At 42.9% G+C, this 72,089-nt stretch overlaps 2 protein-coding genes across 4 annotated transcripts; both read left to right on the plus strand.

The window, feature by feature from the left end:
• Positions 1-2,840: 2,840 nt before the first annotated feature.
• puraa (purine-rich element binding protein Aa) lies at positions 2,841-11,558 on the plus strand. 2 transcript variants are annotated; one of them, XM_061085850.1, is made up of 4 exons: positions 2,841-2,911; positions 3,532-3,586; positions 3,869-3,959; positions 7,294-11,558. In XM_061085850.1, exon 4 carries the CDS (start codon positions 7,381-7,383, stop codon positions 8,236-8,238), a length of 858 nt encoding a protein of 285 aa, XP_060941833.1. In that variant the 5' UTR covers positions 2,841-2,911; positions 3,532-3,586; positions 3,869-3,959; positions 7,294-7,380; the 3' UTR covers positions 8,239-11,558. The 2 variants fall into 2 exon arrangements, with proteins under 2 accessions (XP_060941833.1, XP_060941834.1); XM_061085851.1 differs by lacking the exons at positions 2,841-2,911; positions 3,532-3,586 and having other exon boundaries at positions 3,777-3,959.
• Positions 11,559-14,321: 2,763 nt separating this feature from the next.
• On the plus strand, positions 14,322-32,413 carry zgc:100829 (uncharacterized protein LOC445149 homolog). 2 transcript variants are annotated; one of them, XM_061085988.1, is made up of 8 exons: positions 14,322-14,393; positions 15,146-15,734; positions 19,869-20,013; positions 20,199-20,301; positions 21,846-21,884; positions 21,970-22,011; positions 23,464-23,755; positions 31,144-32,413. In XM_061085988.1, the coding sequence occupies exons 2-8, from the start codon at positions 15,548-15,550 to the stop codon at positions 31,353-31,355; spliced, it is 1,020 nt and encodes a 339-aa protein (XP_060941971.1). In that variant the 5' UTR covers positions 14,322-14,393; positions 15,146-15,547; the 3' UTR covers positions 31,356-32,413. The 2 variants fall into 2 exon arrangements, with proteins under 2 accessions (XP_060941971.1, XP_060941972.1); XM_061085989.1 differs by lacking the exon at positions 14,322-14,393 and adding an exon at positions 14,952-15,018.
• The last annotated feature ends 39,676 nt before the right edge of the window (positions 32,414-72,089 follow it).

Consider the following 72,089-nt stretch of genomic DNA (forward strand, 5'->3'; position numbering starts at 1 on the left):
TGTGGTTCTTCTTCACTTTGGTGCACGGCGCCTCGGATCCGAATTCCCCCACGGTGACGAGCTGCTCCCGCTCCAGACCCCCGCTGTTCAGGGGCCAAACATCCAGCACTTTGACATTCACACGGTACGTCTCCGCGGAGACGTTCCCAGGCGTGGACTGCACCTTGCCCTCGATCACCACGGCGGATTTGTAAGCCTGGTCCTGCAGGGAATTCAAACTCGGGGAGTAGCAGGCGAATGAGACCCCGATGACCAGCATGGATAAATGCACTGAATCAAGCCTCATGCCGCCTGCTTTGGCTCGGTGGTCGCTGGTCGCGTTGCGGCAGGGCTCTCTCGGCTGCGGGGCGATGGCGACGGAGCTGGGTTGAATGAAGAGACAGCGAGGAGGCTCCAGTAGCACGGCAGCGCGGCGGCAGACCTTGCATAAGTGTCCATGCCATCGGGATCCGCTGCTTCTTTCGAGTGATTTGCAATGGGTAAAGAGCAGCTCTGAGACAGGGGGGGGGAACCGCGGGATGATGCTGGGGGTTCAAATCCACTCACTGCTGTCCGCTAATAATAATAATGATAATAAGGCATTGTTGATGCAGCCAAGCGAGGAATCGGAGGATTCTCCCCCTTCCAGAAGACGATGCCCCCCCCTTATGCTGCCATAGTAGCCTTAGAACTGCAAGACGACGCCACTCTTATCTTTGCCCAAAAAATGCAGTGGTGAGGCATCGCTATATGATGCCTTTCCGTATATTCTGCAGCGGAGGGAGAAGACGCAAAATGCTGCAGTGGAGCACAAGTTTGGTCCGCTCGCAAGAACAAAAAGCCACGTTTCATCCCCCTAAAAAAAATAAAACAGTTTTTCTCCTTCCTGATCGGCAGCTCTAGCGCTAATACGCCGCCTTCCACCGCGGCTCTCTCTCCGCCTCCCCCCTCTATACAGCCACAGACGGGGAGGATATAATGCCGATTGCCAAGGGAATCCGTCAACAACAAAAAACAACAACAAAAAAACGCAGGATCGGAGCACCGAGACACGATGGACCAAAAAAAGGTCGATCTACTGTGTGCCAATCACTCCATGGTGTTATATCAGCGGCGATCTCGCGTTAGAGTGAAATCCTAAATCCATGACCGTCCCTCCTCAAAATCGCATCTTACTGTAGCCGAGGCATCACTCCAAATAAATAAAAAATCAAATCGCTTCACATGCAGCCGCATATATATATACACACACTCCGCGGGGCCTGGGAGAAATCATATGGCTGCGATGACTAAGGCTGCGAAAGCTTTCTCACATTCTTCAGGAGACTGTTTTGAATGAGTTTTGCGTCTCATCGCATTAAGTCATGCCCTGCATTCAGGTCACATTCGCTGCTCTGCCTCTGGCAAAAAAAAAAAACTGATGTTGAAGCACCGCATCAAATCCATACTGCTAAAAACTAGTAGGAGGTCTTTTGTTGGATCCAATGCAGAGAAACAACATTGTTGAATCACTTCAGAGGGAGAAACATCTGGGAAAGTGTGTTTTTACAATAATGTGTTCACGTGATAAAGTAGCTCTTTAAGGAACTGGAGCCTAAATAAGATACATAATATACCATGGGGATATCAACACGTTTGTTTATCATCTAATGCTATGTTTGTGAAGTTAGGATAGTATTGGTGTGCTTTGGATGGGAATGCGGATGCAGGTTATTGTACTGACAGTATTCACAAAGAGCGACATCTGCTGACCACTATATTCGTGAACAATCTGACACATACACACACTTGCTGTAAATCAAACTACAAGTACCTATAACTCAGGAAAACGACATTTGAACTCAGTCCAACAAAACATGCTCAGTGATTTCTGAATAATGAGTTTGGGACAATAAATAAGTACTTATATAAAATTAACAGAGGGCCCATGGGTCCCAGAACAAATTTGTGTTGTAAGTTTACATAAGAAAACGCACCTATACCTGTGAAAACCTGTAAAATGAGGCTACATTAGTTTTCATGTCCTGCAGAGCTGAGGCAGACCTGGCTGCTCTCCGTGGTGCTGAAAATGTACAGGGCCTATAAATTAGAGCTACAGAGCTGATGTCAGACACAGACACACAAACTGTGTGAAACAGTCACTGGGACAATAACTGCTCATGTGAGGCGCTGGTTTTAAAACAACACAACCTGTTTGCACTTTATTTTGGAAAATGTGCACAAACGCAAACACACGGTGCAATAAGTATGCATACATATATCCATACAGTTCACGTTGTTACTTCATTTGCAACGAATGTCACACTGCACCTTTTAATGTATAGTTTTAGTTTTGTATTGTATTTGACCTTTGTTTTTAATAGTTATATCTTTCTACCTCCTTTTATTTTCTATTTGTTTAACGTTTGCACTGCTGAGCTGACTGGTTTCTTCTTGCCTAACACCTGTCATTGTATACTGTTGACTCTGTGTTAACTTGCATATGAAAAATAAAACTTGAATAGGTTTTGTGCACGGGTATGACATGCATCCCCTGAGGGATTCAAACACGCTGTGAGTGAGACGTGGCTTGTATCATTCAGTTCATTAAGTAGAAATACTTATTTAGACGCTCATTATATTGCTTGAAATGTTCCCTTGTCTTTTTTTTTAACCACCAGGAGGCAACGCTGCAATTCCCCAATTACGCCAAGGGGAGGCGCGCGTCGGCCGAAAGAGTGACGGCGTGCGTGTTGACATCAGAGGCGAAACGTGCGTCGTTGAACTTGTGCGTGTGTCCGTGCCACGACTCGCCGTCTCCTGTCCATCTTGTGGAGGAAGCAGCAGCAACAGCGGTCCTCCGAGCTGTCTGAGGCCTGGTCGTCCGCCTCCTCTGCCCCGGCTCTTCTCCAGCGGGTCCCCGGTGAGGCTGCACACCGAGCGGCCTGCAGCGGTAGGTCATCGCTGCATGGAGGAACCGACGCGGATCTTTTTGACGTGTCATCGGGGTTGTTACTGTCCCGCAGCCGCTTAAGTGTCTTATAACGCACAGCGCCGTGCGTGACATCGCTCTCTCGGAGTTTAAAGAGCCATTGCATCGCAGCTTATGTGGGCGTGCACGCGCCTTGTGTGGACATAAAAACGGGGCACACACAGCTGCATTTGGAGCAGAGCCACGTATCGGTGTTGGGGGTGCAGACTAATGAGTGTGAGGTGATCAATAAAAAGGCCTTTTGGGCCTGATATGTGCGCTGGACGAGGCCTCAGCATCCGACCAGCGTTAACTTCTGATTCATATTCATGATTAGAAATTGGAGAGAAGAACAGAAGAAATGCTGATAGATAAGTTGAAGTGTCAGGTTGTGGACTGTCAAACATGCCAATAGACAAGGTCTGTATAAGTAAACCAGACATAAATAGAAGCATATGGTCCTACAGGTGAGATTTGGGATAAAAATGTGGGATTAAATGACAAATTTAGAATTTTATATTACAGGTTACGTATAAATTAAGTGACCGACAACAACAATATTTTTCTTATTATTTTTAAGAAATTATTTACCTGTTTTGCAGACTTGCGTGTGTCATATCGCCTGCAGCAAAGAGGACAGAAGAGAAAGAGCGGCAGGTGAGCTACAGCTTTAACTTTGGAAATAAAATAAAGAAAGTAACGTAAGTAATCAAACTGACATTTTGACTCAGAAAAACTTAACGGGGCGGCGATTTAGCTACAAAGAAGGTTTCGCGACAAAGACGCCTCAATGCCTCAGACATCTCTGCATCAAAAAAGCCCGTGTGGTCATCACGCTGCAAAATAATTTGATATTGTTTATCACTTGGATTGAAGCCAATTTTATGCTTATTTGAATGTTGGTTGTGTGTCATTATGATCACTAACTATTTACTCCAGCAGACAAAAGGTTACTGGATTTTGCCGCACAGGAAGGGATGAATGCTGTGGAGCTGATCAGGAGGCCCCGCGACCTTTGAGGGAATATCAGGTATATTTCATGACTTCATATGAGATAATAAATAAATAAATATAATAAAATGAAAAGAAAAGAAAAGAAACAAAACAAAAAAACAACAGAAAATGGATTCCAGGCCTTCAGGCTCACCTAGCCTCATTTGCAACTAGAAGTTTCACGTGTTGGTCCAATCCATACTTTGAACAATATATTTTTCTAAAAATGATAAATGGATGTCATTTATTTCTGAGAATGTTTATTACAACAATATTCGGTAGTTTTTCAGAAATAAATTAAATAATTTGACCTCTTCAACATGATTTCTTTTTTTTTTTATTGTTTTGGCCTAACGATATACTAGCATGCTGATGAAATAATGAGTTTATCTCTGAATGTCATCAACTTTCTAGTATCAAGTCTATACTCGTCCATTGTATATTATTTATTATTCCAGTGTCGTATCAATGAATGGTTGAAAGTTATATTTACAAAAGCTTAATCAGTATTATGCATTTCTATGCAAGTGCAAAGCAACATATATAAACATTTTAATTGTGTGTTTTAATATTAAGCTTTATTAATTATTATCTATGAATAAGTATACTATATTAAGAAGCCTATCTAGAGGGAATTTTATAAATATTAAATATTGTACTGGTTTTAGTTTCTGGGATTTACAGCCAATGTTATACTGAACTCCACTAAGGCCTTTAAAACAGCCTTTAACACTTATAGAAATGTCCATGTTGAAAAGGAACGTATAGTCTTTTATTTATTCTGAATAATGTGACCAAAGTGATAGATCTATTTTCCCTTTTAATGCAAAAAAAAAAAATGTCCATGTTGGTACAATACACAATGATATAAAATACAACAGCTCAAGTTACACAACTGACCTATAGCACAATCAACTGATTCAAGCTGTATAACACGTTAAAGACCACAGCTCACATGTTTAAGATTAATATATGTGAAGTGCATAACGAATATTGACTGTACGAGCTAAGAGACTTATTAACTTGAAATTATCTCACATTAACACACACACACATTGAGATCGTCTTTAACATATTTAACTGAAAAAGGAAAGAAGGCGTGTGATGAGTTTTTTTGGTGCAGCCCGAAACGGAGCGTTGTTTCACAATGCTGGTCTTTTTTTTTAATGCATTCTCTAATGACTATTTAAGTCAACTTTATTGGCTGAAATCATTTCCCTTGTTGGCTGGATTATAATCATACAGATAAAAGGCATTTTTAAAATGCGTAAAAACTGCTGCTTCAATGACTTTTTAATACAGGAAAAATACTTTATTTATAATCTTCTTATGCTTGAGGTACTAACATTGACATGACCCGACATAGTCTAAAAGGGATTCACAGCAAAATAAAATTATAATAAAGAAATATATATCCCATTCTTCAATTACTCTGAAAAGTAAGTATCGCCAGCAAAGGGACAGAGACGTCGTGTTTAACTTATTAAACCATTAAACCTTTTTGGAGCATAAATAAATAAATAAAAATATAATTCTATGGTGAAATTTCCCATAAGCTGTTTGTAGGCTTGTTCTCAAAGAGTATGTAGACCTACCTTGACATCAGCAGCCTGCTGTGGCCTACACGTGCTTTGATGGGTTTATCCTTTGCATAGGCCTGTCACAATCACATGTTTTAGGATACTAATGCGTGACATGCTTCGGGGAACAAAGCAGCTCTGACATCCGTCACATGCCTTGTCTGGATGTGACTGACAGACAGACAGACAGACAGACAGACAGACAGACAGACAGACAGACAGACAGACAGACAGACAGACAGACAGACAGACAGACAGACAGACAGACAGACAGACAGACAGACAGACAGACAGACAGACAGACAGACAGACAGACAGACAGACAGACAGACAGACACACACAGAAAGACAGACAGACAGCTGACTTGGGAAGAGCCAGGCCTCAGCGCAGGTCTGGATACCTGTGATGACACATTTTAAATAGACTGGAGGCAGAGGAGCAGGACTGCAGTCTTGTAGGCGGCCTACATTATACAGAGATCCTAAAAATCACTACTCGAACGGACCGTCGCACCGAGGCCAAAGATTAAAAATAAGGCGATTGCCTCAAGTGAGCGCGCGATCGAGGCAGGAGAGCCAGCGTCGGGCCGAGCCGGTGTTACATTATTTGGCGGAAGCAGACTTAATGAGCACGGATGGAGTGATTTAGGTCATGATCAGACCAAGTACAAAGATCCGATCACAACAGCTCCAAGATACAACTGATATTTAAATGCGTCCTTAATCGATTCGTTAAGAAAACTCTGATATGTCTCTTCCTTCTGAAATACTTCAAGATGACCACTTTGAGGAATGAAACTAAAATAATATAGTCCTATTAAAAAGATGCATATTATTGGTTTAAATCCAATAAGAGTCCAGCGACATGCACCAATGTTGGAAAGTATCCTGATCACTTCTGATCCTATAAACACGTTAAACATAAGCAGTCACTGCCCGACATGTAAGACGATACTTCACCTCACGGCCATGCCAGGTAAGCAGATTTGATTCAAGATTAAAAACTGTGGAATCCTGTTTGAAAATTAAATAATTATTAATATGTGACAAAATGACATATTATTTTAGATATATTTAAATGGTGTGTCATTACAGTTGTTATATTGACCTTAATGCTTAACTTAAGGTTATGGTGGATTAGTCTTGTTTGGTAAACTTTGTATAATAAAGTTTATGAATTTTAAAAAAGTGATCTGTTGCGGATCCTGTGCCACTGTATGCAGTCCTGTAAATGGGCACATAAATTATTCTTATTGCCTATTAAGACTATTTTGTTGCTCGTATTTATATAATGCAATTGAATGTTCTTTTCAAATATATATATTTGTACACATTCAGTTTGATTGGCTAAATATGTGGACGTTTAAGAACACGTGGGACCATGTCTGACCTGCAAAATCAATGACTTTGGCACAAATATTTAAAAAAAAAAGCTAAATTAGGTCATTTTACCACAGCTTCGTTTTCCATATTTTATAAGCAATCAGCCCATTAAAGGATCATATCACATGACATGATATGGATGAATTATATATTATTTTATCTTTTTGAACTAAAACACAAGTTAAGCTACAGGGGTCTTTCCAGGGGTTAAAACACACCCTAGTTTCCAGACGCTGGGTCCCGTGGATCCGGACTCAACCCGGGTGCAGAGGTGCAGATCTCTCCAGAACGATGGTTTCCATTTAAAATCCCACCAGTTTAACCTGTGTCGAGTCAATCCGGTGGAAGCCCTCCGTCTCTCTGCATTGAATCGTTTCCCTCGCTGTTTTTCGTCCCTCTCCTGTGCAGATCTCGCGATAGCAGCGGTGCTCGCGGTGGCTGCGCCGTGGCTTTGCAGCAGACAGAGGGAGAAGGCAGCAGGCAGCAGGCAGCATCATGGCGGACAGAGACAGTGGAAGCGAGCAGGGAGGAGCAGCCACGGGCCCGGGCTTCGGCTCCATGCACCCGGCGGCCGGAGGGGCGGGCTCGGCCACCGGCCTCCAGCATGAGACCCAGGAGCTGGCGTCCAAGCGGGTTGACATCCAGAACAAGCGCTTCTATCTGGACGTGAAGCAGAACGCGAAGGGCCGCTTCTTGAAGATCGCAGAAGTCGGGGCCGGTGGCAACAAGAGCCGCCTCACTCTCTCCATGTCCGTGGCGGTCGAGTTCCGCGACTACCTGGGGGACTTCATCGAGCACTACGCCCAGCTGGGGCCCAGCAACCCGAGCCTGGTCCAGGACGAGCCCCGGCGAGCCCTGAAGAGCGAGTTCCTGGTGCGGGAGAATCGGAAATACTACATGGATCTGAAGGAGAACCAGAGGGGCCGGTTCCTGAGGATCCGGCAGACCGTTAACCGGGGGCCCGGGTTGGGATCCACGCAAGGCCAGACCATCGCTCTGCCGGCCCAGGGACTTATTGAGTTCCGTGACGCTTTGGCTAAACTTATTGACGATTACGGGGTAGAGGACGAGCCTGCGGAGTTGCCCGAGGGGTCGTCATTGACTGTGGACAACAAGCGGTTCTTCTTCGACGTCGGGTCCAATAAGTACGGTGTGTTCATGAGGGTAAGCGAGGTGAAGCCCACGTACCGCAACTCGATCACCGTGCCCTACAAAGTGTGGTCCAAATTCGGGAATACTTTCAGTAAATATGCCGAGGAGATGAAGAAGATCCAGGAGAAGCAGCGGGAGAAGAGGGCCAGCGAGCTGCAGCAACAAGAGGAGATGCAGGCGGACGATGGAGACGAGGATTGATATAGAGAGCAACCGAAAAAAGAAAAGATGCAAGAGTAATGAAAATAACAAGAGAAATATAATTAAGAACTCTACTGTATAAAGAAAGAAATCTAAAGATTTAACTGTAATGGTTTAACTCCAAGGGAGCATCACCCACAATATAAGAAACCTCCACAACCTGACAGTTATGACATGTTGTCACTCATCGCTGGATGTTACCCCACTTATCCACCATTAATACAGTTAACAGGCTGCTAAACAAAGTAATAACATTATATTTGAACATTGTTTCCTACTTGACAAACAATATTGAACTGAGTGTTTATTTCCCTTATTAACAGAACTTTTGTACCGTTAAAGTTATTGTAAAAAAATATATATAAGTGTTTGCAATGTTCAAATGGAATTATTGCCTAGTTCCAATGAAAAAAGTTTCCTTTTCATGTGAGCTAATGACTTCAGCACAAATCAGACGATTTAATTTTTGAACCAAATTTCAAAAAGACTTTGTAAAAGGTTGTCACATGCCATCCTTAACCTTTACCTGTGAGTAGAGATGTGTTTACACATGAGTCATACGAGGGCTAGGCCTGCTTCGGAAACTGGTTAGATGTATGTATAAAAAGGAATATGTAGGCTTTTTCATGAAATGAAATAAGTGCTCTATTTGTCGTGCAATATGCATTGCATAAAAATCTAAAATATATTGAACTGGTCAATGGTTCCAGATATGATGACATTTGCCAGAGGCATTCAAAGAAATATTAATATTGTAATTTTTGTTTCAGTTGAAATTGTTGCCATGCAGATGGGTATATTATAGACTACCTTTGTGTCTCGTTGTCAATGCAATGTATTCATTTTAAAGGTACTAAATGTGTATTTGATAGAGGAAGTGCAGTGACAACATGTAGCAAATGGCCTGAGTTGCAGATAATAAGACAAACACCCCATTCATGCTGTGTTGATTGGTTTCGTGGTCTGGAAAAAAAGGAAAAATTTCCGCAGCGCGTCATTGGTTATTACGTCCGAAACAAACATTTTGTGACGTTATTCAGTCATAAAAGTCTATATGGTGCCAAGGAGTGCTGTTGCTGCATGTTAATCTGCACTAAAATAGATTTCGTTGGTCTCCCAAAGTATTGGCTCAAGGACCCTTCTAATTGTATCTTTATCTGCCTATATTGTACGAATCTTGAGTTTGAGTGCTGGGTGATTCCCTCCAAAGGCTTGGTGTAGTTGTAGTGGAAGTTTTTCCGAGGAGTGATCTCGCAAACTGTTATTACAACATCACCATCACACTATGAGGAGGGACATTGAGAAGAACACCTGGATGAGCCAATGCCTGCCTGTTGAAAAACCTCCAGTTGTGTGCCAGTGGATGTGCCCATCCCTACAAATTTACAATCTGGTGGTGTGAGGCTCAGTGGGGCTGCTCTGGATACATTCTCATAGCTCTACTTTGGATTTGTAAGCCCAAATATCTACCTGGGCGTGATGAGATTCTGTTTTGGTCTAATTGTACATATTTGGGCTGCCACACGGAAAACAACTGGTTCTAAACCAGTTCAGTCGCATCTCATAGATGTGTGATAGCAGTTTTATAAACTCCGGAGAAACTGGCAACAATCAGATTAAGTCAGATTTACCTCAGCATCGAATACAATGACTGCTCCCGTGTTTAGATTGACTGGAAACCAGCAAACAAGACTGTCCTTGACCACCTATTTTTGGAGCTTCTGGTACAGACTAAAAGAGACTTGATTGGGAGCATCCTCTTCAGCATATAAACAACCTGGTGCCTTACACACTCTGCATGCTTACACGCTGGCCTGGTGCATTGGATCGCAGTTTGGCTTCTTTTTGTCATCGTTTCTTCTTTCTTCCATTTTTTTGTGTCTCAGCCCCCTTGTGTGCTAGCGCACGATTCGTGGTGCTAAAAGGGTTTGCTACAAATCCTTGTAAAAGAAAAAAAGCAGAATTCTTAACTTTTTCTGCTACCTTCCTTCTTTCCTAATGTCATTGCCATCCCCGGTTCCCAGCCATCCAGGCATCGGCCTACATGTAACCATGGAAGCGGGTGGTCACCTAGATGCAAGATGATGCAGAGGAGTTGGCTCTTTACCAGCCGAGCGCGTTAGCAGGGAGAGCAGGGGCTGATGGGAAACATCGTTCGTGGGTTAAAATGTTATAAATTGATATTGGTGAGCCCCCCTCCCCCCTTTCTTGAAATGCTAGTTTTATGGCTTGGGTAGTTATGTGTAAGTTGTAAGTTGCTCAATTAATGCGGAGTAGCAAGCATGTTTTGTTTTTGTTTTTAATGTAGTTTTACCTTTCAGCATTATTCCACATTATTTGTAATTTTGGAATGTTTCTGCCCACAAAAAAAATATCTATTTTTTCTGTGCAACATTTCATCACTGTGTGCAATATCGTATGTGCCAATGGTGGCAATATATGTATATCAATTAAATATATGATTACTATTTGAAAGCATGTGGCTGAATTCCATGTTTATTTCTCATGAAGGAGTTGTATGCCTTTATTTGCACTCAAAGCTCCATCCTGGAGGAAAATATATAGTAAACCAAGGTCTTAGTAGCCTGTGGGGTCGAGCAGTTCACATCAGTTCCTCAACTTGAAATAGAGCAATGTCACTGCAAGTATGCCTCTCCCTCAGAAAAGCGTGAACTTGGCTTATTGTTGAAAGTAGACTATAACCACAATGAAGTTTTTGTGAAAAACGAAAACTCAAATAATCTCCATTTTAGCTTTAAGCTAAGATACGGTGCTTCAGTCCAATCCTCATTAAGGTGTATGGTGAACTGTCTTCAGTGGTTGTTGTGTCTAGCACTTTGCTTCTCCCAGGTTGATGAAATGCCTGACCAGTACTTGTTTAAAAATGATCTCAACAAAGAATGTTACTCTCTTATGTTGCCTCTTTTTAAAAGAGCGTATTTGTGTTTCTCGTTTGGTTTTTGATGCATCAAATATAATTTATGTACATTTGACAAATTTTAAAATAAATTTTTTTTTACCCATAAGGGAAAAATCTACATTCAAAATCTAATGTGTTTTTCATGCTTCATTTCTTGTTGGAAAAGAAAACAATTTCCCAAAATGTCTATTATTCATGGGTGAAAAGTCTGTTTAATGTTGTATAAAATGTCTCACTCTGCATTTGCAATGATGCTAATAACAAAAGCTTAATTTTACAGCCTTTTAAAATGCAAACATTGCAATGACTAGTACCTGATGATTCATGTCTTAGAGATTTCTACATCAGTACCGTATGTGTAATACTAGGCTGTAAAATAAAGCATTACTTTGGTCTCTAAGCGTCCTGACTACGCAGTTTGTGATCATCTGTATGTAATGATTGCTCTTCTGGGAACTAAGGTAACAAGAGTTTATCGATCATGACCCAACACGACCTGTGTCTTGTAATTTTGTGGATATTTCCATATTTCTTATAAAGGTATTATGTCTATAGCCATTTAGAAGGTTAGAGTCACAATTTTTTTCATATATTACTAAAACAATTGGATGTTAATTATTGTATATGAAAATAGGCCTTATCATTCACCAGATCACCAGCAGCTGCTGTTTCCATGGCGATCTATACAGAGGATGTTCAATTACTTTAAACTGGCCTGTACCTTCCTCCTCGGCCGTCCATACCAGAGGAAACCACATTATTGAAAAGTCATTCACTTTACAGAGAGGTCGGAAGTCAGGGTCTGGATGTGCTCAGAGGTTATTTCTGCAGAAAACTGTGTGTGTTCAGGTTTTGTTGTGCAGTAGATCTCAGGTCCCTCAGTCTATTGTGCCCGTGTCAACCAGGATGGAGGGTTAGGATTTGCCCAGATGCCAAACTGGAGAAGCCACATAGAGGACTGGTTTCGACCATTGTTGGGAGTGCAATGCATCATGGCCATTAATTATATTCACTCAAACCTCTACTTGTGTTATTTTGGTGTAAAGCTATAGAGATCCATTTATTGTTGATCTTCATAGTTTAGTCATTAGCACAATGGCAACAACTGCTTGGAGGAATGCTGCTGGGGAAGATTCATCTAACAGGTTTGGTCTGATCTTCTTCGCTGAGAGAATCTTCTGCGCTGGGAGAACACCACTTGATCAAATTCATTTCTTAATTTCTGCTGCAACATGGTCATCATCCCCCCCTCCACTCCCTGACAGAAATGAATATCACGGGCAGCTTGTTGCTATGTACAACATCCGGACACTTCTGTGAGCGAGCGCCCCTCTCTGCGTGTTTATCTGCGGCACGCTGCTGCTGCTGAGCCGTGCACAACCATGAGGTGGCACAATATGTTAAGAAATGCCGCCTTTGCTTTAACCTTGCCTCCATTTGTGTTCTACTTTGCAGTTTGGTGCTGTGTCCTGAAGCAGTTAAGCACAGGCTTTAGGTGGTGACGTAATGCAAGGCAGGCCTCTCTGGTGTTTGGCCACTAGAGTGTGCTCTTTACCTAAAAATGACATGCACACGTGCAAGAGAGAAAAGCAAAGGCGTCTCAGGGGAGAAACCTCCTTTGTCCTCAATGTGGGAGAATTAACGACAAACAGAGTAAAGCAAACAGGCACTTAGAGCAATGCCACAGTGCACATGGTTTACCAGACCCTATAGTGATGTGGAATATGTAACTGCAAGAATCACTACATACCATTTCAACCACAATTCATATTTCATAGCTTTAACTTTTGCTTGTAATGTTTAAATAAACAGTCCAGTGATATTTGGTTTTGATGTCACAGTACCGGGAAAGTCATTAAGACGTCATTCAAATTTCAGTCATCGTTGTAATGGAGAAGACATAAGAACGTGTGTGCAGGAACACATTCACTTGAGTTTTTCACGTTCTGCCAATTCTGCAATAAATATTTTAATGCACAAAGCACTATTCAAGAGTTTTCTCCCCTTCAGATGTTTGGATCAATATCCTGCAGCACCAGCAGGGTGGACTGGTCTCAGATTCCTTCTGTAGCCTAACACAGTGACCCACTTCATTTTTTCTGCATGGTTCCGTACAGAGTGGTGGGATGTTCCAAGGTACAGAAGATTTACTTCATTACTGTAGTTAAGCAAATGTTTCATGTATCTTTATTTAAATAGGTTAATTTGATTCACAAATATCTGTACGTTCTACTCTACTACATGTATTACAATGTATTTCCTGTATAAGATCACATTGTTTTTAGATATTTGTTTTAAGTAATCATAAGGAGAGGGGAATTGGTCCACTGATCCAATCAGAATGGGCAGGTGACAGTGGACCCCGCCCCCTGATGAGGAAACCCATGAAATGGATTTGGAAGAGGCCGCTGCTGAGACTCATGTGACATAAAACAATGGAAGTGTTTTCATCATCTGCAGCATTCTTTGTTAGGGTCTGTAGGCTACTGTTCTTGTATTTAACAGAATATACAGGTGGTATACTGCTGCATTAGGGAATAGGCTGTACACTCTGCAAGTACTGTTACTACTCTGAGTATATTTAAAAGCAAGAACATTCTTACCTTCACTCGAGTGGAAATGTTCTGTGGCCCTTTCACTTAAGTACATTATTTTGTGTATTGTGTATGTATATTGTGTGTGTACTCTATGTGCTATGCTTGAGTACTTCCTCCACCACTGACTGTGTATGTATACAGCTGCAGGTTGTGGCTATAAGTGATAGTTCTGTCCAAATTGTTCTACTTAAGCTATTTTTACATTCACTGCTGGGGAAGAGTTTTAAGAGTGGTGCTTGGAAGTTTAAAGTTGGAATCTCTCTCCCCCCCTGCTCTCTCTCTCTCTCTCTCTCTCTCTCTCTCTCTCTCTCTCTCTCTCTCTCTCTCTGTCTCCCCCCCTCTCTCTCTCTTTTACAACCTCTTCAGTGTGTGATGTCAACTTGTGAATTGCTCTCTTCCTGTTTCTTAATTTAAGTGTGTGTGTGTTTGACAGAGAGAGAGAGAGAGATTGTGTTTGTCAGTGTGTGTGTGAGAGAGAGAGAGAGGGAGGGAGTGAGATTATGGAATGCTGTGATGTCATCAGCCCAGTCATACACACACTCACACACACACACAAAGACGAGGAGGACCCACAGGCGCTCTGACTCTCTCAGCTTAGTTAGCACACACTGCTGTGGAGCGGCTGTCTTCATCCCACTGTGAGTACTTGAGCAAATTCTACACTCGTCTTACGACTCCTTTCCCTTTGGTGTCCCCCACCCTCTCTCCTCACTCTCCCTCTGTCCCCGGGTTTCCGTCTCTGCACCCTGCACTGTGTTCAGCAGACGCCAATCTGTATTCCAGCAGTGTGGTACTTCTCAGTCTCACACAGGCTTCCTTTCCCTCCAAGTGCTGCTTATGTGGTAGCCATTGTTTAACTCCCCACTGTGAATGGAGGAGTCGGTTTCAGTCCCCTTGGTAGAGAAACCGGCTCATGCTGTCTTAGGCTGTGACCCTGTGTGTGTGTCTGTCTGTCTGTGTGTGAGTGTGTGTGTTTCTCCTTCAACCTAAGACTGGCCATGTTAAAAATAAGGAGCCGCTATGTCATGGGAGAAAGGAACATGGTTTTGGGAAGGGATGTGTGTTAGGGAGGGGAAGGGTGGGCCACTGATGACAGAAGCAGCTCCATTGCTGTGGAATCTCCTCCCATTTCAGACTAGAGTCTTTCTGTCAGTGTAGAAACCGAGCTCCGGCTCTTCCGTATTCATGAAGGGAGGGACAAGATAACCGAGTGGCTTCCCAAAAAGGAAACACTGGAGGAAAGTTTTCGGCTTTGAAAGAAAGGTAGTATCCAGACACGTATAGAACGCTGACAATTTGAGAAAGCAGTAGACTCTGTGGGGCAATAACCTCAATGATCTCCTGCATGTTTGTAAAAAAACTGTTCTTTGGTTCTTTTTCTTTCTTGTAGATAGTCCCTGTGATGACCACAGAAGACAAAGGAAACTGATATCTGGGCTGGGGAAACTGTCAGCAGAGCACAGAGAGGAAACAGGATTGTGTGTGCGTGTGTGTGTGTGTTTTGTGTGTGTGTATGTGTGTGTGTGTGAGAGAGAGAGAGAGAGTGTGTGTGTGTGTGTGTGTTGAGTGTATGAGTGTGTGTACAACAGCATATGTGCCACTGAATCATGAAGAGTATATTAGGAGGGATTCTATGATAAAGGACAGCATGAATGTCTTCTAACGCCATGAGACTATAAACCGACGCTCGTCCACCTTCGAGAAGCTGCTGGTCAAAGGTCAGCGCCTCTTCCCTCTGACCTCCCGACCGGGTGGTGCCCCATCATCAGCGACCCGCCGCTCAGCCGCCAACATGCTGCAGCAGATCTTAAAGGACATGTACATCGACCCGGACGTGCTGAACGCCCTCAACGAAGACCAGAAGAAGACGCTGTTCCTCAAGATGCGCCAGGAGCAGGTGCGCCGCTGGATTGAGCGCGAGGAGAAGCAGGAGCGGGAAGAGATGGACGGCGAGTGCAGGCGAGCGAAGCCCAAAAAAGGTAGCCATGACAACCCATCACCACCACTAACACCAGCGCCGCCTCACCTTTGTTAACTATTCTTCTTCTTGTTCATCTAGTGTGACAGGGTGCAGCTCCAAGCTTTTCAGGCATACAGACTTTTAAACAAAGCCCATGACAGAAAAGCCTTTTAAGGAGAATGAAACCTTTTAGTCGAGATGTTTGCACAGTGTGTGGTGTATGACCGGATGCACACAAGAGCTTGCACACTGCAGAAGCATGTGTGCATTGGTTTTGACAGATGCTGCGGGATGTGGTGTAGCTCGGCTCCTCCATCATCTCAACAGCTGTTTGCCAACACAGGCACAGCGTTTACCTGAGGTTTAAAGTTTCCTAGAATACAAATCTGAGCTGATGCACAGCAGCTGCTCCACATTTAAAGTCCCTGTGATGTAGCAAATGGAGACTTGAAAGAAGACAACACTCGGAATGATACACAGTGAGAAACCGAAGAGCTGTTGTACTTCACTCCACTCCGAAATCTATTTATATCTCGAGTTCTAAACAGTTTATCAGACGGACGATGCTGAGGAGGTAATGTTAACATCAGAGTTAAGAGGATGTAATATTTACAGAAGCAGAGCACAGGGAACATCACTGCAAAATGATATTCACCCTGAGTGTTGTAAGAGACGTGCCTTGGTGCTATTGTGATTCCTGTGAAAAAAACTAAATGTACGTAAGCATGAATGTGCGGTATGGGCCCGTATGTGTACATAGGCTCTCACGAAGATCACTTTGTTCCAAGTCGCACCTCACCCGACAACCTGAGAGCAGCAAAGAGGAACGTTCATAGGGTCAGAGACGTCAGGAACGTGTGGTTGATAGATGACAGATGCAAACATCAGCGTGACAGATATGGAGGCCACGAGAAAGGAAATACCCGCAGGGGGGTTATGGGAAGAAGTATGCAGGCAATGTGAGCGGCAAATAGGTTTATCTGAAACTGGCTCCTCCTCCAAAGTCAGAGTCAGAGTAGGTGCATGTAGCAACCAACAAAACAAAACCACCAGAAACTCAGGAGGCCACAAGTGTGTCCTCAAACTGGTTTGACACATGCTACACAATCTGGCCTGTCTGCATTTTCTCTGCACTGGTAGTGAGTCGCACTTTGGGAAGTGGTGTAATGACTCTTGCATAATAAATGACATCGGTATTTTTATAATAAATACCAGTCCAAATAAGGCATTGTATATGACGTAGGCAGACTGCGGATGTTTAGAAGGAAACTGACAACCCACCGGAATGACTTTTAACCAGTGGACTGCAGTTGCCACATTAACTCTGATTGACGCAGAAATGTGATCCTTCACATCTTCTCAAACAATAACAAAGCTCTTACTATCAGCTGTTCCGTGAGTGAACAGTGCTCCTTTCTGTCTCTCAATGACCGATGCAGCTGTCCCACGCAGGCCAGGATGGAGGCCGCGGGCTGGCGATCACATGGTCCCTGACTCCTAGACAGGCCCTGCCTCTGTGGAGCGGAAGAAAATTTTGTATAGTTCATGTTTCTGTGCAAAAATAGGAAGTGAGTCAATTCTCTATCCTTCAAAACAATCAGCGGGGGAGGGGGTTGAAACAGGAAGCATCCAGGAAATGTACGTGTTTGACAAAACAAAGGGAGTTGAGTTTTATCGGCCTTCGTGGAGAGTTGCCAGCCAAGTTTGTTTTTAAACATAGAGCGAAGCCGGCCTCGCTTTCACCAGCTCAGATTTAGCCTTTGGCTGTTTCAGTTCACGGGACGTTTGCTGTGGTTTGGCCGACTTAATAGCTACGTGTGCGTACAGTATGACTATAAGCTGGTGTGGTAGTGTTTATGTGGTATAGGCTGACTGGTGACATCACCAGATCTACTCAAAGAGAGCATATTACTCAGATGTTAGCTTCCTGCTGGTTTCTATTGGCTTCCGGTAAATATAAGAATTGATTTTACGATTTAATGCTGACCTTTAAAGCTCGTTCACAACTTGCACCTAAGAACATTTCACATCCTTTGACACCACATGTGTCAAAGGTCGTAACCATGAGGTCCTCAGCGAAGGCCCTGCCCACCACTCTGAGTACCAGAGGAGACTGGGCCTTTTCTGTCAGGACCCCCACTCTGCAGAACAATCTCCCTGAGCCAAACTCCTTATCCTCTTTTAAATCTCTCTTAAGGACACATTTGTATAGGTGTGCTTATACTACACTAATAATTTCATTAGGTTTTATTTTATATTGCTTTTAAATCCTTTCTCCTCTGTAACATTTTTATTTCTGTGTCTATGGTCTAATTGTGATCGTGTGATCTTCAAAATGCTTTCAATGGTTTCCTGTTTTTTTTATTTTCAATCTGTTTCATATTGTTTATTATATTTTTATTATATTATTTTTAACTTGTAAAGCACGCTTTAAATGTCATTCTTATTGTTGCTTTTCACATGAGGCCAAACTGCATATAAGTCAGTTTAGAGTTTCTCTGACTTAACTTTCGTATTAGATTATAAGATATCTTCAGATACGGAAACCCACTCTCTCTCATTTGAGAAACATTATTCTGTTCACCTTGTCAAGGCGGTGCAGCACACGTATCTGAAAGGGTTTTAACACAACTTTTACAGCAGGACCTAGGGCATGTGCCAACACAACTGGCATATACAACAGTTCTAAATGCCAGCTGACAGGATTCGTCTCACATGCACCTGACAATGGTGTTTCCGTCAGTTTGGGCTGTCAGCTTGTTTACCGAGTGATGTTGTGACTGCTGTGTTTTCATAGTCCTCCTGGTATGCCCTGCTGGAATGCGATCCACAGGGCAGGCTGGCAAAACCAGTTTGTGCTGGGAGCTAGTTATCCTGATTCCTGCCCAACGAGCTCTCTCTGTCGTTCTCACCCTCTGAGCTGGTGTCAGCCGGGTCATCGCTGTAAAGTATCTGCTCTGTGCTCCTGAACACAGTCACAAGGCAGTAGCATGTTTGTATATACGTGAGCGTGTGTGCCTGTGTGAGTCGAGGCTCCTGAGGACTCACGAGGAAAGAGAGAGGAGGCGAGGCCAAGTGAGAGAGTCACATGACTTCTTATTTGTTGATATTTCTTAGGTTTGGAATAAGGACTGGATTTATGGCAGGAAATTGAAAGATGAGGTCACATCAGTTGGGCAGAGTCTCACACTGTCATCCCGGTTTATGTTGATGTTCTTTACAAATGTCTGACATGTACATGAAATGCTGCTTCACGTGCCCTTGCTCCTGTTTATGAACCAAAATCACAGATACAGTACAGTGCTAATAAGATGACACTTTTATTTCAGGATGAACTGACCATGTCATGATTTTATCAATACTGTAGTTCAAAAATAATTATTTAAATGTTTGACTGGAAGTAGTCATTTTACAAAAGTTTACGTTTTACCACAGAAACTTTCTACTTGAGTAAAAGTGAGTACTTGCTTTTAAATATACATAAAGCATTGAAAGTAAAAGTACTTGCAGAATGTTGCCTTTTCCCTAAGGCAATAAGCTACTGCATAATTTTCTGTGTATTTGTCTTAATACAGGAATAGTACAGACTGTAGCTGAGAAATAGGGTCATGGGTGGGATTAATCTAAAGTCTGAGACTCAGCAGTGGCCTCTCCGTCACCAGTGATGCTGCTACTGCAGAAGGCGGAGTCTAATCTGATTGGATCAATGGACCACTTGATTACTTTTAAAATGATCAAAAAAACAATGTGAACATGTAACACAATGCATTGTCGTAGAGTACAATAGAAAATGTAGTAAGAGTACAGAGTAGATTTGTACTGATAGAAGTGCAGTTAAAGTGAAAGGGACCTGACAATAAAGTTAAGTGCAGATACATGAAAAAAGTACTTAATTAAAGTAACAAAGTAAATGTACTAAGTTATAGCCCACCACTGTATTTCAAAATCTTGAAAAGATCCACGAGAGAAGAATTTGTATCATTCTTTCAAAGCCCAGTAACATTTGGCCGAGGAAATTAATATGTTGTATCTTTGTGTCAGTTATTTTGTTTTCACTTTTTATTTTATTTTTATATTCAGAATATATTTCAAATACTGGCAGTGTTGGAAAAGCCCCATAACTCGTAGTTCGCATCTGTTTGTTTTCCCACAGCCAACAGTAAGAGTGTGAGCTGGCTGCTTGGCCGGGACGGAGACGTGGCTGTCATCCTGATCGGGGAGGTGGATGAGCTGAGCTCCAAATTCATCTGCTCAGGATTTGGAGAAAGAAAGGCGCAGAGTGTCCAGAGCAGCACATAGTAATACACTTCTGTAATATAAACAACACACAGGGATTCATTAGATCACACAGAGTGAAACGTTTATTAGTGTTTTTTACAGACAAATTCAGGGAGTTATCATGAGTGACACATCATGCAAGAGAATATGTGTGCTACTAGACACTGTACTGTATATTTAAAGAGAAATTACATTTTTTTTACAGCCTGCAAACTATCTTGAAGAGCAGAAACACCACAGAACCTGTCAGAACGGAGAGAGAGAACATCCTTCATAAAACGCAACCTGGAATCTCACTGAATTTAAAGGTGTGTGCTGCTGGTTCATGAGCCCAAGAACATTTTGTCTTCTGTGTTGATGCTCAGGCTGAGGAACAGGGATGATGTCGAGTTTGAAATATTTCTTCATGTGAAATCACTGTCTCCTAGGGTTTCTGTGATTTGATGAGACACAGAGAGTCACTGCTCTGTCAGATCAACTCACACCAAGGTCCTGTCCTGTCACCTTTGCTTCTCAACTCATCCATTTCCTCATTAATCCAACCACTCCGTATCTAATGTAACATCCCCATCATTTCATTCTCACTTTAACCTTCAGTGCACTTTGTGAAAACCAACTTCCCTCTCGTTTTAAAAACCCCCTCTTCTCTTCTAATTCCAGACTCTGTTTTCTGTCAGAATAATCATTCGGTGTGGATCATGCGCAAGGTGGTGATAGTTAAGTGTGTGTGCGTTTTGTGTGCACAGTTGGTGGTGGTGGTGTGTGAGCTGTCGATTTTGGATTTGGGAGGGGGGTGTCCCTTTTTTTTCACGCTATCTTAAAAAGAGATTTGCTGTGTCGTCATGGCAACCGTGCACACACTGAGCCGGGCTGGATGCCTGGATGCCTGGTCTCATCTGGCCTGAGCCGTGATGCTGCTGTGAAGCTGAGGCTGCTGTGAAGCTCACTGGGAAAACGCTCACACAGGCACTGGCTTCACTGCAGGCACATCATTTATTTATGCTTATTTAATTAACACACGTACAGAGCTCATTGATCAACGGACAGAAAATAAGCCGGAGTTGTATAAGCTGTATAAGCCAATTTTCATCTAGTGTCCCTATAGCTAGTTTTTACAAGGACAGGGGCGGGACGTCGAGTTGAACAGGTTTTCTACCTTCACGGATAAACTACAGCAGCGGTCGACCACTGGGTCAAACCTCGAGTCAAAATGACGGCCACATCATTTTCATAATCTAATTTTTTGTATTTCCCTTCCTGTTTTGTAACTTGTCATCAAAGTAAACATTCGCCACGCATTCAATTTGATGCTGCAATTCTTTATATCAATCCGAATTAGAGCCAGAGTTCCGAGCCTGGTTCTGAAGATGGTACCGACATGTAATGTACGAACAACAGCTCAGTAAATCAAACGTATAAATAAACTACATATTTGAACATTAATAAAGGTTTTTCAGTTTTATGTCATTGACTATAAATTCTTCATCACAGATAAACCAGGTAGGATGAACGTAAAATGTTCTAACTTCCCTCTGCAACATAGACATATAGAAAGCTCTGCACACAACTTCCAGTAGACAAAACAATAAAAAGTGAAGTAGCTGCAGAGCTTAAACACAGGACAAAAGAACAGTCCATTCCAAACAGGCAGGTTTAGAACAAGTGCTTTTGAATCGTATAATTTTATAATAACTCATATCCTCCCTTTTTTCTTTTATCACTTAAAAACCTCTTAAATACTTTGACAGTTGTTTCCCTGCTGTTTCCAATTACATGACTGACTCAAAGTTAGGCAGGATGACGTGTCGCCTCTCGGATCATCTAACATGGCACTGTGTCTCTCTCCCCACAGGAGAAACGCGAGGACACAAGCACTTTACTCCCTCTGCCGGTGAGTCCAGGCCACTGCACTCCACAAACTGAGCTCTGTATTCTTGGCCTGTAGCACTCATGTAATGTCTTTGTTAAACCCACAGGTGTCAGTGAGCGAGCATTCATCACCTCCAGCAGCAGAGAAGGTACCTGTGATTTCAGGCAGTTGTTGAAGATTATTCCTGAATTCCAGATGAAAGCATTATGATTCAATTGTTTTATTGCTTAGTATTGATAATAGTCAATAATATATATTTTTTTTGTAAAGCAAAGCAAACTGATTGTGTTCAGGTGCAATCTACGCAGAAAAACACACTATTATAAACAACCCCTGAATATAATATAAAAGGTGCGGTAAACAAAACAGAGATCCACGTCTTTAGCTCCTTTGAAATGTGACCTTAAAGTGCCGGCGCGTGTTTTTTCAGGACAGTCCCACCCTCGTGCGAGTAACAGGAAATGGTGGTTAGGCCAGCTGTCCCCTCACTCCCCAGCCCTCTGAGCAGATAATCTTTCTCCCAGCATTCTCCCTGTCCGCGCGCTGTCTCGTCTGAGCCGCCGCACCCCTCAGAGCTCTCTCTGGGGAACAGCTGAACCGAACTGTCCTCCCACTGGCTCCATCATCGCTCCTGCCTTTGGGTTGTCGGGGGAGTTTTCTGCTCTCCATCTCCCCCTCGCTTTCTTTCTTTTTCGTGTGCACTTGTGCGCGGAAGTGCATGTGTGTTTTAGTGTGTATGTGTGTGTGTAAGTGTGTGTGCAGGTGACACACGCCGCAAGAACAGCTGAATCACAGAGGCAAGGCAGGATTTCTGGACTGCCCTAGAACAGATGGTTGATGAACTTGATCGGGGAATTAAAACGCCAGAGATAGAGAATGCGTCAGTCGCAGATGGATGGGATTGTGGGATAGTCTCCCGAGGTTTGGGCGCGCGTGAGCTCTCCTCTATCCTCGGTTTTTCCGTCCTCTTCGCCACAGAAGGAAATGTCTCTCCCTCTCCTACTTCTTATATCCGTTGCCGGCTCCATATAGCAGGGCCCAACAAAATCCCTCTGGCCAACTCATGCTGATGTGGCAATGAACATCCACACCTTAGGAGATCTGGCCAGTCCGACAGCCAAGAATCCAGCGCCTAAGCCTCCTCTCACAAGATTCATTACTTTGCTGAGTGTCTTGTTTGTAGATTGAATGATTTGTTCCTGCAAACAGGAAGGGGGTTGGTTGGGTGCTGCAGATGTAGCAGTAGCACTGCTGCAGGTTTTTCTCTCAGTTGATATAGAGAGGACGGAGTCAGCGTGATAGAGGAGGGGATTGCAATTGCTGATTAAGGAGGCGTAAGATCAGGGAAGAAGATTAGCCAGGCAGCTTGATTTCCAAGTCACCTTATAATTTTCTCTCCACACAACCTTAAACTCCTAATCAGTGGTCATAGTTCTGTGTGTTTCATTATGCCGCAGTGTAGTCGCTGGAGAACTGTAATTTGGTGAATCATTTATCCAATGATTTAATCAAACATGACAGTAATTCCACTGTATGTGAATTAGCTGTCAACACTGATCGCGTTCCCCCTGTCCTCTTTTGTCACTCTTTCCCTCCACAGCCCGAGCTGACGACAGTCGGTGCGACGGAGGACAAGTCGGTTCCCGAGCCCTCCATCTGCTCCAGGGCTCCCGTGAGAGTTAGCCCTGTCAACGTGAGACCGGCGTCTGCAAATGCAGCACCAGGCTCTGTCAGCGGGAGGCCCGGCTTCACAAATCTGAGGCTGGCCACCGCCGCGCCGTACTCATCCCCCAGCAGCACTGTCAAAACAGACTCCGGGTCGAGGGCACCCACCACGAGTGGTCTGTGCTCTCAGGAACCACAACAGGCCCAGGAAGCAAACGTTTCGAAAGGTGAGTGAGCATAGCATTATGGTAAGGGTATATGTTGGGTTTAAAAATAAATAAATATATACATAAATGAATTATTATAGATAGTTTATTTCTATTTATTGAGCATTTTTTCTGCGATCTTTCCCACGTGGAATCAGTAATAAAGATACATGAATGGCAACATTATAAATGGCTGCTGTATTCATGGTTAAACACAGCTAAGAGAGACGTCCACTGAAAGGTTGCAATCCCTGAAACTTTACCGAATACAAAGATGGAAGACACGTACATGAACTCCTTTCATGTATAAAATTGCTGCCAAAAATATCCAAGATACCGGTGCCGCCATCTTGACTTGACATATATATGATACATTAAAGAAAAATGAACACATGAACAAACATAAGTGTGGGAAAAACTACCTAAAATGATGACCATCCTTGAGAAAAAATATTGGTATTACTTTGACTTTTTAATTTGGTCCATGTTCCATTTACTAACATAGAGAAAGCTGGGCTTTATGACCCACACTGCAGTCAGCCACCAGCTGGCGATAAGGAGGATTTGGCTTCACTTTTGGGGAGCTACCATGTCGTCCATCTCTAGTTACAGACTATTATCTTTCTCTATAACTTCTGTTATTTTTCCATAGTTAGATCTTATTGGTTCAGTGTGTAGCATTTAGTGACATCTAGAGGTGATGTTGCATATTGCAATCAGCTGAATGCCTCTTGCCTCATTCACTATTTTCGGCATGTGGGAGAAACTATGGTGGCCTACAGGCAACTTAAAACATAAAAACATCAAAGAGGTCAAACAGGGCGGACTCTGTTTAACGGAACCATTTCCCCATGTAGATATAAATGGGTCAGTCTAGGGTAACGAAAACACAAAGGTTCTTAGTTTCAGGTGATCATATACTATTGCAAACATAATAATAAATATTGTCTTTCATTTCTGCCGATATCCCTCTACACACTGGACCTTTAAGATATTAGAGAAAGACAGGACACGGATGTGGGTTGAAAATGGAGTCAGCAGCATCGCAGATAGCTTACATGAAAATCACCACAAGCTGCCGAGCAGAGAAGAAAAACACTTTCCCACCGCTCCTCTTCTCTCAGTGTGATAATGGCTGTGGTGGAGGGCTGAGCACAACCGCTCTGAACAAAGTTCGTACTAGACAGGCTTCTCAGTGCTGCGGCAAGGAAGGAGGATTTATTTCCCCAAACCCGTCGCGCTCGCCAAATAGTGCCTCAGCCTGCTGGAATCTTTATGGACTGGCAGAATGAAAAGAGGCCGGCCCGGAGGGGAAGAAAGCCTGTGTGTCTGGGATTTGTGTCTCGGTACCACATCGCCCCTGTACACCTGCTCGTCTGCTAGCCTCTCTATTGTCAGGGGTCTATGTTAGAAGTACAACTGTTAATGCTTGGTCATATAGTAAAACTCCTTTTGAACCAATTTTCAAGGATTTTGGATAGAAATATAAACTGAAAAAATCAACAGCAAATCACTAAAACTACTTTGTCAGATTTTGTATTTACTGTTAAAGGTCCATATTATATATCCATGTTATATTTAAATAATCATTTTTTACATCGGGACTGGATCCTCTCTTTGGATCTCTTGACCTTTTTAGTTTAATGACAACTGAAGGCTACCACAGGTTCTCTTACATGTTTTGAAGAGGAGGGTGAGGCGGCGGTTGTTCAGCTGCAACATGCATCTTTACCACTAGAGGTCACCGAATTCTACACACTGAACCTTTAACCTTTATGCATTTGTGTGGTTCAAGTCAATCAGTTCCTTTAACAATGAATTTTTCAAATTTTCTGTTGGTTTCTCTGAAAATAATTCATGGAACTTGATTTAAAAAAAAAAAAAACAGGCATATGTAGAGGATTGACATTGTGTGTGCAATTTGGTGCAGATCCAAAATAAAATCTGGATCTAGTGTATTCAAACGTGGTTTCATCAGTGGACAGCTGGGCCTGGGTGGAGGTTTGTCTTCTGAAATGTTCCTACCTCACACAAAGTAAGAGTCAGTAACTTTGTAACACAAAGACATTTATGAGGCCCCTAACAAGCATCACATTGGGTTTCATATCTTATTCTTTTACTGTCTTTCACTCTCTCTCTGCATCTCCCTGTGCTACTTGCATATCTCTGCCTTTGTCCATTATGTCTTTTGTAAAGATTTTTTCTTAATAATTATCTTGGGGCCTGACGTGGTTGTTACTGTCACCAAGTCTCTCACATGATGCTCTGCAGAAGATTGAATCATGATTGTGATCTTCACACTTCCTGTCTGGGCCACAGCACAGCCTTTCATGAATTGACCAAACACTTCATTCATCATACAGTCCCCCCAGTTATGCAGAAAAAATGCACAGTGTGGAGGTGAATGCAGCACCATCCAGTGGAAAACCGCGATACTGTAAAAAAAAGAAACACGAGTTGGTTGAAAAACATCATCTCCATAAGGTCCCTCTGCTGGAAAAATGCTCTTCCTACATCTAAGTCGGAGAAACGGGTTTGTGCTCCTTCATGTTACCCTGCAACGTCTCCTGGAGGAAATTTAATTGAGTTTAGAAAGTTTAGAGCAAAAGTGATAATTCGCCTCCATTTCTTTTCCCTTTCTAATGAACATCGAGTGTGAGGTTAGCAGGCCAATGCCATGTTTGACTAGTGCGGTTTTGAATTAATGTCTAATTACATTTCCAACTCCCAATAACTCCCTATATAATGACACAATGGCAGACAGTTCCTCAAGGTTAAGTGTATTCATTGTGCCTCCATGTTTTCTAGTGTTTGTTCAAGATAGCTGAATGGATGAAAACATATTTTTAGTAGAGTCTCTCAAAGAAAACGAGACACAAAAAAAAACCTGGATATTGTTGCGAATTCATGTTCCTCGCTATTGACTGACCTGAACACACAATGGTTATAATCAAATAGAGCTTTAGGAGAATTTCTGCTCTAATGCCGTCAGGTATAAAGATCTGTTGGAGGTGACGTGTGCAGCGAACTCGGGGGTTATTTATCATTTGGATGAGGAAGTTTCACTGAGCACAATCTGCACAAAAGATTGAGCTCCAATAAACTGCAGTGGCATGGGCATGTGCAAGTGAGTGCCTGCGCCCACATTAGTCGCTGGATATGAGATCAGTGGGCAATGCCAGGGCAGCGGATAACAGGCGAAATGGAGGGACGAGGAAAGAAAAGGGAAAGGAACAGCTGGTGTGGTGGGAGTCGAGGTGGGCTGAACACGGCGCTGAATAAATGTGTCTCGACTCCGGACGCAAAAAAAAAATACTGACAGAGTGTCTGTTTTTGACAAAGGCAGGAAGCTTGGTCCGAGGGGAGGAGGAGGCAGACGGGGATGAGGCTCATGCTTCAGCTGTTTTCTTTTGAACGCGGGTAATGACGAGGATTTCTGCATCCTGTGAGCGGAGAGCGTGGCCGACACTTGTAGAGGATGAACTCAATAATCTGCTGCACTGCATTTAGCAATGGAAAATTGGACTAAACCTTATGTTAATTCAATAAGTCGTGCACGAGATGAGACTGTGGTGCATGGTTATTGTTTTTTTTTTGTTACACCAGGGAGACGACAGTAATAGGTGTCTCACCAAAGAGAAAGTATCTATTCTAGCTTTTGTCAAACATCAGGAACACAACATGCAGGTATGAGTTATCTCATGTTGGGAATGCATTGTGATATTTTCTTTTTTGTCAGGGACAGAATAAGATTAATAAGATAATTAGACATCGGATGATTCAGAAATCGGTGTAAAAACCATGATTTTTTTAATGTTATATAAAAAACATATGGTTTTGTCTGCGTTTGTCTGTATAAAAGCAGGAATACGCAAAAACTATCAAACAGGTTTCCACCAAACTCGGTGGAAGGCTGGGACATGGGTCAAGAACGAACCCCATCGGTGCAGATATGGATCAGGAGGCGGACACAGGATTTTTTCCCGCTTTAATATTGTGCAAAAGGGTATTTTGTACATTCCCTTTGATATGAGAGGATAATTCATAAATCAGGCAGGTTTATGAGTATGTGCAATTTGGTGCAGATAGAAAAGAATGCAAAGTATAGTTAGTTTTCCTCTCTCTCCATTTTTCTTCAGTTTCTACCTGAAGCCTTTCCTGTCACCGGAGAACTTAATTCAGTACAACCTGAAAAGATCAAATTCTTCTTACAGCAGAGAATAAACATTTTGGGGAAAGCGGAGGTTGAGATTCTGCATTGACACAGGTTTGTAGCAGTTTGCTCCTCGCACAAAAAACATGATCCTCTGTTATCGAGATGACAAACACAGATGGTGATGGCCCAAACTGATAATTCCCACACCATGTCGAAAGTTGAGAGTCATCTGCATACAAACTGAAGGGATGAATATCGGACGAGCCTCCAGGTGATCAAGAGAGAGAGAGAGAGAGAGAGAGAGAGAGAGAGAGAGCCTGTCGAGTCTAAAACGGAACCTTCGAGATGCAGAAATGTGTGTCGTGTTAGCGCGTGTGATAATTCGAGCATAAGTGCGTGAGCCTCAAAGCGTATCAGACTCCAGCAGCTGGCGGCGTATATGTACGTATGTGGAACCGTGCGAGTGTGTGTGTGTGTGTGTGTGTGTGTGTGTTTGTGTGCGTGTGTTCGTGTTTATAAACCCTTCTCTCTATCTGTTGGTCGGCTTTCCTCTCCTCTCTCTTCACCTTCAGAGGGAAGGACACACATTCCAGCGCTGCTTCCCGACTCTAGCCCTGGGCGACGCTCAGCCAGAGCTGATAAGTGACAGGGGCCCCAGCCCCCCACGCAGGAGCCTAGCCCCCCCACCACCACCACCCCCCACAGCTCTTGCTACCACACACACACACACACACACACACACACACACACACACACACACACACACACACACACACACAGACACACACACCTCCTCTCCTGCCTGCCCTTCAGGCCACAGACGTGCTGCTCGGGAATTCTGCCCTCTGCCCCACTTCTGCAGCCCACCTCCCCACCTCAGCCACCCCCCCCGCCCCCCTTCCCCTCCTTCTCGCCAGAGAGACGTGGAGGTCTTTAAAGAGATAGATTGGTCTTTAATTTCTGTGCTAGCCTGGTCGGTGACACCGCTCTCTCGCCCTCCCTCCCTCTTTGTCCTCCCCTGTACATTTTTTTACGAGCTATGTGAGGAGTGGCGTCGGTAGGAAAAAAAAGAAAGAGAAAAGGCCTGATTGGGAAGATTATTAATCAAACTGGACGAGTGATTTAACGCAGAGATTCCTTTCCCGTTCCTTTTTATAGGTGTTTTTTTGCAGGTAGCCTGTTAATGAGCGTGACTGCTGACGGAGCTGAGAGAGCATGCAGCTGCTGGGGAGAGGTTCAGGCAGAGGAAGGCGTGGGGGGGGGGTTTGAGCATTTTTTTTGGGGGTGTGTTAAGACAGGTTTGTCAGGTAACTTGCGAGGAGGGATTAAGGTTGTGATTCAACATATATTCTCAAAAGATACACACAGGTTTATATATTTGTATTGTATCTTTAAAGCAGTCGCTCTCCTTCCTCCTCCTTCTGTCTGTCTCTCTCTCTCTATTAAGCATTCCACTCAGACCTGCACCAAGGCTCTGAGCTCCAAAAACTCTCTGACCACGAGTGTGTGTGTGTGTGTGTGCCTACGTCAGTGTGTGTGTGTGTGTGCACCCAGTGCGTGCCTGAATGCGTGTCAGCCTCAATTGCTGGAGCCTATCCAAGGTTTCCGTGGTGACCACACAACACAACGAGACAATCAGAGGCAGGCCCACGCAGCGCAGCGAGAGGACATTAACACAGGAACCGCGGGTCAGGGGGCAGAGGAAGGCAGGGCAAGACGGAGGGGAGAGGAAGATGAAGAGGCAGGTGGAGGGAGGTGTAAGAGCCACGAGGGGAGGGAGGGGCCGAGGGAAGAAGGGAGAGTAAACAACAATAAACAAAAACACAACCTTAAAGGCTACTCTGGGTCTCTCCCTTTCATGCCTGCACAACTTCAAGAGCTCGAAAGGTTTTCCTGGCCCCAGGAGTGGCTGTGTGGTTTTGGCTGTGGACCCCCCCCCCCTCTCCCTCTCCCTGTGTGTGTGTGTGTGTGTGTGTGACTATGTGCTATGCTGTGGTGTTAGTCAGAGATGGCTGCATCATGCGTGACTGAATCCACGAGCAGGAGGGCTATGCAAGAGTGCAGGTTTGTGTGTGTGTGTGTGTGTGTGTGTGTGTGTGTGTGTGTGTGTGTGTGTGTGTGTGTGTGTGTGTTTGTCAGAGCATGCACAGACCTGAATGTAAGGTGAGAACGTGTGTGTGTGTGTGTCTTTTGCAATTCAACCATTAGAAACTGTGCGTCTGTGTCTGTGTGAGCTTGTGTGCGCCTGGAGCCGTGCACGCGGGCGCTCTCACATATCTCTGTCCCCCGGGGATGACGCTAAAAATATGTGGCTCCTCAAGCCTTCTGGTGTCTGAGCAGCGTCTGTCTGCTCTCCGTTGCCGTCCCTGTGGCCCTCCCTCCTCTCCGTTACTCCTGCTCCCTCCATTCCTCCCTCAATTACACCCTCTTCCAAACACAGTATCTCAGCGAGCGCACACACACACACACACACACACACACACACAGACTACACCCAGCTGTGTCCCCTCTTCCACCGAGGATGACCTCTGCTCCGTCAGAGTGGGATAAAGGGAGGCGGAAGAAAAGGGGGGAACAAGAGTGATGAAAGACCCAGGCACAGTATTTGGATGATCTGGTAGAGAAAGACTGGATTCCAACAATAACACGTAGGAGCTGAACACGCCACTCTCAGTGCTCATGATGTCACCAGATGTTTTTCACTGTTTAAACTGATTTTGACTCAGATTTGATGTATTCATGACCTCATAATTCAATGTTTGCTGATGCAACAAGACACAACCGCTGTAGTTTACAGTAAACAAGGTCCCCCTGTGACAGGTGCAGCCCGGAAAACTGTTTTACACAATGCAATACAAAGAGGGGAGGAAAACGGAGAGGGAAAAACTCATGAATTGATGATCATGTACTAAAATACCTAATAAAGAAAAAGTTTATGAATATCTAAATGAAGTGAAACACTTAAAAGGAGACTGCACACGCAGAATAACAAACCTCAATGACAAGAAAATTACAAATACAATTTCCATTATGTTTACGTAGATTCAATATATAGCAATATACACCTATTTTATTTGAAATATTCACAATTAAAACCTCAAATAAAATTGTGAGTCAGTTTGTTTTTGATAAGACAATAAATAAATAAAATGTCAATGTCTCCTCTGTATCTGATGAGCAGATTGTCACCCATATGTCGCAGCTCCTGAGAAAATCTCATCCTCCCTTTTTCTTTTTAAATCTGTTTTTACAGATATTGGTGCATCACAAGTCTCTGAGTGTGCTGCCTCCGAGGACTCCGGGCCATCGGGGGGCGCCCCGACCTGCGCAGGGCGTGGCCGGGTGGCCCAGCTGATGAAAACCTTCAGCACTGAATGCGCCACACCCCCTCCTCGGGGCATCAAACCTGCCCTCCCCTCGAAGCCTAGCCACTTGCGTCTGACAACCACACCCAGCGTCAGGTAATCCACGCGCTCCGACGTGCAGACGCCCCCCCCAGCGTGGCCCGGCGTCGCCCATCTGAGTTCTTCAAAGTAAAACCAAACTGGACACTTATTGTGAAGCATCAGCCAATGAGACTCTGATCGAGCCCTTTCAGAAATGATGAAGCTCACAATGTCCCTAAGTTTTACTGGGGAAATGCTTGAATGTACATTTTTTTTTAAACTTTTAGATGGTGCAGCACTGTTTACTTTGTGGGAAAGAAATTCCAAAGCAATCAATTGCAACTAAATATTACAATCAAATCATCACTAGAACCGTTACTTCTACCTTTTTATGTATTTGCCATAATGACGATCACGTTTTCACTAGATTCTCTCCACAATCCCTCATTGTATAACACACACACACACAGTCCTTAGTCCAATTCACAAAGCCTTTACACACAATATTGTTTACTCATGAATTCCATTACTTTCACCTGTTACTGTGAGACAGTTTGCTCGTGTGCAGCGTCTCCTCTTGTTAATTTCTGCCTGCCTGAACAAAAGAGTGAGGCCGGGCAGCCACAATGGGTTGAACTAAGGTACAGTAGGTCCTCCTTCATCTTGCTGTCTCCTCCCTGGGAATAGTGTAGGGTTGTTTATTTGTCACAATGCAATGTATGTTTCCCTATGCCACCTGGCAGGAGTCTCAGTGCGACCTGTTGTGGACCAGTGACAGTGCCAAACGCCTCATCTGTCATTCCCAGTGGATCAAATCCTGGCAAGTTAGACAGTAGCTGCCAAATAATCCAGCTTTGTGCTCCTTTTTTTTACTATTTTTTTCCCCCAGTGCTATTTTAGAGATTTGTGGTTGTATTTTGTTTGTTTGTTTTTACATTTTCTATAGGGAGAAATGTTTTTTTTTTAACGGGATATTTAACTCTATCCTACAATGCTGACTTGTACAATGAGAGGTATTCGTATGTCAGATGTCAAAGTTGCATGGTGAAATCAAAGAAGCAATACAAATTGTGTAAATTGTAAAAAAAAATTATCTTGCAAAAAAATTTAATTTTGTGTCGTTTCTCTTTTATAAATAAAACAACATACTTCTTGATCATATCGTGTCGATTACAAATGGAATCAACATTAATTTGGTTTTAATTCACCTGATACAGCTTTCTTTTTCAGATTTTCACCAAATTACACACACCCATAAATATAAGCCTACTCAACAGGTCTATTGTTTCCCATCAACATCTGTAAATAATCTTTGAGAAATTAACGACGGTGAGTTAAATAAAGTAAAAATAGGTCAACCGCCTGATCCAGATCCACATCCTTTCACCAAGTTGTAATCCATCCACACGTTGTTGCGTAATCCTGCTAACTAACAAACACAAACAAAATATAATCTTAGGTAATTCATTATTTATTTTAACTTGACTGTATGAAATCCAACCTTCAGCACTGAGTTGCCGTGCAGCTCCTTCAGCGACAATATATTCTGAATGTCCAGCCCCAGAAAAAAAGGAAAAAAACCACCTGCATGCTTCACCAGGATCGGTGTAAATTTTTCACCTGAATTTCAACAGGGCCACACATCCACCCCCGAGCTTGTTATTACTGCGCTCACACATTTCTTGCTTAATTTCGAGTCAAAAAATAAATAAAAAAATGCTCCCCAAGCTTGTAAATGGCATTTCAATATTTGCCAAAGCTTGAATTGTGAGGCATATTTCCACATTCCCATCAGTGATTTCCATTGCAGATCGAGGGTCTCTGCAGCTGCCAAAACCTCCATGTTTGGCAGCTGGCTAATCTGTTTAAAGAAGATCTCCACTGGAACAAATCAGCTCAGTGGGATGAATAAAAGCAAAACTCCAACATTGAATAAATGGATGCACCACTCAGGGATTAATGATGAAGTGATAAATGCTGAACACCATCTTCATAATCAAAATTTAGACAGTGAGTTTTGACTGAATTAAAACTAAATAAAGTCTGAGTAATTCGATCTAGTCGAGTGTAGCACCTGTCTCATAGGAGCTATAGGATTTAATTGTATAATTAAAAAATTATGTTTTCTACTTGTGAATGATTTGTCGGGAGTGATAAATTGAAAGCAACAAACACACACACACACACACACACATGTGAGAGAAAGTGAGTATGGTGGTGTGTCATTTCACTACATTTGCAACAGTAGACCTGTAACATTATACACTTAGACAGTAAAGTAGGGTACAGGAGTCACTGTGTTCTCTGCAGGGGACATTACATAAAAGTGTGTGTGTGTGTGTGTGTGTGTGTGTGTGTGTGTGTGTGTGTGTGTGTGTGTGTGTGTGTGTGTGTGTGTGTGTGTGTGTGTGTGTGTGTGTACGTGTAGGGGGTCCCGGTATCACTCATGCTTTGTGACAGGAATCTGTATTGACGTTTAGTGTCTACAATAAAAAACAATAGATGTTTAGATGAAGACAAACCAAGGGTAAGGTTACATTTAGGTTACACTTCAGGTTAAGGTTGAATTTACGTAATTTAATGTAACAGCCTCTCAAGTCAGAGAGAGGTGTGTGTGTATGTGTGTTTGAGTGTGCATGTCTGTGTGTGTGTGTGAGAGAGAGAGAGAGGGATTTCAATCACTCCCATCATCACTACAGCAATATTATTCTATTGGGCAAACTTTAATAAGCATCACTTTGGGACTGAATGGGTTTTTCACATCTCAGACCAGATGTGGCCCCACTTGACCCCCAGATCAGGCCCTAAAGGAGAGCTGCTCTGTAGCTCTTGATGTTTTCTCAAAAGAGACATACAAAACAGACTCAAACTACAACTTTTTAAATTGCATCAGCATTGGGATTTTTGATAACTACTCCATTAAGAACTGAATAACTCAACTTGAATGAAAACTATGTTTACTTTGCTGTTCTGTTCAGTTCCATCTCTTCATGGTGAAAAACATCACAGAAGTGACAGAAGAGGAAAGTTTGAATCGAGTCGCATTGAATTTAATAATAAGTTGTTCACTGAGGTTATAGCGTCGAGGCTCATACTTAATAAAATACATAATTTTCAACATAAGATAGATACACATAGAAAGATTCAAGTTTATATATTTATATATATATGCCTAGTCTCTACAAAGAGATCCTGCATGTGAATTTGCAGAATCTGGAGGCGCGGAACAAGACTTCCTGGTTTCTGTTTGTGTCCATGTGGAGAGCGAGAGAGCTGGAGCACATTGACCGAAATGTATTGCTTATCAGATTTTAATTTATCTGCATTCATATGCGAAGTGATAGAGATTAGCCAACATGTTGTCTGGAGCACAAACAAAAAGTATCAATGCTTGTGTTTGATGTGGAGAAACATTTGACCTGTTGGACTGTGTCGTGTAACAGCGTCGGGTGAACAGAACAGGATCCTACAAAATATTGGCCGTTGCCCCCAGAAGCCAATTCATTCAGCTGATAGACTGAGTCAGGCCTAACCCTCAGGGCACCCTGCCGCAGTAGGATTTCCTGGTTTATTAGGTAAAACTAAATTATACACAAGTTCTGTCAAAGGCTTTTTGATTTATTCAAAAAGACCAGATACACTTGACCTAATCTCTAGGGACGGGAATCGGCAGGGACCTCCCGATACGATACTATCACGATACTTAGGTGGCGATACGATATGTATTGCGATTCTGTGAGTTTTGCGATTCTGTAAGTATTGCGATTCGATATCACGATTTCCTGGGATTTTTTTTTTTTTTTTTTTTTTTTTTAAATACTGGACCATGGAAAAATGTTGAATCATACCTTCAAACACAACACAGTCAAATTCACTTACAGCTTTACAAGTTTATTTCAAATATTAACATTAACTTAATGACTGCCGGGCAGCCAATAGAGAAAATAAATAAAAATGTGCCCTATTATTGTATAGCCCCTGTCAACTGCACACAAACTGACAGATTAAGAAATGTAAGCCACCTAGGCTACTTTTAAACAATAAATAAAAGGTAAATTAAATAGAATGAATAAAAGTTTACTTAAAATACAAACTTTGAAATAAACAAAAAGTAGGCTATTGTTGTTTGCATGTAGGCGATACAATGCTACTGCTTGGGTATGTGTAGATTCTTGTGCAAAAACAAGAGCTGGTCAACATGCTCTGGGGTGATGTTGCTCCCCCCATATATCCCCCCTGCATAAACCAATAAATATGTTTAAAAAAAAAATCCCCATCCCTACTAATCTCTGTGTCAAACATCAGACTCTGGAGGCGAGCATGCAACGCAAAACGACAACGTGCTGTCCGATCACACAGGGATGTTGTGGTGTGTGTGAAGGCCGAGCTCAGAGGAGCAGGCACAGGTGTGTTACCCCGACGCTCCCGTGTGTAAAGTGCTTTGCCACGCAGGCTGCAGGGGGTCCCACATGTCTCACTGTACAAGGAACTGTGTACGATCAAATGTACAGGGAGGCTCCTCGTCCCGAAGACTCACAACGTAACACATCATGAAACGTATAAGGTCCCATTGTGCACACACGCTGTTAAAAAAGCACGCAACTGTGTGCGATGCCGCCTGCGTCTCCCGGCTCCCGGACGAGCCACACAATGGCCGTGGCTGTTCTCTGATGCGCAGAGACATCGTCGGGCAGTTTCCAGGAGATATCTGTGGCGAGTCCCTTGGTATGCCCCCCCCCACCACCACCACCCACTCACACACACACACCCTGACCCACCTCCCCTCTTCCCCACACACACACACACACACACACACACACACACACACACACACACACACACACACACACACACACACACACTTCTCTTCATCCAGCGAGCCCCGGCCACTGCTGTCGTCAGGGCCCTCCGATGGGAGATAAAAAAAAAAAGAGGCTGTTGTTGTCTCCTTGCATGAGAGATGGATGCCTGTTTCCCTCTCTCTCTCTCTCTCTCTCTCTCTCTCTCTCTCTCTCTCTCTCTCTCGCTTTCTTTTTTTCTGCCTCACTCGCTTCACACCCACAGAAGGGGAAGTGAAGAGAGGAAGAAAAAAAAACAGTGTGGAGGAAAGAAAAGAAAGGCTATGCTGCGTGCTGTGGCGTTCCACCACACCACCCCTCACCTCCCCCCCTCCTCCTCCTCCTCCACCAGCCCCATCCACAGCACCCCCAGTAGAGAGAGAGAGAGAGAGAGAGAGAGAGAGAGAGAGAGAGAGAGAGAGAGAGAGAGAGGAGAGATGGGAGGGGGGGCCGGGGCCATGTGATACGGAGAGCATGCGGGCACAGCTTCACCCCCAGGCAGAATGAACGGGGGCCTGCTGTGTCTCTCCTGCATGATTAATCTGGCTGAGGGGCAGGAGGACTGCCACAGCCCTGCCTGCATTAACTCCCTACTCTCCAGTCTGCGTGAACACACACACACACACACACACACACACAGCAGTGGACCCATGGTCAGATACAGGTTGATATACTCATAGTGCCGTGTGTGTGTAGAAAGTAAAGAATAGGGCCTGGCACAGAAGTGGATTCCTATTGAGGTATCGGATTCTGGCCCCATTAAGTTTAACTGTATACTTGTCTTTTGCCAAGGGCAGCGTCTCACTGTCGTTTATGCACTGACACGACACTAATCCTCCCGCATGTCGCCAGGCTGTAAAGAGCACCTTGATGCGAGGGCCGCTCAATAGTGTTGCTTTCTGGGTAGTTCTGGGTGACTGTGACTCATCCCTCTCATGTGACCTCTGTCTCCCAGGCAACATTGTGGATGTTTTTCTGGTGCCGGTCTCGCCTTTTGTGTAATTCATACGAGGCAGATGGTTGAAGGAATCGTGGCTCAACTCTTCCAGATTCTCCCAGACAAAGAGTATCTGGCATGTGATGGTCAAATTTTCAAATCACCATGACAGCTTCGGAGGATTGCACAGCAGGCCTGTCATATTGTCTCACGGTATTACACTCGGCTAATGTAGACGTGCTACAGGGAAATAATGTATAGTGTAACCGTCCCTCCCACGGCTGACAGGACCGATTTCTTCCATAAAACCGTCCTGGAATGTTTAAGCGCCGGCGCCGCTGTAAAGCAGGAAGTGGCGGTGAGGACTGCGCCTTGTGCAACAGTGGAGCCGGAGCGTCACAAGGCAGTCAGAGGGTTAACATCCTGCAGTCCGCGCCACATTAACTGGAAAGGAATGAAGTGTCAAGCATGTTTTCACCACAGCGAGACGGTCAAAACCCGACCCTCCCACCAACCAGTCACCCCGCAAAACCCTCTCCCCCCCCACACGCCTCCCACTCCCAACAACCTCCCACAGCCATGACCAAATTATTTTTCCAGCCTCCCAAGATTGGCCGTGCCAGACGAAAAATCAGCAGCACGGTCCTGATTCAGTGCGGAAGCGTTCTCATCCTCCCTCGCCTCTCAATGCCGCTCTGCTACCTTAGAGAAAATATATTTTATCAACTTCTGTGGAGACGGCTATTTGTGAGTTTTCTTGCCAGATGTAAATTTGCAACAAGTCGCCTCTACTTTCTTTAATTGAGAGAATGAAATGATACGGTGCTAATACAGGTGTTGCGTTTTCAAATGGAAGTCGTGAATGAGCAGCAGCCACAAGGAGAGATAGGGGGAAGCACGAGGCCGAGAGAGGAGGACGGGCGCTCGGTGATTGAGAGAATCAGTGAAAGGGGGAGTAGAATGAGAGTGAGAAGAGACAGAACGAGGGAGGGAGAGAGAAAATAAGCCCCACCAGTGAGCAGGCCACACAGCCCTGCCAAACGGCTCGAAAAAAAAAAAAAGCCCCCTCTGTTTTATTTATAGTGCGCTGTATCCATGGCAACCAGAGAGGTCAGGCAAGCTGGGCCTGCGCTTCACCCTACTCTGGGGATTAGGATTTCACAGAGGTTCTCAGATGTGAGGGAAGGTGGGCTCGAGCTGCTCGCCAACGCAGCCCTCCTGCCTTTTGGTGAAGTCTGGGCCCTCGGAGGGAGAGAGCCGGGCGGAGAGTCATGGGAATACTGTGGGAAACGCTGGCTTGTGGTGACGGCGCCGGGGAGGAAGGGGACTAGCACGGAGGTGAAACACGCATCTCAGCAGTCACATGCAGAGGCTGTTTTGATTAGAGTTCCCTCTGTCACATGAAGGCTAGTTGTTTTGGGGGGGGGGGGGGGTTGAGGTTTGGTTGTTTTGGTTCTTATAGCTGTATTTCATAAAAAGGTCACGCAAGGTCATGGGAAACTTTCTCTTCTGGCAAGACACATTAAACTCCTACACATTGGATTCATGGTTCTGGTGGCTGACTGCGGTGTGGTTCATAGAGCCCAGCCTTCTCCATGTTAGTGAATGGGACATGGACCAAATTAAAAAGTCCAAGTAAACTTTCTCAAAGATGGTCATCATCTTAGGTAGTTCTTCCCACACTTATGTTTGTTCATGTGCTCCTTTTTCTTTGGTTTTAATTAGGGCTGGGCAAGTTAACTCGTTTAATCGAGTTAACTCAAGTGATGAGTTAACTCGATTAATTATTTTATCTCCCATTAACTCAGGTTTGATTATTTATTGTTTTATTGTGAAAGTCAGGCTTTTATTTTGTGAAAGTCTGTTGCTGACTGCTGCGGAACAGGAAAAAAGAAAATAATTGGCGGATAAACAATGGAGTTAACTCATCACTTGAGTTAACTCGATTAAAACGAGTTAACTTGCCCAGCCCTAGTTTTAATGTATCATATATATGTCAAGTCAAGATGGCAGCACATATATCTTGGATATTTTTGGCATAATTTTTATACATGAAAGGAGGTCGTGGACTTGTCGTCCATCTTTGTATCCCGTAAAGTTTCAGGGATCGCCACCTTTCAGAGGACGTCTCTAATAGCTGTGTTTAACCATGAATACAGCAGCCATTTATAATGTTGCTATTCATGTATCTTTAATAATGATTCCAGAAGGGAAAGATCGCAGAAAAAATGCTCAATAAATAGAAAAAAACGATCTAATAATTAGTTTATATATATATTTATTTATTTTTAAACCCAACAAATACCCTACCCATAATGCTATGCTCACTCACCTCTCGAAACGTGTGCTTCCTGGGCCTGTTGAGGTTCCTGCGAGCACAGACCACTCGAGGTGGGTGCCCTCGACCTGGAATCTGTTGTGTATGAGCGAATATATAAAAGTAGTTCATAAAAACTGAGGACTTGTGACAAAAAAAACGAACTTAGAATGTTCTCACTAATAGTTCAACTTTGCCGTGTACTGCAATTTGTTTCGAATTTAAGCAAAATGACTCCGCCGCCTTTTTTAGAAAAAAGTTTGTCATATTCATTCCAAAGCGGACTCCTTCCAGCACAGCTAAGCCAGTTGGAAGAACTGGAGAAGCAGAGCGAGGTAGGGCGAGAGTGAGGGAGTTGGAGAATGAGATGAGGAAAAAAGCTGATTGCCCTCCAGGAAATGCATGGTGTGACTACAGCAGAGACCCCCAGATTCCTCCTGGGGCAGAGGACGTTCGTTGCTAGGAGATGGTTGTTGGGCTGGTGTTGCCATGCGTGGATGCTGTTGCCTGCCATGCTCCGATGTGCAGGAGGGCAAGGATTCAATACTCGTTCAGGGAGCATGTGTGGATGGACCGGAGAAGCCATGGAAAAATAGAAACTGTGCTCCATAATCATCATTACGGACTAGTAATGTCTTCCCCTGTCTCTAGGGGGCACCCTTAGCACCTGAGTCACAGGAGCAACAGAGCCAGCTTTTCCCCCTCATAACTGTGACCAAGCCATCATTTGCGGTTGCCAAGAATAGATGTCACAGGCACATGATCATTGTAGCTGCCACGGAGGTGGTCAGTCCGCCCTCCTTAGAGCCGAGGACCGTTCTGGGGGGGGGTGGGGGGGGGGTGGAGGGTGAGGTATCGACGTGCAGAAGAAGAGAGGCTTTCAGGCCTCGTGAAAATTGGCTAATGGCTCTGGGTTTGGAGAACTGAGGCATGACAGAGGAAAGTTTGTGCAGCAGCAATCATAAGCAGCACTGGTTTAGATTATACACAGTTTGGACTCTTAGTAAAACACACTCAAGAACGGTAAGTTCTCAAAGTTTTGAATATATTGTGTAGCCGGGGAATGCAATTCAATACAAAGCACAAAGCTGCAGGGACTCAACAGAGTGACAAAGCAGGAATATCAACACTGAGTTCAGAGATCAGGGAACAATGAGCACACTTATCCAGATTACAGAGAAATGTTCCCACACATACCTGCGCATACCTGTACACAGTGAGAGATAACACAGTGTCGGCACATAGTGGAATTGTTCACTCGGAGAAATAACCATTCAACCAGCGGGTGAAAACCTTGACACGGGACTGTGGAGCACTTTAAATTTCTACAATTTGCCCAGCATCAGAAGATGAATTGAAATTACTTTTAATTTCGGTGTATTAAACAAAATGTTCATTGTTGATTCATCAAGTCTGAGATTTGGGTTGTTAAACCCACAGATCAAGGGAAGTGCCCTCCTTTAAATCCATTAAATTCCATTTTACGGCCCATCACATCTCTGTGAATGAAAATAATTGTTGAATCCTTTCTTTCCCTTTAACCCTCTCAGAGAGTGCAGGTTTGCAATTTGATGTCTGCTTTTCGTTGAATTTTTACTCCTCGCATTCAAAGAACATAAAATCAACACATACTTAACCCTTTAACAGCCTAAATATTAGCTTTTATGGAGATATATGAAATGAGAAACCTGAAACAGGGGATCTAACACTAGAGCAGAGTAATTGAATGCTTCTGGAACAGAGAAATGACTGTTAACCCCTGTTAGTGTTAAAGATATGACCTGTTACAATCCTTCATTAAAATGCCCCCCCAAAAAAGAAGATTGGTTTGGGTTCTTCCATTATTATAATAATTTCCAACGATGTTCAAATCCAAAACATTTTCAAGGTAACGGGATGTGTAGTTTTGGTCGCCTTCTTATTGCATTGTATCTTCTTTACCTGTGGCTCTGCTCATCTCTGCTATAACTTAGAGGACAAACTACGAATGAGGATCAAAAGAAAAAACTCCACGCAAAGCAACGTTGCGATTTTCCTCACCACAGATAGAAATGTTTCATTCACCTCCTTGCTTGCACAGATTGGAATTGAACAGGAGGCGACGATTCACCATATATTTGTGGTTGTATGACTGAGTCCTTAGAATGGATATAAGCGTGCATCAGAGGAGTAAAGTAACGAATAACATTTACTCACGTTACTGTAATTGAGTAGTTTTTTTGCGTACTTTGTAATTTTTTGAGTAGTTTTTGAAATGGGTAATTTTACTTTTACTTAAGTAGATTTTGACTGAAGTATTGTACTTCGCTACATTGGAAATTACATCCGTTACTGAGTAAAAAAAAACATAGTTCAAGGCGCAAGGCAATTCTCACTGCAGTGGTAGACAGTGAACGCGTTGATTCCAACAGCAAGGCACACCCATGGGCACACCTGCCAGTAGCGCTCTTTTCCGTATTTTTCAGGAAGTGCCTTTTCAAAATAAAAGAAACCATTTAAAAAAAAAATGTATCAAAATTTTATTTGTTGTGCCTTTTGTTTGCAGGGTATGAATAAATAAACACGCAAAATTAGCAATAATAAAACAAAATAAAAAAACATTTATTTTAGTAATTGATACATATTAAGTACAGTTTAAGGCAAGGGGTAGTGATGGATAAAGTTTTCTCTAAAAAACAAGTCAAGTCTTTCATTCTGACTTTCAATCCTTAAAACTATGAAATGAACTGAACTTGACATGTCCTCCCAAATGTTCTTAAATGTTGTGTTGACAAACATGTTAAATGTCATTGCACTTATATTTGTAAAAAATCTCCTTTAATTAAAAATAACTGTTTTTGGATTGGATTTATGACCCTTGTCCTTTTTTGCACTGTATAAGAGCGGCCCCCATCAAGTTGTTGGAAGTAACTAAGTAACTTTTACTTAAAGTACATAAATTAACTACTTTTTACTTTTACTTGAGTAGATTTTTAGATGGGTACTTTTACTTGTACTTAAGTAAAATTTCATCAAAATAAAAGGTACTTTTACTTGAGTACAATATTTCAGTACTTTTTACACCTCTGGCGGGCATACGTATTGTGTTATTGTTTTGATTGCGAGACCCCTAGTTTCATATTGTAAGTCCAAAGCCTTATGCTCGGTCTAAAATGATATTTAGAAGCAACCTAATCCCCACGGTACGTTAAAGCAGTGAAGCTCCTATAGGTGCATAAGTTATGTACATTTCATTGGTGATTGTGGTTTATCTGACCCAAACACTGCACCACGGTGTAACACAGATACAGCGTGACGTCTCCACGAGATAAGATATCGGTCGTAATGATTTTTTACACTCCACCAGGTTCAAAGGAGCGGAATTATATTGCACCTTACTGTGAATAGGGAGTACGTGTGTGTGTGGGTAAGTAGTGAGACAAGTCTTTTAAACCTGAGCAACTAAGTTCATGCCCCTGCACTGACTCACAGCCCACCTGCTCCAGGCTGCTGTTTTGCAGCCGACCCTGTGGACCGACCTTCGCTGTGGAAGAGAATCCACCTCTAAAATATTCTGCTTTCATCTATTTATTTAAGATCCAGGAAAGAAAATGCCACGTAAAAATGATATCGCTGCGATGGCCTGTGCGACAGATCGTAATACTGTGACTAGGGTTGCAAAATTCCGGGAATATTCAAAGTTGGAAACTTTCCATGGGAATTAACGGGATTTAACGGGAATATACGGGAATTAACGGGAATTAACGGGAATAAACTGGAAATGTTGTGGGTAATTTAATACTAACTGTATTTACCTTTACATATACAGACATAAATATAAACATTTTGTTGTGTCATAGGCTGATTTGAGCCCTGAGGAAACTTTGGGCTCTTTACTATATGCTTTTGCATCTTTGTGTCACTCTTAACATAGGTCTTTGCACAGTATTTGCAAATGTACACAGCCTTTCCTTCTACATTGGATGGGGTGAAATGTCTCCACACATGAGATAGTGCACGTGGCATTGTTCTGTAGAATAAGATGAGAAAAAAGTTTGTATAAAAACACTAATGCAATGCCAGAGATATAAATAGTTAGCCAAACAATTGGAATAGTCTGTAAACATATTTTACAATTGATGGATAAATTAATGGAAATAGGCTAGATGAACAGATGAACAATCCTCAATAAGCATGCTAATATATTTTCCCGAGTAATATCATCGAAACATACCTGACTAGTCCTGCACACTACAGCAGGCCTCAATAGTGCTGTAGTGTGCAGGATGCTGGGAATTATCTGTGCATGTGATGGAAGAATGCACAGTGGAGGCTTGAAACTCAACGTGCAGCCTGTGCTGCATTCCATACATCTTTAAAATAGAGTTTTGAATGATGTTTTTATTGCTCAGCGTTAAATTTGCATGTTTTTTTTTTTTCAAAATTCCCAAAATTCCAGAGCTTAATATTCCCGTGGAAAGTATCCAGAAAGTTTCCGGAAATTTACCGGAAACTTTCCGCCCCTTTGCAACCCTAACTGTGACGTTGGTTTCTGTTTTGCAGTTTACTTGAGCGTCTGAACAGACAGTAGCCCAGGGAAGCTCCAGCGACTGTTGCTCGGGCTGTTTCCGAGCAGCTGGTGGTGGGTATACAGGGCATGTTTGATCGTGGGAATAATCCTCTCTGGTGGACAGAAACGGATACGTTACCACCAGAAGCAACAGCAGCAGCAGCAGTGATTGAAATCGATACCAGAAGACTTCAGCAGTTAGCATAAGCACTCGTAGCCAGCGCGGCCGGACAGATGAGAAGGGTCAGTTACCTGCAGAAACAACAACATTAGCAAATGTGTCACAGAAACACAGCAATGACAGATCTTTTAAACCTGGATCTCCAGGATCAGCAGAAAAGAGTTCAGATATTCTCACGTAATCCAATCAGGAGGAGGGAGCTTAGGGAGGCTTTGACAGGACAAAGACCAGGAGCACGAGATCCCATTTGTCCAAACTTTCATCGAGTGTTTCTACTTTCTTAAATGACAAAACGGAAAACGCTGTTCATCCGGATGATAGCGCCTTTCTGTGCAAATGCTCAGCAGCACATAAGAGGATGAAGCGGTGGGTTAGGGTCTGGGGGGGGGGGGGGGGGGCAACAAGGGTGATGCAGATCCATTTACTGAAATATACACGAGGTCTTTTGTGCACCGAGCCTGGCTGATAAGTGGGGGCCCCTCATATTTACTCTTACTAAACACGAGTCCGTGGAAGCAACCCGATACAGATACTGCTCGCAGCGCTGCATTGATTCTCATACACACACACACCTCATTTCATTTGATTCAGCAGCCAGCCCCGAGTTTTCTTTTTTTTTTTTCCCACTTGTCTATCATTTATTTATTTCTTCTTCAACTCACACCAACTTCAGATTCTACTCAAATGAACAAGGTTAAGATTTCTGTTTCTAACTCTCTTTGTTTTGTGTTAGTTATTTGTATTTGTCATCATTTCCCCCAATTAATTCCGGTTTTACGTGGGATGAATAATGTTGTAATACACTCCTGGCTTTTTAGTATTGTTCCTAAGGCTTCTCATTATAAATAACGTTACAGTGCTACAATAGGTTTACATATTTACGACCTAATTTTCATGTCTGATAAACATTTTAATTACATACTCACAAAGTAAGCTTACAAATGACTGTTAAAAGTATCGTATCCAGTTCTTTCTATATGATTCTTCTTCCTTCCTGTTTGATACTAATAGTCGTTATTGTTTCTTCTAACCACGACCATTTACTGACCTGCATTTATTGTTGCAACCATGACGACAAAGGTGATCTAACCTTCAAAAGTGACTTATTTCAACCAAAATCTTAACCACGTTGTTTTTATGCCTACATTTGAAGCAAACCATGACTATTCCATGAGCGTGTTTATTATTGTTACCATGACAATGGAGGTCTGGTGCGCCTGCCGCAGCAGGGGGACGGTTTCAGGAGACGGATCCTGTTCTGTATCAGAGGGAAGGGACAAACAATAGACGACGATGGTATATCTGGAACACAACATATCAAACGTTTTTTCAATCTAAATAAGAATGTTGGACTTTAGAATGAAATGTCCATTTTTTTTCTTTTGTCGTTTTGGCCACTCTCCTGTGTTATTTTTTCCTTCCATCCATCTCTTTCAGTTGTATTGTCCAACCATTCTGTTGATGTCTCTCTCTGTTTTTGTTCATTTTTCTTTTTCCTCTCCCAGCACTGTGTGATTGGGGACTTGTGTTTGCTCTGTGGAGGGAGGCTCCAGCCAGCGCTGTGTGGAGCTCAACTTGGTTCTGCTCTGGTTCTGGTGCTGGCTGACCAGCAGGGGCCTGAGGCTCAGGCCCAACTCCAGGACGGCCAGTAGTGGAACGGACAAAGGACTTCATTCTCTATGGGAGGGGGGGGGGGAGGATGGGAGGATGAAGGGGGGCGTTAGGCGATGAGGAGAGCGAGAGAGAGAGAGAGAGAGAGAGAGAGTGAGGGGGGTGCTGGAGCCCAGCGCAAGGGGTCTTATCCTCCCGGCTCAAACACATGCCACCAGCTGCTGCCCCCTTCCTGTGCTTTCATTAAAAAGCCTCCCTTTGCTCCGCTGGGTAATCCACATGCTTTCCTGTAGAAAAGTGTGAGGTAAATACAGTACGTCTTCCCTTTCCTCTACCTCCACCATCTCTATTTTGCCATCTCTTTCCCTTTGTTGCTCCCTCTTTCTGTCTTTCTATGATGTGCTCTGCTGGGCAGTAGAGAGCAGTCCATTCTCTGTATGCAAGCGTGTGTGGGAGAGTGTGTGTGTGTGGGAGTGTGTGTGTGTGTGTTTGTGTGTGTGTGTGTGTGTGTACCTGTATCTGCGCCCATGGAGTCTGTCAGACTCTCAGCATTTCCAGCACTCAGCCCAGAGCCAAGGCAACCATTGCCAGAGGGAGTGCCTGCAATGTAGGGCGCCCGGCGAGCTGGACGCAGGCAGAATATCAACGCCACACGGCCGACACTCCTCCCAGCAGCCCACCTGCTGACTTACGTGATCCAAATGTGAGGAGGGGGAGGAGGAGGAGGAGGAGGAGGAGGAGGAGGAGGGGGGGGGGGGGGGTGTTGAGGTGGAACCAAGGTAGCGGAGGGAGGATAGGCTCGAGGAAATTGCCAGGTAGTTTCCAGACCCACTTCCCTGTGTTGCGCCCAATTAATCAGGGCTACATCTGTGTTGGATGGACCTCTCCCCAAAGGGGGATGGAGGAGGGGGGTGGGGGGGGGGGGGTGGGGTGGAGGAGCAGAGACGTTTGTGGTTTTGTCTGAATGTGGGGCTCACGAGCTCAGAGCGTCCGTGCGCGTGAGCACGAGTGTGTACACGCGTGCCACCTGTGAGAGTGCACGGTGCGCCTGTTGGACGGGAGGGGCAGAGGAAGGGGGGGGGGGTGAAGGGGGGGCTTGTGTGTTTTTCCCGTGGAAGACAGGGGGGGGGGGGCGGTTGTTGATGCTGGGCTCTTTGCAGCCTTGCAGTTGAAAAAATACAGTCATGGGCAACCTTCTCTCATGCACTGTCCTCCTCCTTGTCCATATTAATCTCCTTGTTTCAGTATAAGCTACCTCACCCCCCCCCCCCTCCCCTGTCCCACAAACACACACACACACACGCACACACGCGCACACACACACACACACACACACACACACACACACACACACACACACACACACACACACACACACACACACACACACACACACACATTCCTCTCTGCTTTCCTGGGCCTCACTAGGAAAAGGATCATTTTTCAGCACCTGCGTAGCCCGCCGCCTGTGTGTTTACTTCCTGAAGCTCCTGGCACACCTGGACCTGAGCTACCCCTCCTTCTTTCATCTCTGCTCTCCAGCTCCCCCCCCCCTCTTCTCCCCTGTTTGGCTTTTATGTCTCCAGTCTCTTTCCAAGTCTATTCATATGAATAACAAATGAAATTGAATAATACGAGGGCAGTCGGTGCGTTAGTCTCTGCAGAGAAAAACAGAAGCAGCTTCTGCCGGTTTCATTTATTTCGTAGTAGAGAACGAGTGGGAGGCACAAACATGTTTTCATTTTAAATCTTTACTTTAATTATCTGTCAAACTTTTTTACAATTTTTTTTTTTTTTTTTTAACGTCTCTTTCTATCGTAAAAGTATTAACTTGATTTTGGCCAATATGGAGGGAGACAGCTTAGAAAGTCATAAATGTGTCAGTTTGATAGTAACAATTGGTAAGATTTAATAAACCCCTGATTGGAAACCTGAAACTATTGATCACTGTCTTAAATACGACAGAATCTGCAGTTTGGTGGATTCCGTGCTCTGCATCAATTGATTCAATTCTCTCGATCTGAGAGAATCCGTCGGACTTCGCACGGTAAAACTACGAAGACTATTGTGCCTTGCCGCGTGTTAATGCAGGAGTGTGTGTGTGAGTAGCTCGGGATCCTGTGCGGAGGCCTGGCATAGTGTGGTGCAGTGCAGAGTGGAGAGGAGAGACAGCTGCCCTGACAGATGCCGGGAGGCAGGACCCCACTGGGAAGCAGAGGGAGGGAGCTGGCACTGTCTCACCCCAGCGGAAACACCATAGGCTGCAGAGGAAGTGGGCAGGGGGACAAACCAGGGGCTCAGTGTGTGCGTGTGTGTGTGTGTGTGTATGTGTGTGTGTGTGTGTGTGTATGATCTACTTTAAGAGGACCATGGCAGTTGTTCACGTACGTGCTTTGTATATACGTATGATGCGTGCACGCACACACACACAACCACATAGAAAGCAGTATATACAGTAAATAAGTCCCAGCAGTCAGTAGGGCCACACACTCCATGCTGTGCCCGTATTAGTCCAACCTCCTCTGATAATGTGGAGGAACAGATTCATACGTCGATCTACAGCCGCCCTTAACAGTGGAAAGCAAACATGGCATCAATTCATATTTGATATAAATTATTTATATTATTTCTTACATAAATAAGTTGAACCCACAACAGCTTCACTTGAATTTAATACACAATCTTTCATCAAAAATATTACTGGCAACTGAAATAGGAACATTATCCATAAAAGTACCTGATTTTGATTTTATGTATTAATATGTACTTGGGATATTTTGCCTTTATTCTCAGTATCTTTCTGACTTAATGTGACTTACTGTTTGTCTTGTTGTTTCTGGATTTTGAGATGATACAGAGAAATATCAAAGGTGTAAAAAACCAAGTTCATTATATGAGCAGTGTGTGTTGGTTTATTCAGAATTAGAAGCTGAAATTATATTATGTCTATTACTCAAATGGAACTAAGTAGAGTTTAAACCTCCACTAAGAACCAGCAGGCCCCTCTTGAAACACGTCAGTAGATCTGGCTTTGTATCTGGATCTGCACCAAATTGCACACACTTGCAAATATTTGTCAAAATTCGTCAAAATCTTTCCTGAGAAAACCACCCAATATGTTGAAAAACTCCCTATTTCATAATGTTGCAGAGAGAAAAAATTATCTGGATCTGCCCCGTGATACAGATCCACACCACAACTGAATAGATTCTTCCTCGGGTCATGCCCCCGACCTCCACAGAACTGAATGAAAATTGGTTGGGCAGTATTTACATAATCCTGCTTATTTACAGACAAACCAAGTGAAAATATAACCTCCTCTGCTGAAGTTATAATGTTTAGGTCTTAGCTCCATGGGTAAAGGTTGAGGTAAGAGGTTGGGAAATGGTGAGTAGGTGTGCATCATTTACAGCCAACAGAAATAATATCAACTTAATTACATAACTTAAACAGCATCCCCATACAAATTATTCATGAACGCTCGAATGAACCCAGTCAAACTTTGACACTTGCAGCATGTGACAGACCACAAACAATCTATTTGAAGCTACAGTCGTGGAGTAAACATCTCACCAGAGTGATGGGTGACGTTATACCTTCTGTGGAGGGACATCAAAAATGCACCATGTCCTGATCTGTAGTCTGCTTACTAGTGAGTCCACCAGCAGTGGTTTAGATTTTGTCCGTCTTCAAGCGGTGGTTCATGTTTGTAATCATTGCAGCAGTGTCTCTATCCAACCTTTACATTATTTAATGCTTTAAGTCGTTATTTGATCCACCATAACTTTAACAGAACTAAAGTTTACCTCTCCGGAACGCATGAAAAGTATTGCAATATAGTTGGTCTACTTTTAAGAAAACACACTTGAGTAAACTCTTTAGGCAGATTCCACACACGTCACAAGTATTCACTGTCTGAGTTGATATTGTATTATAATAAATTGGGGATGAAAACCACATTCAGCACTATGGTACATTGTCATACAATTACCCTTTGCTCTTTTTGCCCTGTACTGAAGAATCACCCTGACCCATCAATTCGAATGAAAACTGAGAATTAAGTTAAAAAAGCTTCATGGTTTCATTATACAGACCCTCAAAATGTGCTTCAAGCTCATTCTGATTAATTAAAGTGTATCCTTCTATCTGGATAGTTCATAGTGAGTAATTTAGTATCATCTGAATATCAGCTGAGTTTTAATACTATGTCAGTGCTGATTCTTCCCCCCCCCGTCAGCTGACTATCATCAGTTACTTTCCAATCCTATGAATGCAAATTCAGAGCCTCCCAGTCATCAACAAGGTTTCGTGTTATTCAAAGATTAGAGTGATGCAAGTTTCTTCACCACATCAAAAACATCATTATCCACAGTGTGGTTGGACAAATATGTCATTTTTTAAATTCTTAAAATTCTTTGTTTTATTAATAGCTGTACAAAGCAGATTGCCAACAGCCAAAGTTGTCATCTTTGCCAAGTGCTACAACAATGTGTTGAGTTACCGTTCAACCCCCTGAATTAAAAGATACTTCTGTATTTCACCTTGTGTAAAGTCACTGAATTTACAAAGATATGATTTAGTCTTTATGACAGAGGTGGGGAACCTTTCTCCTTTCAAGGGCCATTTCAATTTTTATAACATCCTTCGAGGGCCATTCTAAATTATTGAACACATATATCACACTAACCTCTGTGATGCCATTGCCGGAGCTGCTTCTCTCTGTCGGTGGCGTCTGATGTCAGATGGTTATGATGATGATGTTACAGCAGAAGCTGAAACCTTTGGTAGAGACAAACATGTCAAGCAAAGAAAGAATTTTCTCCCTCATATCAAAGTCAGCAGTGATCCCACACAGGAGTGTCTCGTCGGGCTGTATTTCAATCACAGACGAAAGGCTTAAATCTAGGTATCTTTTTAAATATCTCTCGTCATATCAGTATTTTGCGGTTCTTTGAGACAAATCGACATATTTACTTTGTCTGGTTCCACCACCTCAATGGTAGCAACAAAGGCTCCTTGCAAAATTCTACTGAATGATGTTTGAGCTTCTGCGACGTTAACTCGCTGGCGACAAAACAAAACTGAAAAAACATTATCTCTGTCTGATGAGCATTAACTTGCTCATCCGATCAAGCTGCAGGTTCTCAGTTGTAAAGATTGGCCTTTTTCAGCCTCGGCTCACCGGATTGTCTTTTTCTTTCACAAGGGAAAAAAATGGTGTATCGTCAAAAGAAAAATGCCACATTCAGCGTCGCCATGCAAATCAGGGAAGACCGGTGGAGGCAGAGCTAAAAAGGAGCATTTTTTAGTTTATATTTAAAAGATGGTAGTGTTTTAGTGTAAAAGCTGAAGGCACTTTCACAAGTTTTGGTAGAGAGCCCGGGTTACAACCAGGAGTCCTCCTCCAGATGTTAGAGGTAAGTGTAACCATAGCCAGAAACCTGTGCAGTTCATCGGGTTGTTAAAAAATTGGAAGTTATGTGTGATTTTTTTGTTTCCTCTAGCCTATATTCTGCTTTCCCTGAAACTCCTACTGTACTGGAAGGAACTATTTCTTTCCACGATCCTGCCTGGTGTCATTCGATTTGTGTGTACGTCTCTGTCGATGTATACGTCTCTGTCTAAGGAAGAAAACCAGTAACCCTTCTGGGGATTAATAAATTTCATCCTACCCTTAAAAAAGGGTCTAAAAGAGTCTGACATATTTTAATGATTTTCTGGCCAGATAGCAGCAGGTGGCCCCTCTGGTCTGAACTGCAGAGGCTGGAGCTCGGCTCGTGGGCAGCTGCTCGCTCGGTGTCACCAACGAAAGACCCTGAGCGCTTTGTACAAAAGCACAAAGCAGTGATTCAACTCTTTATCCTTCATCTTTGATTCAATAAATTCTTGAGATTCATGAGAAAATAAACACACCTAGAAAAAAAGAAAAATACCTTGAATTCCACAGAAATACTGAAATACTATCTGAGAGGTGAGATGCGTGTTTCCACAACTTAAACTCACAGCTGCACAATACATTTCTATGACTGTGTGCGTTTGTACGTGCCGAGGAAGGGATGCTTTTGTGGGTGTATACTTTTGAGGGGTTTGTATATGTTAGCAATGCTTTAGGCCTGGTTTCCATGCTGTGTGCAAAAGGCTGCAGGTCCTGCACAGTGGGAAGTGTTGCAATGGTGAGCCAGGTTGCCGGGGCCAGAGAGACCACCCCCTCAGGCCACATGGTGCATCATTGTGCTTGATTACAGCACATAATTGTGACAGAATTGTGGTTTAAGTACATAAAACAACAGATAAACAGCTGGAGCAATAAAGCACTAACTCACCTGAAACTGCGCTTCCTCCTTCCTCCTTCCTTCAGACACATGCAGTGTAGTCCTCCGAGATAATGTCCACTGGGACCAGTACCGCAGAAGCTCAGCCCTCAGAGAGACACGGTGACACAGTTCAAGTACAACGTGTCCGTTATAGTCAGCCATGTGTGACGAGCTAAAGAAGGAGGGTCTAATGAGGTGTTCATTTCTCTGAGGGGTTTCAAACAAAGCAGGGTGACGGGCAAATGTGCAAATGCTAAAAGAAACGGTTTTACATTTTGGGAAGATGTGAATATCGATATCACTCTCTTTGCCCTCTTTCATTTTTGAAACCCAGCAGCCAGCTATCTGAGGAGAAAGACTGAAAAGAGGGCAAAAGAACGAACCTGGGTCCGTCCAAACGTTACAAAATGTACCTACTTGCACATCTGTAGGTGAGAACATCCAGTTTCTTTAATATCACAACCCAGCAATGGAGGGAGACTTTTTGTCTTTGGACCCTATTTGTGCCAAGAAGAAATTGTGTCGTCTTTGAGCTAACTTACTAAGCAGCAGCTCCGTTTTTACCATGAATGATTTGTAATGAATCGTCTCATTTTACTCTGAACAGGAAAAGCTTGAGGAGTTTAAGTGTTATCAAGATGAACCTGAAAGGCTAACTCATGCTTTCTGTGTCTTCATGTCCACAAGGTCTGTGTGAAGTAAATGTTGTCATTCGTCCATGTCATTGAGGGACCATGCAGACCCGTATGTGGACACGATGAGATGATTCAACAGCCTCTTGCCGTGGTCCCACTAGGCGTCTGGAGGAAAGTCGTGAGGTTGTGTCAGGTGGTGAATGCAGCTCATGTTGCTCCCGCTGTGGACAGCTGCCTCGGACAGTTCCCACTTCTTCCACTGATTGAGAGTGTGGATTAAGAAACGCACATACGTGGAACATCAAACCAACCCAGAGCCTATGTTAAAGTATAAATTGACCTCCGTGTGTCCATGAATGACGTATGTCCGAACCTCAAGAAATTATTAAAACAAAGTGCGCTTATCCTCAGCTCAGATTGTGACGCAACAGGAAAACATTTAGTAATAATGCTTATTTGAAAAAAGTATTAAGTGCTTAATGCTGTGGGCCTGAGATTATTCTGTTCCTATGATTATGTGAAAATGTACATCCGGAGATGATTGTTTGAAAAGAAGTATTTCTTTACTCACAAATCAACACTCCCTAACTCTTAAGACGATTATTTATCTTTTGTTGTTACTAAATTCATGTTTCCATGTTTAATCAGCACCCCTTCTTTAAGCAACAGCCTATAAGGTGTTGGATTGGTGTTAAATTTCTTATTTTCTGTTTTGTTTTCACCCACATTTGAACTGAAATTAAACACACACACCTGCACAGCAGCTACCTTGGAGAAAGTCCTGTGAATTTACCACAACCTCTTGTTGCTGAAAAGGTTTTTAAAATTTTTTATGTGATAAGGGTATTAGTGATGATAAAAAAAGGTTGTGTTGTGCATAATAACTCTTTAATTTCTCAAGGATTTAAATAATCGTATTTTACAACATAGTTTTCCAATGACAAAATGTTATAAAATTACTATCAAGAAGTATTTGTGCTTAGTACTGAAACGAGGTGCACAACATACATGTTCATCGATTTACGTGAATTGTTGTAGCCGTGCATTGATGAAATACAGCATTTAAAATAAAAGCTGTCTGGCTCCGTCAACTTTTGTGATTAGGAATTTGTGACTATGTCTGGTGTCCTCAGTGAGGTAAGATAAGGCCATGACGGCAGCATAAACTAAAATTGTAGCTCAAATATGTATTTAGGACCAAATATGGAAAAATAACCATAGTACCACACCAATAGAAAGCCACAGCTGGAAAGAACGGCCGGATGACTTTGTGTCACTGAGTGCTGTTAAGATTGATATTAAGTAAAGAAATTATCCGAGATGTCACAGTCTGAGTCTGAGCGCAGGTGAAAGTGTAGGCGGAGTGTCAACGTGTGACAGCATAATGACTGCACCCTCATCCAGCCTCTCTCTGTTTGTAGAAGACGCCCACCTTAGTTCAACAGCCTTTGGATTTGTTAAATCAGAATCCCCTGGTGAACATCATGTGTCAGACGTAGTACGATGTGCAGCATGTACCATAAACTCTTTAATCCCGATTGGAGGTGAGGTACGGTCATCCTGTCTAGATGTCAAAGGATGACTCAAGCTGTCTTCTTCTCGCCTCTTTAGTGCGTAATGGTCTGCAGATGTTTTACTGCCGCTTTCCATTAAATCTCAGAGCTCAGAATTAAAGAAATTGAAACTGGAAGGCCCCCTCAAATCGGAATTTAATCTCAGAAGGTGGGAGGAACCTCGCCAGCCCCAACTTTGAAACCCAAGATGGCCCCTCCGTATACCAAAAGTAGTGCTAGAAAGTGTTAGAATTTGTGAAATGTCACATAATGCATTATTATGAGTGCTGTCACAGTATTTATCTATTCATCAGCTATTCAATGATGTTGTTCAGGCGATCAATGATGTGAAATTGGGCAAGTAAACAGCTGCATTTTGCCATATTTGTTTAATTATATTTAGTGCTGTCAAACGATTAACATATTTGATCGCGATTAATCGCATTTATGTCATAGTTAACTCGTGATTAATCGCAATTAATTGCAAATTTTTTTCTATTCTAAATGTCCCTTCATTTATTTTTTTTGATGCTCTAATCAACATGGAAAAGTGGATTGGCTTGCTTTATGCAAATGTTTTATTTGATTGAAAAACAACATTGCCAAACAGGGCGGTACAAAATAAAATTATAAAGTGCACATTTCAGGTAAACAAGGACTCAGCCTATAGTGCAGTTAAACCATGGCTTAATATTAAAAAAAATTTCAAGTTTGCTGTGAACATAGCAGTCAGGCCTCTTATTTCAGAAACAATGAACCATAACAGTTAGGTTACCAATAAAAGGTAAGCCTACTACTTCTTTGCTTTCAGCCAGCTACTCAAACAGACAAGCAACAAAATAACAAACAAACAAAATACACAGGCAAGTGTCGGCCTACTTTGAAATAAATTAAACACAGAACTTTGTTGGGCTATTTGAGTCCTCCCCATATTTGTGGAAAATGTATGAGATAAGAAGTACCCTTTTTTTAATAAATAAAACCATATAGCTGCAGCCTAATAGTGTAACAGACTTGGTTTATGTTTATGTTTGGTATTGACGTATGTTCAGTAAAACACTGTGTTGAAGGAGCGTTCTGATGTCTTAGGGTCAGCAAAGGGGTAGGGATGGGACATGTGACTGTTTGGACCAATAGGATGGGGTTGTTTGGGGATCGGGGCTCAATGAGGAAGTGAAGTGTTGTTGATGTGTGCGAGTGAGAAGTGCACATGTCGGTGTAGAGGATAATACAAGCTACTAAACCACGAAGAAGTTCCGTGTCCTGTGTAAGCGGGGACGCTACAATAGCTTCAAAATATATATTTTAGTTTGCGAAATATTAAAACAAAAAGCGAGAGCATGTCAGACTGGATCCGAACACAGATACTGAAGCTGCAGTGCAGCTCTGCTTTAACTCGCATTAAAAAAATTGACGGCGTTAAAATGGGTTTGCGTTAACCTCGTTAATAGCGTGTTAAACTGACAGCTCTAATTATATTATATTTATGTTCTTTATGTGTTTCTGTAGGTTTATAACTCAAATACACAATAGCATCTCCCCAAGAAGCAACACTGAACTAATCTAGTCTGACGTTAGATAAAAGGTTTTCTCTTCCCTCAGTCTGGTAGTTCCAGAAACCGTGATCTCAAGGTTTCATGACAAATCCAGCTTTTACCAGATTTGTTTAATACATTGACAGATAATACACCACAGTTCCCATTCATTAAGATAGTGCGTGTACTGATATCACAAGGTAAACCAGTTAATGGCCAAGAAGCCGAGAGGAACAGAGCAGTGGTAATTCTTGGTAATTACTTTGACAATTCCCATTGATCATATTTAATTGCCCTGAAGTTACATCCATCTCTTCATGTTCCTGTTTTTAACCACTCATCTGACAACTGCCCGCCCTGGATCTCCATATCCATTTAGCCAGAGCTGTGACACATGAATGCCTGTGAAGCTCTAAGGTGATGTGAAGTGCCTGAACAACTGGCAAGCACCCAAGTCTGAATTTTTCTCATGCATAAAAGTGGACATGGCATAACTGCTACCATTGGCAAAATTGCATAGTGCAGTGCAGTTGGACGGGGAACAGATAATGGACGGAGACTCTTCTCCACAGAGGAGACGCCTGAAAAGTTTTTATATATTTTTAAAACGTTGGTTTGTGAAATGACAAATGAAGAACTCCCAAAACATATCGGGTTAGATTTCGCATGTTTGTGGTTTATACGGTTCAAGAGGCAAAAATTATGAATTCCTGCTGATGTCACATATCAGAGATCTTTGGTTTACTGTGTCAGAGTGAAACTCTACAAACATCACGGTATAGATTTGAAATCCGCATTGCACAACATGAGGCCCGGGAGTAATTCAGCATCAAGACTTTTTATGCAAATCTGAACTGAAAACAAAGAAGAAATTTGTCCCCCTTGATATCACAGAAATGTCATACACCCCGCTGCAAGCATCAAGGAAGCCACTGGAACTTAATGGTGCCCATTGTGATGTAAAGTCACCCATTGTGGAGTAAAGGTGCAAACTATGGGCATTTGTATGTGCATGATATTCAGAAGAACAAGTGCATTTGTTTGTTTTTGTCTTTAGACAGAATGAAATATAGCCATCAGGAGCCGGCACAAACAAACAAAACAAAGCCAGCTAAAGCTAATCAATTCTGCCATAATACTAAGTGAATCTAAAAAACAAAAACAAGATTCGTGTTAGTGAACCTCGGGAGAATGTTTATTCACAGCTCGGTGTCGGGTTGAAATCACCGATGGCATTTTTCATTTTCTCATATTTCTCCATTCAACTCACTTTCCAATTGGATGGAAGCTTCCGGACGGGAAGTGAATCCGGGGCCGATGAGTAAATGGTCAAAGTTTACATAGAGCATGTGGCTAAACATTAATACATATTAAAATTGACACTCCTGTTGTTCATACAGTTACTGTCACTGGGGAAACATACGAGGTGCATACTGTCGTTCATCATATTAAAGCAAGGGTTGGTAATCCAGGAAAGAAAAGGGTTACAGTAAAATAAAAAAAATGCAATTGATACATCGCCTCAGGCCTCTTTTCAAAGCTCCTCCCCCAAAATACATGAAGGTGCACTGCCTGGCAACTGCTAAGCCAACTTCTGTGACTCGCTGACTAACTTCTGGCTGTTGCCTCTGCTTCAGCCTTGTATGTCTCTGCTGGAGTCATGTGCATCTGGAGCCGGCAGGTTGGTTAGTGACAGAGAGGTACACCAGCCAATCCTTTCATTAGGTCTGAATGAAATGATTGGTCCTCCTGCAAGGGTCACAGACATCGGCCTTTGTTTATTTTTCAGATGACTTTATTCATAGGTGTGATTAGAACGCGAAGAGGATTTCAACAATTGAGCAGAAAAGTGTTTAGAGTGCATTGTACACTTGTCACATTTTGTAGAAAAACATTTCTAGATACATTTTTTTAATTTATTCCTAAAAATCTGAATCGCCTTTACACCATTGATTTTAGATTTCAAATTCTGTTTACAGGACTAAAGCACATGTGAATAAACATATTTTTTATAAAGGAGTTTTATGGATCCAGTGAGAAAGAAGTGAGCTTCCCAGACCTCTCTAGCCCACTCCTCCTCTTTGCTAGAGGCTACAGTGGCTTGAGGCTAAGTCAGATGCTCCTGGTGGACCACAATTGAATCCGGGGGCAATCTGGGCAAACTGCATCTTGGGTAATGCAGGTCCCAGGTTTTGCGAATGAGTAAGAAATATCTGATTCTGCAGATCTCCCATTGTCACTGACACCTGCATTTTAAGCACAGACGTACAGAGGATCACACGCTGCTGCAGTCGGATTGCAGAATGTCTCGGACAGTTTTCTGATGTTTATACCGTATATAAAATTGTCCGTCCACTTCTTGGCCTTCTTCTTTTTTGGATGCTGTGTTTTTATACATATGCTCACAGATGCCCGGCTCCTGTGTGAGAGGACAGACTGCAGCAAGTATTGTCGCGACATTCGCACACATCTCCTCCCACCAGTCCTGGGGGAGGATCCATTCCCTTCCAAACGCACACCATCGCCTGAGGGGTAGAGTGACCGCTCAAGCAGTGCCTGCCTCCACACACACACACACACACTCACACACACACACACTCACACACCACACACCACACACTAGGACTCTCACACACACAGAAACACACCGAGGCAGATTCGCGTTGAGCCGTGGTAACATTCAACCCAATTGATTAGAGAATAGCGAATGCCAAATGGACTGACCACTCATTAATGATTAGCAGTGACCAGTCCGCGTGAAAGGTTTGCTGTTCTCCAAGAAAAAATACTTATATATATACATGTCATTGTGTTTTCTTTTTACATTTTTACACTACACCCTTATTTATCCATCATTTGTCAATGTCAAAGTCCTACTGTGTATTTTCTTTCATGAATAGTTAGCAGCCTTATTAGCCCTTACAAACAAAGAGCTACTGCAACACATGTACAAGCACTTCCTCCACCCCTCTTCCCCACAATCTCCACAGCTGCCCTGCTGTTTATATCTTTGTCTCACTTTGCAGCTGGACTCTTCCTTCTTTCTTTTTTAATTTTTTTTTTTTATATCTTAGCCACATATCTCCTCGTTCCTCTGACTCACGTCCTCCTCACTGGCTTCTTCTTTCCCTCGCTCTTTGCAGGCCTTGTGCCTGACACCTTCCCCAGCCCTTTGACATGCTCCACTTCAAGTTACGAGCATCACATGCCACCTCATTGGGTTCTGCGTGTGTGTGTGTGTGTGTGTGTGTGTTTATGTGTGTACACATCTCGAGTGCATGTGAGCGTTTCCCGCCGGAGGTGAGCGTGAAGAAAGGAGCGGAGAGAATGAACAAGGAGGGAGAGTTTATGCATTTAGCCCAAGTTTGTTAATAATTAATGTGTCACAGGTTTGCAAAATTGCCTCAGACTCCCGCCGCTCGATCCTCCCTCTCTCCCTTCCCTCTCTCCCGTTCACTCTTCTCTCTCCACCTCCCCGATGGTGTGGACTATACCTCACCCTCTCCATCTCAATCTTTCCCCAAACCCAGCGCTCTGTCTTGTGTTGCTGTGTGCTCCGAGGGAAGAAGCAATGCTAATGTACTCACGGGGGAAAGCAGGCAACATGCGTCTACAGCCAAGATGCCCACTATGACACCAGCCTCCTGACCAACAGTGGAGGCAGTCCTGGTGACAGTGTGCTGCCATAACAACAGGGGGATGTCAGGCTCACAGCGAAATTTTGGTGCCACTGTCGGTGAAAATTAAGGCTCCTTCACTGGCTCACATGTCTGCACTGTGGACCCCGCTGCTAAGTTGCTTGTAGGCTTCCAGTAAAATTTACACATGAAATAAAGCGCTTATTTTTCTAGATGTTAAAAGCCGACCATCGCGCCTAAATGAAAGACATTGTGGCCGTGTCTGTGCCTCTCCCCTCCTCTCACTGCAGTGCCCGTCAGTGTGCCAGCCGTCTAATGCTTCAGGGTGCTGGACTGCGCAGGCGGCAGGTGACACGGATTTCAATAAAAGGGATTATAGATGTGGGGACTGCAGAGAGGAAAAACAACACATTTGTGTGTCTGCATTTGGGGCAAAAAACATGCCTGGAAATGTGCAGTATGTACATAGAAAACATTTTATTTTGTGGTACATTGAATCTAATTTGTTGGTGAAATTAACAGAGGTATAATAGAAAATCTGTAAACGTCTCTGTACTTTTACGTCTTATCCTGAATAAAGAAGATGGTTAAAGTGTTCATTCAACCTACCTAAATAATTTCACTGCTTACCTGTTATTTAATTCACAATATGTTAAATCACCATATTTTCTTAGCTGAACCAAATAAACATCAAAATCTATAAACCAAATATCTGTTTAAGTGCTGGAGGAATCCATTAAACGGCAGCTGGTGTGCAATCAACACACAAAACAACATATTAACGTGCTTTTATTTTGTAATAATTTTTCTTTTTAAATATAATTTCCAAATATTTGTATTTCCTCTTTGCACAGACCAACTTTTTTTTTTTAATGTATGAATATTCTTCCAATACATATTGTTTATTGTACTACATTGGGCCATTACTTAGTCTGCTGCAATTATGTTTGGGACCCATGGAGGCCATGTGACAGCAATTTAAATGAAGAGCCTCTCAAGCTTTCCTCATATTCGAGACCCTTTACAGTGTGCCCGTTGTCAGGTGCCGGACTTATGGGTCTCAGTAGGTGGACAGAGGACCACGGTGTGACCTGCTCGGGACAGCTGCTGACATAATGAGGCCAGTAAACAAGCATCTGTCTCCCCCACTGAAACGCGGACCCACTCAGACCAGGCCATTTCTCTCTCCTTCTCCCCTCATTGACAGCGGAAGCCGGGATGCTGCAAATGGTCAAACTGCTGACCATAAAAATAAAGAAACTCCTATAAGGTTATGGGCATAATGTTGCAGTTAATGTGGCCTCGCTCTGATTTGCAGATGAGGAGATATTTTTACTCGCTGCTTCATTCAAGGAAAAGTCTGTGTATGAGATTACGTTCAGCTCACTTCCACCTGGATCTAATGTGTAGTGCCGCAGTCGAGGTGGTCACTGCAGGTTTGTCACGGAGGCAAAAACCATCTGCTTAAGAGGTTTACAAGTTTAAACTCTCACAGCTACTGTCTTTAAAATATTTAGTTGTTGAGTCGTGCAGACAGAGCCAGTTGATCATGTTCTTGAGTAGAGGATAGGGATGGGGGGAAAAATCGATTCAGTTACAAATCGCGATTCTTGTGAATGACGATTTTAAATCGATATGCTGCCTCCCAAATCGATTTTTTAAATTTTTTTTTAAAAAACATATTTATTGGTTTATACCGGGGGGGATATATTGGGGAAGCAACATCACCCCAGAGCATGTTGACCAGCTCTTGTTTTTGCACAAGAATCTAAACATACCCAAGCAGTAGCTTTGCATCGGCTACATGCAAACAACAATAGCCTACTTTTTGTTTATTTCAAAGTTTATATTTTAAGTAAACTTTTATTCATTCTATTTAATTTACCTTTTATTTATTATTTAAAAGTAGCCTAAGTGGCATACATTTCTTAATCTGTCAGTTTGTGTGCAGTTGACAGGGGCTATACAATAATAGGGCACATTTTTATTTATTTTCTCTATTGGCTGCCTGGCAGTCATTAAGTTAATGTTAATATTTGAAATAAAACTGGTAAAGCTCTAAGTGAATTTGACTGTGTTGTATTTGAAGGAATGATTCAACATTTTTCCATGGTCCAATATTTAAAAAAAAAAAATAACCAAAAGAAATCCCAGGAAATTGTAATATCGAATCGCAATACTTATAGAATTGCAATACCCACAGAACTCGCAATACATATCGCATCACCACCTATCATCGTATCGTGATAGTATCGTATCGGGAGGTCCCTGCCGATTCCCGTCCCTAGTAGAGGATGCAGCGCATTGTGGATGCTTCATGTTGGACAGTGTAAATATTACGCAGCAGCAGATCACGGTGGCAGAGACGACTGGCACAAGCACACTAACGGAAAAATGCAAAAGCCACAACTTGACTCAAAACAACACAAATACAAAAGCCACATCTTGACCACATGAAGCCACAACACAACTACAAAAGCCAAACAGAAACACAACAAGGAAGTGAGCTACAACGGATGTTGAGAAAGAAACGAGGAGACTTAAGCCAATCACTGCTTAAAATGTTAGGCTTGCCTGTTTGAGGTGCAACAGTAAAGATGGGGTTTTCTTTAGGATGCCTCAAGTACCAGTCCAGTTCTGCTGGAGATGTCTTCCTGTTAAAAAGGGAGCTTTATTCTCTCTTCACATTCACAAGGCGCCTGCTCTTTGCAGAAACTGCTGCGTTTGTCTTTAATTTTGTAAGGTCCCGAACTTACTTTATAAAAGATCCTTGTTGAGTCGAATAGTGAAATTGAATATAATCATCATTCACTTAGTCAAATGGGATACACGTCTTGATGCATCGCCAACAATGCCCTACATTATACATACTGTACCTATGGAGCAGCTATTATTGACACAATACTTAATGGCGCCGTTGCATAGTCTGTAAAGTGCGTGCGTCTGTCTGGAAAGATCTGACTAGTCACCAAACCTTTTATTGTCCGATTTGGAGCAATTGGGTGGATTCTGATGCAGCTTTTTTTCCTCCGTGATAATCCCCGACTCGCCCTGACACGCCCGCCTCTGGTCAGAAGAGACGAGAGGGAAAGCTTGAGACACTTTTAGACAGGAGGAATTAATCTAAATATAAAATCACTGGTCACAAATTGTTGGTCATATTAAAGACACAGGGTCTCTATTAGGAACTATATTTAAATAACCCAGATTTGACTGATGTAGAGACGTCAGTAACTGTGCATCCTGAGTTCATCCTTGCACCATGATACAATCAGTGGGGTTGAAGTTGTTGCTGATTGAGGGGACGAACTGTCGGGTCTTTTCCTGTAGTGTGCGTCATTGTTGGCAACCTGACTCTCCAGTCTGATTGCCTTGTTGCGCTGGCGTCTGGCTTGGTGGCATTCTCTCCACATATCCTCTCCCGAGCCTCGGCTCCATGATATTTATGGGGTTTCTAGTTCAGTTGTATCGTCCTGATGCAGCGGTGGTGAAAGTAACATTTGTCCTCTTTGGATATTTTGAGTTTCAAATCTTGCCAGTTATAGACAACTTGACTGGATTTTTTTATCATCAAGATCCAAGTTGCCTTTGTTTCTTCTAATTATTTACTGTTGAACATTTTGTACTTAAAGATAAACGCCTAAAAACAACTAGACCTGTGTTGCCTACCTTGTTGACTCGTGGACTTAAATTATCCAAAACGTTTCCAACATGACAAAGGAAACGCAGACTGTTAGCCAGTCGTTACTTTTTTCTTCATCTGTTTGTATTGGTCTCTCGTAATGGATCTGTTGCATAACTTAAATCAAACGTTAATACCTGCACCCGAGTCGCGTCGGGAAGATTTGAACCTGCGATGGCAGTGAAGACAACAACTCCCATGATGCATGCTGCTTCACAACAGCATCAAACTAGGTCTTTTGTTATCATTTTGATTACATATTGTACGCTATATTACTTTTACTTTAACGTAAAATGACAGCAAATTAATCTAAAAGAGGCGAAATACTGTATATGGAACACATTAATGGGACTTCATATTGATCCAAAACAGATTAAAGCTATGATGAGAGGCAAGTGAAATTAATGATTTGGAGAAGGATTAAATTAAGGATTGAATATAAGTCTATTGACAAATGCCAATCTATAAATGTACGACAAAGACTCCTGAGGATGTGGGGTGAATTTTGGGACGGTGATGCGCATTCTGCAAAACAGGTAGTGCGGCTGCAGTTAAGGCTGCGGAGAGAAGGTCACTCCTGGATTTGGGAGGCAGGGGAGAAGAGTCGGGGCTGATGTAGTGCTGATCAGAAGAGGAAGGGCCGAGCGAGAGAGGGAAGCAGAGCGTAGAGTACGAGCGGCGCGCAGGGCTGGAGCATCGCCTGGAGGTATGGGGGGTGCGGCTCCCTCCGCAGCACTGTATGCCTGCACCATGGTTTACAATCCATTACGAACAACCACAGACAGCCAGTGAACGGAGCGATGTATCGACAGCACAGCGAGCAGAAAGGTCTGTGGAGTTTTCGCTTGTGCAGATAAAGAAAAAATAATGTGACGGCCTCTTAATATGTCCTGCAGTGTAGTTTGGAGCTGATGGAAAAATTTTAAAAATCCCCTTGTTATTTACCTCTTTCCTGAAAGGAAATATATTCTAATAAATCTTGAATGAATCAATGAGCCTTTGTGTTGTCGTGCTGTTGGGTGCGTGTTTCTAATAAGCTTTAAACTGCATGAGGCCCGTGCTCCAGCAGAACGAATGACGTGCTCCTCAAAAACATCACACGGTGTCTTTTGTGGTTTTCAGCGGCGCTCCACGTTCTGTTAAACACAGCAAGGAGCATGTGATTGGTAGGAGAAGCCTTTATTAAGTTGCTCGAGTCTCAAACGGTTTACAGAAGAAAATTTAATGATTTTTCTTTTCATTTCTGAATTTCAACTTCTGCTTTCACACCCAACTTTCAGTTTTGGTGAAATAAAGTAAAACAAATTATTCACAACTTGCTTTTTAATGCTCACCAAGCCTTGAAACATAATATAAATGTAGCTCTATCCCTATTTTATATTAGACCATATTGTTGTTGACCTTCGACCGATCTTTGCATCATGGTATTTTGCACACACACACACACACACACACACACACACACACACACACACACACACACACACACACACACACACACACACACACACACACACACACACACACACACACACACGTGAAAACAATACCCTTGCTGATGTGCAGGGTTTGGAATGTTACATCACTGAGACATGTATTGCCTGAGTCTGACTCTGTGTTAAAATACACCTGCAAACTTCTGAGTGACAGGTGCAGTGAAGATAAGTTAAATTAAAGACCATGAAAACTGTTTTTGATTTTTATCTCACATTAACCAACCAGCTGCCATAAATCCCAGAACCAAAGCTGTGGCTGAAAACGGGCACCAGCAAACCCCCTGTTTGAATAATGGGGGCAGAACGGGGTCAGGCTATTTGGGAAATTAATGAGCCCTTTTTTAAATGAAGCTATATATTTGTCACCTGATGTGTATTAATTTCAAACTTTATTTAATCACCTGACATTTCAGTAGGAACCAATGTGCTTTGGGCTGAGAGCCATAAACTGGTAGAGGAAAACTAAAGGTACTGAGACACTTTTGGTCTCTTTATCGAATTATCGACAGTGAATCAGCAGCTTTGTTCTGAGGCTGATGATCTGTTTATCACTGAACCTTAGTAGGACTGAAGGGCTACATCTGCTTTCAAATATTTTCATATTATATAAAGACATTTTCGAGAGAAGCAGTTTGTGAGAATGCAAATGTCAGAGTCAGAGGCGCCGGACATTCTCCTGAGTGTTTCCTGCCAGACCCCTGGATACTGTCCAATGAGCCTCTGTGAGAACACAGCAAGAGATCATCCGGAGGATCGTGGCGAGTGTGAAAAGATGTTTGTTACACATGATAGACGCAGAGCTAAAAAAATCAACAAAAAAGAACACAAATATCTCTGGATCAAAAAGGAGGTACATGTAGAAGACGCCGACAAAGATGGAAGGATGAGATTTAAGAGTTCTTGGTGATACAGGCCGGAGCCGGTGTGAATGCGCTGCAAAAACATGTGAACGCCGCAGCACAATTCAGTTCATGTCTGAAAACGGCTCAGGACACAAACTGAGACGGTGAGCGAAAAGCACTTTTAATGCTCTGGAGGCTTGAAATCGAATCTGTGGTCAATGGCAATACACACATCTATTTAGAAATGGATTTTTTGAGTTATGACATGATGTAGAAGAAAACTTCAGCAGTTAGTGTTGGCGCACGTGTGTGTGTTTGTCTTTGTCTGTGTGTGTGTCTGTGTCTGTGTGTGCCTGTGTGTGTGTCTGTGTGTGTGTAACAGCAGGGAGAGTTAGAAAAAGCTTGGGGGCAATCTATCTCAGGGTGCTTTCTTAAAAAGGTGTTTGGAAAACAACGGTGGCAGCTCGAACCAGCACCACAACACATGCCAACACACTCCTATGTGTACAGTAGAGATGTCACTTTTTATTTCAATTTCAGCTAACACTCGAATTCGCTAGGACGAATATAAACAGTTGGTCTGTTATGACTTTGGGTCATTCAAGTGCAACAGGCCCGGGGTTTTGACTCCCACTGATTGTCTTTATAAAATAAAATCACTATGGACTCCTCCAAACTCAGAAGTAATGTGTGGAAACATTTTTGAATATGAACATCCTCATCGTAATAACATTATATTCTCAGAGGTGAAGACTACAAGCTAACCCACGAGCCATTTCCACTTCTGTCTCATCTTCTGTTCTTTAATGACGTCCCAACTTCCTGCAATTGGTCCGAAAGTCCAAACTATCCCAAAAAGTGTTTTCACACTGCAAACAAACCGGACCATGATTCAGTTTGGGTCTGGACTGAGACCACCTCTTTAGGTCGGATTAAATTTTGGTCCGTCAGGCAACTTTTACCATTGTTATTTTGGTCTGGACTAAAATTGAAAAGTCAGAGGGTTCGGGCCAAACAAGACAGTGTGAAAGTGCCAACAGATATAATGATGGTGTGAGGTGAAAACTTAATGCAATCACCAAAGTCAGGAGGATCCATCCTTTCGGGTCCATGAACGTCTGTATAAAAAAATAATGACAATAATCCATCCAATAGTTCAGTTATTTCAGTATGGATCAAAGTAGTGTATGAACAGACCAACACAGACATCCCCAGAGCCAAACAGCTAGCACGGCCAAAGATTATGATCCTACCGTCCCCACTGATCAAAATAACACAAGCGTGTTCTTAGCAAACAAGCCACTAAAAGCCTCAATTGTCATGGGATGTTACTTTTACACCTCAGCCGCAATTACAGTCCCCACCACCAATCAGAAAACCTTTATAGGTCTTTATTCCGTCTTCACAGGGAGAGTTGCACAGACGCCAGGAGATGCAACACGGTGTTTTCCCATTTGACTTGTACCTGGAAAAAATAAGTCTGACAGAGCAGGAGAGAAAAGAGAGGAAACGGAGCAAAGAATGATAAAGGGACAAAGGAGCAGGGGCGGTGGGGGTGGAGGGGCCATCATGGGCATGATTTGCAATCTTTGTCGAAGGGGACCTTGATTTAATGGGCGGCTCCGTGGAGTGCAAACAGTGAGGGACTGGGAGCGAGTGTGGAGTCTTCGAACCAGCCACCCCTCTCCCTCCATCTCTGCAGACAACTGAATCACAGCCTGTCTGCCTGCCCCCGAGCAACGGTGCAGACCAACTTCCACTGTGGACCGAGCACACTGCGACACACTCTCAGTGCAGAGGCACCCGGTGATCAGCGTTTTTTAAAGAGTTCATCTCATTTGATGAAACGTGGCAAAAAACTGCTGAATGAAAGTTCTTCTGTAACCCACGTGAAAACAGATCCTACAGGTTAAAAATGAGAATAATAAGAGCAGCACAGTGTTCAAATTTAACATGAACTCAGTGCAGCATCAGTGTACAGTCGAAACCGACGCCTTAAATAGAAATCTTAGCTGCAGCGTGCACTAGGTTTATGTTGCACTGCTCTATTTCAGTTAGCCAACTCGCATTGTACGGTCTCACTATGTCGGGTATATCGGTTTACTCTGACGTTTTCTTCCCCAGAAAGAAGACCTTGGGCTCAGCAGCCGACGCTGGAGTGACAGAAATAAATTTCCCCCAAAACCTCATCAGATATAAAGCAGATACTGGTTATTACCTGATGTACAGTATGTGGGTACACACCAGACGCTGTACGGCCATTCCCCATCACTTTCACTGAACAACAGAAGGTTCATAACACAACAGAATGGGATAGTCCCACATGTGGGTGTCGTCGTCTTGCAAAAACTTATTTATGACATATACCTTGGATTGTCCCATCTGCCAACATGGAACAGGCATTGTTTATTACCTATACTGCAGCTAGCCACCAGGGGGCCGTCCAGATGTTTTGGCTTCACTTTTGGGGAGCGGTCATGCCGTTCATCTTGATATGAAGTCTATGTGTTATACAGCGATGGAAAAATATTTAACAAACATTTTAAACATACAGATAGGTATTTCTGATCAAGTACAATACATTGGTCTAGAGTTCATGAAATTTTTTACTTTTTCAGTATCTATTTGATGGCAGCTAAAGTCTTATGAAACATTTTAATAATTTGCTTTTGGTGGCGTCTAGACCAGTGAACTCACCAGTGAACTATAAATGACACAACTAAGAATTCCTGAACCTAGTCACTCAATAAAACCGAGAAAAATAGATTTGAACAATTTCACGATATGACACAGGTAAAGGTTTGATATATTTGTATGTATGTAGTCAATTCATTAAGTTTCACTCATGCGTTGATACTAGTTAAAACAATCGATAAGATGGAAAAAATTGGCAAACCAAGGGATAGGGTTTATATGGATCAGCCTGTCTGATGCATCCCAACACTCCGGTCCAGAAGGGACAGATCTGCTGGTAACTGTCGGAGAGGAGATTTATAAATAAACACAAATCAATAGAGATGTCTTCTCACGTTCAGGCAAGGCCCACTTTTATCTGAGCAGTGTAGCTCAGTATCTCTGCTAACAAATGTTGACAGCATCTAGGGGGTTAGGAGTAGAGGTTCATATGTTACATCACCTCACTACAGAAAACGGAGAAAGATGTTTTCAAAAATCCTGTGCTTTACTGTCCATTTTTTTCCAAACCTGTTGATTATACACCAATCACAGCTGAACACAGACTGATGTGAGAGGACGTGTTTGAAAACAGACACGTGCTACAGGCTGGTGAATGAAAAAACCTGAGGAGCAGACAGACGTGACCCTCTGACATCACAAAACGTCTGCATCGGTTTGTTCCTTCAAGAGATTCGACATTAATAACACAGGATCCTGGAGGTCAACACATGATCAATATGTGCATAAACATTATTTTTAAAATAACTTGCAGCTGCGTCAGTGCCTGAGGGTTTATAACAGCGATGCAGAGCCGTTCTATGCTTTCCCTATAAGTGCATTTTCTGCCACATGTGCATTATAATGTATATCTCCGTGTTTAAAACCCTTTTCCCCATCATTGAGTGGTGGAGTATAACAAGGTGCTAGTGCTCTGGTAATAAGGGAGCTAAAAGATGGACCAGAGGAAGCGGTGGTGGGGATGTGAGGTGATGGGGGGGTGGCAGAGCGTGAGGCTGCGTCAAAGCTATGATTAGCGCCGACCACCCTACGCTCTTATTGATTGGCACAGTGGAGACACTGGGCTGCCTTCCACCACACTCTAATGAGAAGCCCTGACCTCGGCTAGTCAGCAAGGTCACCAAAGCCTACTGTAATTGCACTTTCTCTAATGGCGTCAGTCACGCACGCACTCCAACCCCAGTAATGACAATTACCATAATGTCATCGGTCTCCACAGGGGCCTTCCAATCATCCGTCACTTTGGGAGAGGGGATGTCGGCCGGCAACGCCATATTTGATTATGATGCGTCCGTACACTGAAATCAGTTTCTTCAACAACAAGCTGCAACAGGCTACAGCAGATCTGACATTATTTTCTTCCATTAGCATGTTTTTTGTATTGAATTCTCATCAAAGCCTTATCTATCATCACTTGGGTTTATTTCCATTATTTATCCTTGGTTATTCTATTTTATTTGTTTTTCAGCTTCCTGATCTGTCACAAGACATTTTCCTTTTGGGTGTGTTTGTCTTTTGATGTGAAATCGGAATTTGGGAGACTTCACTCAGTTGTTTTCAAATGTTCTGAGTGAATTTCATCTGGTGTGCACACATCAGTAAAGCACATATTTTCTGTTTTTCCACAACAACCATATTTCAATAATGCTGACTGTATAAAAAATAAAATAAAATCCCCACTGATGTCTAAACAAGCTCAGGCATCACGGGATATAATGTACGGTCCTCTGCGGCGCTCACACATACTCAAACATTCACTAATGTGTGCAATTTGACGCTCCTCTGCCAAGAGGCTTTGACACCTGCATTTTACCACCACGCTGAGTTAAGGTGTTGCATCCGTGGCAAAGGTGAGGTCAACAGTGGGTCAGGAGGTGGTGGCAAGTAGGGGCGGGCTGATGTGATATGTCCCCTCTAATGGCTCAGTTTCTGCCGGCTGTTCAGAAAAAGGAAAAACCAAAGAGAAAGACACTAAAGACTGGAAGTGTCGTGTTGCTCCCAGCAAAACTGCCTTAAAAGACTTTAACGGTAGCATTAGTGGTTTTGGCCCATTAAAGAGAAATTCTGAGAGTAACAAAGGCATGCTAACAATTTCATGAAGGATATTATACTTTTTGGGATTTGACTTAACATTTCACAGGATAAATAGTTTTTCCAAATATTTTTTAAAAGACATTTTCAGATCTCCAGAGAATTGGGTCCAAACTCTCTCTGCAGTTTGCCTTTCACACATGATCAACGCAGCCAGAGACTCTCTGATCAGACGCCTTCACAACAGCAACTAATCCTCCACAGGATTCAGGTGAGAGATGGTGCAGCAGGCAGAAGCAGGAAGTGAACTATTGATTTTGCTGCGGAGATCGTGATTTTGTTTACTGCACATCGACACCAGCATCAGCTCTTACAGCCACAAACGCTGCTTTTTCCACCAGAGATATTTCTTTTCCTTTTTTCATTATTAATCCAGCGGGGGGATCCCCTGCTGTGTTCACACATCAGATCTGCTGACTTCCTGCAGACTATATACCAGGGGGCAGTGTGTGTGTGTGTGTGTGTGTGTGTGTGTGTGTGTGTGTGTGTGTGTGTGTGATTATATAGGAGAGAATCGCCACGTGATAAACTTTGGATCAAAGGTCAAGAAAGATAAATACAGAAATACATATTGCTCAAGATGTCTCCACAAATAATATAGAACAATCAAAAAACTGGTATATGCGTCATAAACTGATTCCTTATCATATGATGCTTTATGAAGAAGTTATATCATGAAGAAGTTAAAATGAAGTCAGAAAATGGCTTCAAACCATCTCTTTACTATAGTACCACAGACATGACTTTAAGATTATATATATATGATATATACTGTAAAATTGATGTCATAATGACATAACTATGACGTCAGAATATTATAATAAAATTATAATTTAATAATATTATGCATTAACTTTCACAGTAATGTTAGAGAAAATCTACAGCTTTTTTAGATTATCCAGTCTTTTGACATTATATGGTATAAATTACATCATTATGACGTCTTCATATAAAATATTAAAAAGTTAGCATTGCCTAACAGGTATAAAGAGGCAGGGTATGCATTGTTGCTTTTCATTTTAAACGTTGCTGTTCAAACGACAAAGATCTCCATTGCAGATAAACCAGGTAGGATGAACACATAGTTTTTTTAACTTCACTCTGCACCAGAGACTGTGAATCAAGCTCTGCTCACAACATCCAGCACACAAACAACACAAAGAGCCAGTACATTGCAGAACAGTTTGAGGAGGACTCACTGATGACAAGGATTCATTCTGAAGTAGCTGCAGATCTTTAACACAGGCCCAGAGAGCAGGCGGGTTTAGAACAGGCAATGAACGAGTTAATATCAATTACAGTATATTCCCTTCACATCACATAAACCATCTGGACTGGTTTTACTTCCTGAAACAATGTAACATACAACTGAAGAGAGTTGTAAGGCTCTTCAAGTGAGTCAAGCAGTGAACTCACCTGGATAATCCTCATCATTAGGAATGAAACACACTTTGTAGTTTCCATGGACGATAACTTCTCTCCCACAGCAGTTTGGTAGTTTCTTGTCCCACGTCAACTCTTCAACATTATTTAGCTTTCCTCCAAAACAAACTTATATTCAGTAGAGTGCATGTGTTCACCATCTCTGTAGCACCGACGGATAGTTTAAAGGTGATGCGTTTAAGGGGCCTCTGTAAACTAGGGAAACTACACACCGCTTCAGGCGAGGCATTTAAAGAACATCTGTAACTGTGTAAACTACAGAATAAAACCTGGGTTTAACGAGTGTCTGTGTCAGACCCGGATGTTACTGTTCCAAAACTGAGGATAATAATTTTCATTATAACAACCAGTCTGACAGAGATACATGTGATGGGTTCACAACAGTCCCTGGTCTCTCTCTCCTCTCTCTCTTCTCTCCCCTCTTTGCCTCCCACCTCTTCTCTTTTCCCCATGTTTC

The sequence above is a fragment of the Limanda limanda genome, chromosome 14 (assembly GCF_963576545.1).
Source record: "Limanda limanda chromosome 14, fLimLim1.1, whole genome shotgun sequence".
Classification (NCBI taxonomy): Eukaryota; Metazoa; Chordata; class Actinopteri; order Pleuronectiformes; family Pleuronectidae; genus Limanda; species Limanda limanda.

Coding starts and splice junctions, on each gene's coding strand:
- puraa (XM_061085850.1), top strand. CDS start 7,381: ATGGCGGACAGAGACAGTGGAAGCGAGCAGGGAGGAGCAGCCACGGGC.
- zgc:100829 (XM_061085988.1), top strand. CDS start 15,548: ATGCTGCAGCAGATCTTAAAGGACATGTACATCGACCCGGACGTGCTG. Junction 20,302..21,845: donor GAATCTCACTGAATTTAAAG/GTGTGTGCTGCT, acceptor CTCTCCCCACAG/GAGAAACGCGAGGACACAAG. Junction 23,756..31,143: donor GGAAGCAAACGTTTCGAAAG/GTGAGTGAGCAT, acceptor CTGTTTTTACAG/ATATTGGTGCATCACAAGTC.